The following is a 61,429-nucleotide window of genomic DNA, read 5'->3' as shown; positions in this document are numbered from 1 at the left end:
TAGAGCCCTTTACAACACTCAAAGTGCTTCACAATAAAAACCAAGGCAATACAAAACATAAAAACTAAGTAAAATCAAACTGTAGATAATAAAGAGTCATTGCATTACAGAGGGTTAAAAGCCAGTCTGATTATAGATTTAGATTTAAAAAGGTTAAAGTCTGTGATTATGCAATCGTTTGCTCGTTTCTTCACTCAGTAATGACTTCCACATAAAGCCATGCGTACATAAAACAAAACAAATACAACTACTGCAAAATCTTAATCTCGACTAATTTAATTTTTATCTAATCTGGGGTGTCTGGACAACATATCCACATGTTGACTCCTCTTGTTTAACCGTGGGACACCAAATTATTTAACTTAAGTCTTCCTAAAATATAATCTACTAATTTAACCAGCATCATACCCTTTTTCACCATCCTCCTTATTTTCTGTTTCATAAAGATGGTCTCAAACAGTGATTTCAAGCAATTCAAAAGCCACCCCTTCATTAAAATTCACACAATCTACTTTGGACCCCTTGAGACCCCCTGAGGATCTTTGAGGAACCAGATTAGGGTTTAGGATCCTGGCAAGTTAGGAATGAATGAACCACACCACAAAAAATGTTGCCCTCCCTTTTCTGTGGTTTAGTATACATGCATATAAATTATGTTATAATGATATTTTTCTTGGCACAAAGTCAAAATGAATGAATCAATCGACAAATAAAAAATATCATATGTATGGGATGTAAGAACAATTTATTGCTCAAACTACAGATGTCTCAAAAGCAATAATAATAAATTACATATTATGTCAGAGCCGAAGAAAGCTGTTTGTTTTAGCTGTTAGTTTTTGTTCATGGTAATTTAGGTAATTAGGGTGTATTAAATCAGACATTACATCTTTATTATCCCTATTTCAATGCAATAGTACAATCAAAAACACATTTCACTTCACGCATGTATGTCTCCTAAAGCTTGTGCCTCTGGGTCAGTTTGGAGTGGGGGGCCACACCAGTCGGTCCCTCTGGTGGCTGAAGTCGATCCTGGCTCGTCTCCAACACCACGTCCAAGGGTCACAGCAGCATTGACCAATCAATGTGCTCCATGGGACATTTAGTACAGTTTTAAAAAGAACAACAAGGCCTCAATCATGCCAAGGCAAGTGTATTTGTAACATAAGGCAATCCAATTAAACAACACTTGAACAAATCCATTCAAATCACAAAGACATGACAGAAATCACAACACCTTTTTTTCTATTCATTCAATTTAACAATCTTGCTGACATGAAACATACATTTTGTCCGTGCTTAGTGATCCTGACCAAATGCACCATTACGTAACAGCCAGGGTCATGCTATTGGATTAAACATATGGAATGCATCTATCGGACAGTTTTGTTGTTGGTTTTTTCACATAAACAGTATAAAGCCATTCTTTAAATGTAATATTAATGCGCAAAATTACCTCGAAAAGCCATTTGCAGTGCTCAGGTCAATGGTGGAGACTCTACTTTATACAACTTTATTATTCAAAATGATTTTATAGCATAAAGGACTTGGGTAATTGAATAGACATAGACATTTTAAATCCAGGAGATGTTGTGAAGAGCGAGTGCAGTGAAAATAAAGATGAAAAATAAGAACCATCACAGCAACGGAAGGAATAATTTGGTCTTTTAGAGATTTAAAGGGCATTTGACAGGTTAGACTACACCTTTCACTTAAATGTAGTGAACAGGATTACATTTCAGATTTGACTAAACATTTTGCCTATTTGTCCCTGGTTTGACAATTTTGGTGAAGTTTATTGTTGTACTTCCTGGTTGGACATGGTAAACAAGGGCCAACATTCACATAAATTACACAACAGTTATGACATGACAACAAAGGTGTTATTACCTGATAACACCTTTATTTTGTTGAATGATTGTTCAAACTGTCTCTGTGTTTTCAATGGCACGTCTCACATTGATGACATCACAGAGAGATTCTGTTTTAGAACACAGCACTACTTCCTGTAATGTTTGAGTTCAATTTCTCAACATTTCTTCACGAACTGCAACGTCACAGATGTAAAACCGTGATAAATATTTACCACAGGTTCTATCCCACCAAACCAAGTCATGATTAGAAAAAGAAGAGAACTTGTCATTTAGACTTTAAGGTGTGTTTGCACGTGCACACAGTAGACCACATGACCACAGGGACATAGCAACAGGAACTAAACCGGGACAAAAGTCTGGAACAAACCCAGGGCTGGACCAGGGCTAAACCAAGACTTGAACATGACCAAACCAAGTCTAAATCCGGACTAAACAGGGCTCAAAACACGACCAAATCATGGCAAGTGTGAACACGCCCACAAAATCTGTTACTTTTCCATCTCCTGTCTTAAGGTGTTATGACTTTGCCAAGAATTTCCCACTGTACAGAGATAAATTGAGTGTGTGTTTTTACTTTTGCAAAAATACCTTGAAAAAAACCTTTGCATTGTCCCTATGAGCAGAGTCACCTCTCCACCGATCTGACCTGTGACTGCCTTGTCTCCAAGCTATGGAATACGTCAATAAAGAAAGAAAAGGAAACTCCGTGGAGACAAGCGGCATTGGATATTGCATTTCATTTGCATTGTACAATTGAACTTCTAACTAATTTCCCCCGTGAATAAAAAAAAAAGCAATAGCCCGAGTCCAACATACTGAACACTATAAAGAAACTATAGTCCTTGTCCTTCTAATCTCTCTCCAAGTGTAACCTACCTCTGCGCAGGCCTGTGTTGGACGGGAGCGGAGAGCGGACGCAGCCAAATACACTCATTGCCCTCGAGTTCTAGATTTCTCGACACTGGCACGGCGACGCACACGCATTCCTCCGACAGCACTAAGAAAACTGCTACTGTAATCCTAGGCCTGTAAAACACACGCCCTGCAACCGGGACACGGGGCTGTCAGGGATGAAATATAAGTCAACAAATACTCCTCCTCCGCCTCCTCAAATGGCCCCAACAGGTGTGTGGGATACGTACGCAGTTGTTGTTGTTGTTGTACATACAGAACACATATTACCGGTATTTATATATTTAAGGTGCTGTGATTTTACATGATGATAACAGTGCTTTGGATTCATATGGAGCCTTTTAATATACTCAAAGTCGTTACCACCATCTCCAAATTGTAGCTAGGGATGTCACAATATCAACTTTTAGTGTCACGATTTAACGATTATTCACAATTATTGACATCAACACCAAACAACAGCAAAAGTCAAGTTAATAAGTCAATAATAGGCTTATAATATTATGTAAGTTAGCATGAACAGCCAGATAAAAGCTTTAGACTGCAGCTTTTTAGTGTAGCTTGGACTGAAATAACGTATTTTTGCTTCTAAAATGATCACGATTATTATTATTTTTAGTTCATACAATTGTGTTATGACCAGAATAATCATGTTTGTTCATTGACCAATTAATATTGACACCACTAAACTAGAGATTTGTATTACACAAGGACAAAATTAAATGTGTCTTTATCTCTTTAGCTATTGGAACATCTAGTTTCACAGTTATTCAGTCCATGTGTACTGTATATGTTCTATTTGGACGTATTTTTGCTTCTAAAATTATCACAATTATTATTTTTAAGTTCATACAATTGTGTTATGACCAGAATAATCACTTTTATTCATTGACCAAATAATCTCGACACGCCTAGACAAGATGTGTATTACCCAAGGGGACAATGAAATGTGTCTTTATCTCTTTAGCTATTGGAACGTCTAGTTTTACAGTTATTCAGTCCATATGTACTGTATATGTTCTATTTATATTTAGAGTATTTTACGTCATATACCTTATTTCATGCAGGCTTTTCTAAATTAAGATCCTTCAGATTGAAATGGAGCAGGAGAGCAGGTCAGAACGACTGTCAAACTGTCAGATTGCAGATGTTTTGACCTGGTTCTTGGTTCATAGCTGTGTAATTATTGGACCTATTCCCATGAAACAAAAACTGGCACGGAGAACAATAGGTTAGAACAGCCCGAAACCAGGTGGCAAGTACACAAGATCTGGGCATATTTTCCAGGCCAAATTACAGTATAACGTCTCCCTCGGGACAGGACTAATCTAGCGCGGGGCAGCGTAAATTGCACCTCCTCAAACTAGTATTTTCTGATTGAAAATGACTCCCGTGTGGCAGTCTCGACTTCAAAAACCAGATGACCACCTTTGAAACTTTGTCTACTTGTGTCTCATTGGTTTGTCTTAGTGATCGTTTCCCCTGCTGCGTTGTCAGTGTATTTTGTGTAACTGGGTGGGCCAAAACGTCAGTCAGAAAGTAGTCCCGGGTGCAGGATTGGGAGATGCGTTATGCCATAAAGTCTATGTGTATTTAGTGCTATTGGCTAAGACATTTAACATCTCATAATAGTAGTCATGATGAAATATAAACAGCTCTATTAAAGACACGGTGTATATTAGTCTATATGAGCCCTGGCTGATGCAACGGTTCTTATCTGGCGTCCATGTTTGCGCCCGCATGTTTGATGGGATGTGCGTAAAGAGAAGCAGATGATTCGGGGAAGGGCTTTTTAGGGAAAACTCTTAAAAAGATTGTGTAACTCTCAGAGGCAGCTCCGCGCAACCCGACATCAGCCAGACCCACACACTTTCGACAGTGGAAACATTTAGCAACAAACGAATATGCGTGTATTTTTACTTTTTACACAACCTCGAATGACGTTTATGAAAGTAAGGCCGGCGTTCACACATCAAAAATTGGTACTAAACTGGAACGGGACCTGGAGAGACTAAAGCAGGACTAGAACTGGACCAAAAAAGCCTGTGAACGCAGCCTTTAAGTTGCACAAATGACCAATTCTTTCAGCACCAAGTGGCATTTATACTGTCCTAGTACTACTTTAACTACCAAGACTAAATAAGGACTGGACCAGGTCTAAAACGGGACTAAAATAGCCTTAAACACAGACTGAATCATGACTAAACTGGGTGTAAACCTAAACTGGGTGTAAACCAGGGCAAAACCAGGACGAGCCCCAATTTTCAAGCGCTACGCAAGAATAAACTTGACGCCGTGACGTTTTACATTTAACCCTCAATTCCCCAGAAGATTGTATGTGCCACGGTTTGAGAAGCACAAACGAATGTTGCACGGAGAGATATAAAGTCGGACGACGTCAGGACGAGGCCTCCAAACCACCAGATGTTTACTGCCGTCCCAGCTGCTCCCTCTCTCTCTCCCGCGCTCCGCTGTCTGGCCTATGCTCGCTCGCCCGCCCCCCCCTTCTCTTCCCCTCCCTGTGTCTTTAAAGCAGGCCCTCTCTGTAATCTTGAGTTCACCAGAGGCCTTTGAAGTGCGCGGAATGCGTCCTGCTGCCATATGATCGCGAGCGTGTATCAGAGGGGGGAGGAAATCTGCACTTAAGTAAAAGTGATGGTACCCGTCATTACAATGTGTTATAATCATCATACACAAGTAAAAGTGCTTGTGAGGACGGTCAACGTGAGTGCGCATCAAGTAGAGTAAAGTACTATTTGATCCTGAACTGGCACTGACATGTGTTTTAAGTTAAGCTGCTGTACTTTTACTTTTGTTATGCTACCTCAACCAGTGCTGTGACTATTACTACTACTACTTTACTATGTCCATTCTCACTTATTTCTTAAATCTACTCCTCTAAAGCCTCTACAACCATTGGATATTGAGACATGTACTACATCTATTAACTTACTTCAACTACCATTATTATCGATCAAATACAAATCTAATCAAACTTAACTTTAAAATAAAATGCAACAAAGCGCTTTACAGTTCATTAAAAACATCTCATGCCCCCGACCACTCCCGCAACCGCCCGACCCACACAACCACACGAGGCCCACACAGTCGAATGCAGACATAATACACGCTAAAGAAAAATACATGAGGCTGAGTACTGATGAACCAGTTGAGAAAGAGCAGTTAGAGGAGCCGTCTGCAGCCACGGGGAGAGATGAGGCAGACAACAAAGTATATCTTTACTCATCATGAATCTGTGACTATTACTGTTACAAACTATTACTATTCTGCTATTAGTCGACAGTTCACCTAATTCCAGAGGTGAACGAGTCTCACAAGAACAGTCTCGAAACGATTATATAAAGTTACTATTATATAAAGTTACTATTATATAAAGTTACTATTATATAAAGTAGGTTGACTTGTGTAAAATCTTCAAAGCTCATGCACCAACAAGTCAACATTGCACGATCCCCTCTGCGGCCGGAAATGTCTTTGTAGTTAGTGTAAAACATTTAAACATAAAACATGAACAAAAACGTTTTTAACAATGAAAAAATGGTTAATTATGAATAATTCAGGCTTAGTACTTAATTGAGGGCTTAGAAGATAGGGAATTAATTAAGTAGTTATTGAGCCTGAATCGTTCTTAAGAAACAATGTGTTCATTATGATTTATTAAGGCTAATTAAGAAGTAGTTATGATGAAGTGTCACTGTGCCCTTTAAAGTCAGAATATTTAGTTTTTAAGTGGTAATTGATTTGGCCAATGTGCTAATTTCTCATGATTTTGAAACACATAAATGTAAATTGAGAGGAAAATGCATTGGACAAGGACTAATCTCCTTTCTGATTTTTGCTACACTTTGCAGTCCTCTTGTCTGCTTGTTGTGTCTTGGGAAAGGCCCAGTGTTGTCGAGAATAAACCATCAGGTGACGCTTGATGACAACGTGTGGCTCAGAGCAGAGGCTGGATGAAGTTCTGCATGTGGTCTACTTCCTCCCCTATGTCTGCGCGAGCTGGAATTTGGCCCAGTTCAAAGCCGTCAACCCCAAATCTTTACCACTACAAGATCGGAGTCTGTTCTCTTCCACCACGGCGTCTTTGCACCGTTTTTTCCTTTTGTGAAGCAGCTGGGTTGTCCATCAAAGGCATCATTTTTTCCTAAAGCACAGGTATATTTGTACAGGGGATATTAAACGTGAACTATTTTGACAGCTGATCAAAGAGAGGTGTGGTTCATTCGCAGGATGGGACGAGGTCAGCAGGGTTTGTGTGACTGATCCACAGTACGCTATCCAAATAACCGTAGGAGCGAGTATTTTCATAACACCAAGAGGCCACATTCACACAGCAGGTGAAAAGAAGCCTATAGATTTTACTTATTTGACCTTTATTATTTGCTGACCTGCTCTTAACATACAAATGTACAGTACTGGATCTCTCATTTGAAGATGCATTTGAGTATGTCCATATTTAGCAGATAATAGAAAGACAAATATATGCCCACAACCTTTAGTAATCTGGTTTATTTAACTTATGTGTTTTAACAATGTTATACATGCAGCATTGATACATTGGTGCTTTAACTTTAGTAAAACACTTGATTTTTGATGTACAAAGTCTTAAAATAATATTGTTATAGTCATAGGCTATTAAAAAAACAAAACAAAAAACTAATCAATACACACACTTAAAGGGGACATTCTTCATTAGCACATATTTTTGATTTGTTCATGCATGTAATACTTGAAATTTCTGTTTTCACCTACCACCTATCTCTACCCATTTCTCTGTACTTTCGATTATCCAAAACAAAATAGTACATAAAAAATGTCACGGCGGTCTCATCCCCGTCTGAGATGAGCCCGATGAAGGTGGAGTCGTCCGCAAACGGTTTTACGGAGTCGTGGCCGGAGGTGCAGCAGTTTGTGTACAGGGAGAAGAGCAGGGGAGAAAGTACACAGCCCTGTGGAGCTCCTGTGCTGATGGTCCCAGTGTCTGAGACATTCTTCCCCAGCCAGGCACGTTGAGCTGGGAGAGCAGAGCAGGGAGGATGGTGTTGAATGCAGAGCTGAAGTCCACAAACAAGATCCTGGTGTAGGTTCCCGGGGAGTCCAGATGCTGCAGGGTGAAGTGGAGAGCCAGGTTGATAGCGTCGTCTACAGGGCGTCCAGCAGGGCGTCCAGCAGGGGGTCCAGCAGGGGGGGTGAAGGACTTGAGGTGGCGCACAAATGACTTCATGACTACAGACGTCAGCGCCACAGGTCTGTAGTCATTAAGTCCTGTGATCCGGGGCTTCTTGGGGACAGGGACGATGATGGACGATTTGAAGCAGGCTGGGACATGACACGACTCCAGGGCGGTGTTAAAAATGTCTGCGATGACACACAAACTAAAGGTTGCACGCTGATGGAAAAATGCAGCAAGTATTTTTATCCAGTGAACTTTGCCACAGATAAAGTCAGTTACATTTACTTGAGTAACTTATTTTAGGCTTTGTCTCTAGAGCTCCATTCACACATAATTCCAGTAAATTGCCACTTGCAGATTGCCAGAACACTCTGACCTCCATCCACACATGCATCAGTCCCAGAACATTGCTGCTCAGTTCACACTTAACCTGGCATTTGTCTCTCTGTATTCTATCACTACAACAATGTGCTACATCATTTCAATTCAATGAAAATGGAACTTAACAGCCTAGTGTAACCCGGGAAACCAGCGTAACCAGGGAAAACAGGTCGAATTTGGCTAGACTAAACTTTAACGGTGCACTATGTTACTTTTCTGTGTTTGCCTACTCGAGATGGCATCGCCTTTATGTTCCAAAGTATTTGATTTAAATTATAAAGCAAGTGAAGGTTTAAAGTTTAATGCCATGTTTGAGGCAGAGCATCTCCAGAGACATAGTGCACTGTTAACCTAAATACACTTAATAAACCTTAACTTTAAGATTTACCTTATGGAGACCTGATTCCCACAAAGCACAAGAGGCTGAAGTAGTTTTGAGTAAGGATTTCAGTTGCCACAATGTGATAATAAATACTAAACCTGAACTGCTGGACTCAGGACCCAAACCAAGTCCACATCGGGACTCAAACTGGGCGCAGACCGGACCAAGTGTGAGCGCACCCACTGGCCTGCTGCTGTCACCTTGTATGGCGTCAGGACAGGCAGTGGAATCATTGTGCAGTGAGTAAGAATGTGAGTGTGACTGTAATCTGCAGATAATTGTTTTGTTCCTGACATTTGTGGAGAACACAGCGCTGCCATTTGAAACAATGAGCAGTGCTGACCTTTGATTGGGGACTACGGGCTCGTGCCAACCATTACACCACAGGGCCGGAACAATGGACGCTTTGAGGACAAGAACAAAAACGTGAAACAATACACGCAGATACAGTTTATGAAGTGGTCAAAAGGAGAATGGTAATTACTGTCTTTTTGTGTGGTTGAACTTGAGGTTGTGTTTGGTGGAATTTTAAGAGTTTGACTTGATACACACATATTTATACTTATATCAATTAACTGTATGTCATTTCCTCAGCTTACATTAGAATTTGGAGAGTGGGGAAAAGGCAGGTTACAGATGTATTGTAGTTGACATGATCTGTTTGTGTGTAAGTGTCCAAGGCTGTGCAGTAAAATAGGCAAGGTCACACTAAAATGGACATGAGTAAATGTGTGACGCTTTTCCAGCTCTGAATGGCTGGTGTTGGGTGGAATCACTTTGCATTGTTCACTGGAATCCCATGAATGGGACAATTAGCGCCACACTCACCGGGCACTTCCTGTTTTGGTGCAACCTCGCCATGGCAACTATGACGCCAGCATCGCATGCCTCAAAGCAGATCACAGCCCAGGCATGTGTGACTGAGACACTTGAATGGCACTTACAGTCCTACTCAGTAAATGCTTTAAATATATACACACAAATCATCTCAAGTCTTTATTTAAACTTTAATCTTTAGTTGGCAGCAACAGGTATAAGAACAAACTGAAAACAAAGAAAACCATGCCATATTAATATCAAATGAAGCCTAGACTTACATAAGCTCCTCTACACAGAGGAAGTACATCATAGTAAAAGTCTGATTATCTCTCACAGTAGAGATGTACATGGCTTCACTCCTGCCTAATGCTGTGCATCAGGTCTTTGCATAGAGCTGAGTATGAGTAGACTCTCTGCTGCCACAGTGTGGTCACTGAGCAGTGCTGGTCTCATGAATGATTGTCAGTGGAGATCAGTCCTCCAGGATTCAGGCTTGTGTGCAGGGGCCATTTCCTGTGCACACAACTATTCACACAAAATATAATTTACCCTTCCCTCCCCAGTCTACAGCCACACAGTGGCACAACAATACAGATCAAATACATAAAGTATCACAGCCATCATGTTTATAAAGGCTTAATAACATCATGTTAACATTATTCTTTAGATACAATACAATCAGGCACATGTACAGTGGTGCAGGACAGAGGGAGCTGTGTCTACAGTAATAAACATACAGGAGGTATATGGAGCCACAGGACAAGCACTGTCTATTCCTAATTAAAACTTCTACAAACAAACCCAGGATGGGAACATTGTTATTGTGGTGATGACAGGGTTAGATAACACGGACTCATCGAAACACTTGAAAAGCATCCTCCCCCATCTGTAATTATGAACAAACAGAGTGCACATGCTATGCCTGTGCAGAGCCCTGTGCAGAGCCCTGTGCAGAGCCCTGTGCAGAGCCCTGTAGTGCAGAGCCCTGTTGTGCAGAGCTGACAAATACTTAAATTCCCACAAGCAACATTTCCTAAATAACGTTACATCCTGTGTTGGGAGCAAGAATTATAAAAAACGAAATATTCAGATTCATGTAAATTTAGCATTGGCATAAACTGAAGACTTAATGAAGATAATTGAAAAACATACAGGTCATTCTCTTAAACTCAGTTTACAGTTGTATGGATCATTGCAGACAAACATTAAGATGTCACACTTCCAATCAATCCATTAACAAAATTAAATTATTTTGGCAAACTCTACCAGAGAGTGTTATTTTTCAGCTTGAATATTTAATGTACACTTAATGTTTGCAGATTCTTGTTGAGAAATGAAAGAGAGGCGGAGTGTGCCGGAGAGAGGCGGAGTGAGGCAGAAAGAGGCGGAGTGAGTGCTGATAATACAAGACAAAAATAGAGCAGCAGTTTGGCCGTCCACTGGACCATCCTCCCTCTTGGAAAGGTTAGTAAGCGTTATAAACTGCTTCTTCAAACAAAAATGCCATGCAATTACCAAGACTGGCCACAAGATTGTGCTAAATTGACCAGTGCCTTTCTCCACTAATGCTGCGTCTTCACAGACTTGCAGCATTTGCAAATCTCAAATACTATAGTTTTAAGGGCAGTGTCCAACTTTGAAACATTTTCTTACAATTTACAGTTTTTCTACTTAGTCTTTTGGCAAGATTGTCAGCTGTACAAGGCAGTTAAATATCTTCTTTTTCCTCAAAAAATAAATAGCGATTTGGTGACATTGTCTTTAAATCTTATTGTTAATGTGGTATCTGATGCTGGAAAGTTACCAGTCACAGAAAGTCCAGGATATTGTGTCTTCCTTTGCACCAAAAAAAAAGTCCATTTCTTCATTGCAAGTGATGCATTGGCCACGGGTTCTGTAGAGCTCATTCCAGGAAGGCATGCCACATAGTTCCAGGGAATAGTTTTTTAAGCAGTGAGATCAGAAATAACAAGTTTTTCCATTTTGTTTCCAAAATCCCCCGGGAGCTGCAGTTCTTCTGAGTCATAGTCATCATCGAATGACCTGCCAAGACAAAAACATACAGATTATATTAAGCAATACAATGTATCTATATTAAGCAGCGTGCACACAAAGCACATATATATATATATATATATATATATATATATATATATATATATATATATATATATATATGTGTGGAACTAAACCCGTGAACCAAATCTGGGACTAGACCAGGAATAAACCAGGATTAGAAAAGAACCAAAGCCAGAACCACAAAAATGATTGTATGTCATCTAAGGCTGCACAGAGTATATTGCATAAATCTATATCCCAATATTGGCTTATGCAATAATCGACATTGTGAAAAACAAACTATATCGCAATGACACTAAGGTATTCCATCCAAATTTGACCTTTTGACCTAATTATTAATTAGAAAAAGAGCAGATTTTACAAAGGATTTTCCAAATTTAGCCTTGTTTAGGTGCTGAATTAGTTGCTTTTTGTTAGTTACTTGTTTTTTTGGTAAAAATATTTCAATATAATCATAATACTAAAAACAGTTTTCAAATATCAATTATTTCTCTCTCATGCAGCCCAAATGCAATCATAACTATGTTAAATGTTGTGGCATTAATGACATGATGTGACATATGAGTCGTGATGGAGATCAAAGTACACTCAATTTCAAACATGCACAATTTATTAAATTTTATTCATAAATAAAATGATAAATAATCAATAAGTGCACTATGTAACCTTTCTGGTGGGTTCCGCACCTGCTTGTCTCCATTGCCTGCCATGTTCCACAGTACGGCATTAAACTAATCTGTAAATGTATCTTACATTTTATTGCATTCTTCACGTTAACTTGTGTTGCCTTTCCACTGATCTGACCTGTAACTCGGTCCGGGCAGTTTACATCTATCATCTCCATGGAGACGGGCAGGCGGCGAACCCTCCACGAGACAAGTCACATAATGCACCTTCAATTATGACCCAAATGATCCCGATTATCGTATTTTTAGTTACGGAGAAGCCCTTAATTCATGTGCGACGGTGTGCGTGCTGTACCCTTCATGCAGCTGTTCGTTTGCAGTCTCCTCGGCGACCAGAATCTCATATTCCTCTGAGGCATATTTGTCCCAGTCTGACGGCTCGGGACCCTCGCTATCAATGTCCTGCAACACCACACCCGGCCACAAATACATTATGAGGCGGCGCTGCTCAGATTGGCTTTCAAGTAAAACCTGCAGCCGACAGGACGGCAGCGCAAACCCCCGAGTGCTACCGTGGCAACAATGTAATGCAGCGTAAAAGCAGAATGCAGCCTATTCGTGGGGACATTTGGACAGTTGCCATATTTAGCTTTAAATCTACAATTTAAGGCTAAATATGGGAGCTTTCGAATGGGAAAAAGTCTGAAAATGTGGCCTATAACAAGAAGCTGAAACTCATGAATGTGAATTATTTATATATTTTTACAATAGCAATGAATTAATGGGTTAAATAAATGAGAAGCTCTGCAAAATCAACTAAATGTTCATTGGTTTAAAAGTTGACCATTTTCTCTTTACATACAGTAGATCCAAGCCATATTTGAATTGTATTTGAAAGTTAATCTACTTAATACTTCTATACACATGTCAACAAAAGATATTTAAATGGGAAAAGATGATTAATGTTTGATTGAAGTCAGCGTTTTACTTTTCAAAGCCTCTGAATTGATTGATTTGATTAAAAATGGCTTCACAAACCAGTAGATCACACGTCTTAACTCGACCTTTGCCGTTTTTGAACGCGTTTTACCTTTTGCACGGCGAACGGATCCCTCTGCTCGTGGTCCAGATACTTCTCCAGGTTAAAGAAGGTGTCAAAAAAGATGTGGGCCATCCTGCAGCGCTTCAGGTCGCTCAGAGTGATCCTCCCTGCAGAGCGGAGTGTGAGTGAGACATATGGTGACACCGCGCTCGCCGTTATGCCATTTTAATGGGCCCGCGCTCGTCACATAGTGAAAGTATAGCACTTAGTAGAGACGTTCCAACTGTAATTCAACGATCGGTCGCTCTGCTTTTACAACTGCCGGGCTGTTTCCTTTGGCAAGACACTTCGGCCGCCTCCGGTGTGAGCGCGAACGGACGGATGGTCCTTCATTCGTCCGTGTCGGTAAAGAAAATAATTATCCCCAAAAGTAATTCTGATTATGATGAATGTTGTTTTTTTAATAAACAGTGAGGGGGATATGATTGCGGCACGGAACAACACGGACCAGGCAAAGGGTTCTGTTGTAAATAATCTACGTACCCTATTTTCCGGACTATAAGTTGCACCTTTTTTCATAGTTTTGGCCGGGGTGCAATTTATACTCATACTTATATTTATACTTATATTTATACTCCGGAGCGACTTATATGTGATATTACTTGTTATTTTCACACTTGCAACCGCATTTCATACTCCAGTGCAACTTAAATATGTTTTTTTCTTCTCTATTATGCATTTTTTGGCTGGTGCGACTTATACTCCAGTGCGACTTATAGTCCGGAAAATACGGTATGTGATTATAAATAAATAACACATATTAAGAAATGTATGCATACGTAATTAATGCTTTATAAACGCTTTAATCATGCTTAATAGTGTGCAAATGTCACCAAACTTGGCCAACAAAGGGAAAACGGTGTCATAGCAACGTGACGATTCATCATCTACTCATTAAAAGACCGTCAATAACATTCTGTTCTTAGACAAAAGCGTTAAGAACAGACAAACCCCCCACCGATAATACATGCGTTCGAACTTGTACAGTAGCAACCGAGTCCGCCATTTTGAAAGGGGCACAACAACACATCTACTACACACGATATCCAGGATGTATGAGGCCAAAATGCTAAAAACCTGCGTTCTGTAAGGTCATCGCTCTGTTGTCAGACCAAGGACTGATAGCTTTGTTGTGTACCTTAGTTTGCCGTTATCGTCTAAAGAATCAAAGTATTCGTAGCTCATTAAGCCGTAGAAAAGGATGCAGTCGTCGTGGCTGCTAGTAATCGCGTGCCCCTTTCAAAATGGCCGCTATGGGGAAGTCCCGGATGTATCACGTCACCGCGAACGCATGTATACCATGTCAAAGTACACGCAGAGGTCCGTTAGCACCCACCGAGATTCTCCGGTTTGACGAGGTCCAGCATCTGACACAGCAGGTCCTGGAACGGCAGCGGCTCGATGCCCATGCGCTCCATCCGCTCGCACTGCTCCTCGTAGAAGTACTCCAGCTCGAACATGGACAAGACGCCGTCGCCGTCCATGTCCATGCACCTGAACCAGTACTCGATGCTGGGAACGGAGGACGGGCACCGCGTTAGCGCACGTTACGGGAGGACGCAGGAACACAAGCTAATTTAAAGGTGCAATATGTAACTTTTCAGGTGGAGTGTGCTGCCGTCTGTTGTTGTCTCCAGGGAGATGGATTTGCCTCTCATGTTGCACAGTGTGGCATTAAACCATAACTAACTAACTAACTAACTAACTACTAACCAACTAACTAACTAACTAACTAACTAACCCCAACTAACCTAACCTGACTAACCAACTAACCCTAACTAACTAACCTCAACTAACCTAACCAACTAACCCTAACTAGCTAACTAACCAACTGACTAACTATCCCTAACTAACTAATTAAGTAACTAACCCCACCTAACCTAACTAACCAACTAACCTAACTAACCCTAACTAACCCTAACTAACCCTAACTAACCCTAACTAACCCTAACTAACTAACTAACCCCAACTAACCTAACCTAACTAACCAACCAACTAACCCTAACTAACCAACCCTAACTAACTATCCCTAACTAACTAACTAACTAACCCACCCCCACTAACTAACTAACTAACTAACCCACCCTAACTAACTAACCAACTAACCCTTATGACATTTCCCCATGTGTGGACAATAAAGGAATATCTTATCTTAAACGTATCTATTTATCTTGCATTTACTTCATTGTGATGCTTCCTCACTGTCACCTCTCCACAGCCCTGACCTGTAACTTGGCCACCGGCTTGTCTCCATGGAGAGGGTTAAGTGAACTGTTTCTCAAACTGTGCTACGTGCTACGCTTGTTCTGGTGCTACACTGAGGCCTCTAGTGTTTACTTCATTTAGAGCACATTTTATTTACATTTTGGCTTTTCCTTGAGTCGTTTCTTCGTTAAAACCGCTGTGGCATTTGGTTTATTCTTAATTAAAGCCTGTTTTCGCTCTAATTTAGACCTGGAAGAGTCTTGTTAAAGGCCAAGAGTACTCAGAAAGCCAAATATTTACTTTGATGGTTATTGGTGTAATACGTTTGACCAAAAAGTTACATAGTGCACCTTTAAATTCTGTCTTCAACATGTTTTTGAGACTTTTCTAATATTAAAATCAAATCTCATACACTGGTTAAGCTCTAACTATGAAATGTTTCTTAATTTAATCTCTCCTTCTAAGGTTATAAATATGGTAGAGCGTTTATTCCTTAGAACTTTTATTCTTATTTAAATAAAATACACTCAATAACAATAGAACAGCTCATGCAAAGGCCTCGGTGCAGCTCAAACGCAGCATTATTAGTATAATCGTCGTGTACCTGGTGAGGTTTTTCTTATCCTCTTCAGAAATGAGGAACCAAACGAATTCGGCGTAGCTCATGCGTCCCTCTCTCTGCACGGCGTTGCCCCTGGCGACCACACAGACACAGACAATTAAAGAGAATACTGCCACAGCGGTAAATGATGACTCCATTTAGCTTCTGTGCCGGTGTTTTCCGACTCACCGAGTTACGGAGCCAGAGAACAGCCTCTCGATGATTCTGTTCGAGGAAGCTGCGAGGATTAAGACAGAAAACATGTATATTGTAGTGAGTGACTGTGTATCCGAGTATTCATCCACAAATGATGTATTTCAAAGCAAAGAAATACACTTTGCTGTAATAAAGTGGCGTCTAAATGACTCATAAAACATGTATATTGTGGTGAGTGACTGTGTATCCGAGTATTCATCCTAGTATTCAAATGATGTATTTCAAAGCAAAGAAATACACTTTGTTGTTAACTGGTGTCTAAATTACTCATAAAACATGTAATGCAACACTTGGATGCCAACCGCCATAAAACAACAACAACAACAACAACAACAACATGTATAAAGAGTATGATTTTTTTTATACAGGAGTGTTTTTTCAGGTCAAGACAACTATTTGACAAATATTAAATTCTCTAGGTCGTTTAATGTACAAATAAGTATAAAATAAATCAAATTATCGAAACACTTTTGTTTCCTTTAGACAACCTTTGATACATTTGTTATAACTTTGATTATAACTTAAGTATCTTGTCATTTCCTTTAGTAATAATCAGATAAAATACATCAAACTTATTATGGTGCTTTGTTGGATACTCAAATACTACAACATGAAATCGCAATATTACGGAAAGGCTAGTTTGAACAAGTGATTTTAAGTTTTGTAGAGACTTTAAAGCTTTCACACTAAATAAAGTCAGATTGGATTAAACAAAAAAAACGACTGCTTAATGTCTGACCGTGGTCGTTGTATCTGGTGAGGTCCTTGAGGTCGATGTACAGGTCGTGGTCAGAGTCCAGCTCCCAGAACTTGCAGTAGATGACGTAGAAGTGTTCGTAGGAGAAGTAGTCTGTGATCTGGTTGATGTCGTCCTCCTCCTCCAGCAGAGCCAGCGTTTGGAGGAAGTTGCTCCTGCGCAGCTCCGTCGTGGTGATGCGCCCGGACCAGGAGCGGTTCACCACGTAGTATATCCGCTGGATCACCTGCGAGGCGGGGGAGGCGGGGCGGTGAGGCATTGTTTGGATCGTTATCAGACTTTTAAACATGTTCTTTAGCTTTGACGTCTCATGTTTTGGAATTTCAAATGATAATAATGCATAGAAAACACACAATTAGCACACAACGGTGGAAATGTCAAAAAGCTAGCTATTTAAGCAATGGGTTTTATGGCAGATATCTCAGAAGAAGTAGCAGATCATTTATGAACTTAAAAGTAGCACTGGAGGCTTCAAGATGTCTACCTTTGATGTCAGAAACGGGAAATTTTAAACTGATGCTGAAAGTTATTTCTGAGGCTCAGAGGAGAAGGACCTCGTAAACAGGATGAATGAAACAAGCGTGAAATTAAGATAAATCCAACTCCAGACATGTTTTTGATGTTATAACATGGTTAAAAGCTCAAAAAGGTATTTTTTTTATATAATATGTGTTCTTATTAATACAATGAATATTAAGCTATATTTAGCTAATATTGCTTATAATTTAGCACTGATTTGTAAATTGAACTAAAGATATTGCACTACAGTTCTCAAACGTTTCACACCAAGTATCATCTACAGTAAGAAAATATTTGATCTTCGAAGTCTAAACCAGATCTAAACCAATAAGGTCTAATTTGCCCTATTGGTCAAATAGTGATGTTTTTTCTCACAATAATTGTAATGTATTATTGTGAGAAAAAACACCACGATTTAACGATTATTCATGATTATTCAGACTGTGATGAAACAAGAATTTTCTTTCATTCTCATTGTCTAACATGATACTCTTCCTCAAGTTCGTGACCGGCTTTACAAAACTTAATTAATATTAAATTACAAATTACTTAATGGTTAATGTGACAAAAAGAGTAATAAAAAGAGAATTAAAAAAAGACTGAACAAAAATACTTAATTTTGCTTCTAAAATGGTCACAATTATAATTTACGAAATTTTACGAAAAATTCTTCTTACAAATTAACATTTTGTGACCTGAATAATCACGATTTTCGATTAAACTAATACTCTTGGCATCCCTTGTCCAAACTGTGACTAAAAGAGATTACTACTCCTAAACTAGGCCAAAATCTAAAGAAGAAAAAAAAGCACTTTAAATTGACTTTATCTTCAGCAAATATTTGAACGGCAGAAGAATTTGCATACCAACTGAAAGAACCTGCGTACCACAGTTTGAGAACCACTACCACATTACTAAAATATAATGAAGATGGAAGAAACAATCAAGATCTTTACAAGTTTGAATAGTTCTACTTAATAAAAGATTAAGGGTTAGGCTTAACTAGTTTGACAAGTCTGATAATTGTTAATAACGATGATAAAACGTATTCAAGACATTAAATCATATTGCATTGTGTATTTTTCGGAATCTTCGGTAAATTGATTCAGTGAAATACGTTCCGCTAAACCGACGAGGCACCGTGTTCTTTCATCAGACACGGGAGGGCACATAGTTCCACCGTCCTGTCGTCGGTCAGTGGGTCTAAACTGAATGACCTGTCTTAATATGGACATGCGAGGGTCTGCGCCTCCACAGCAGCGGGCAGATCCGGTCAGCAGGGGGCAGCGCTGTTTCCGTGACGTCACTGAAGTCTGACGCACAGAGAGAGGCCTCCACTGCATCACTGACCAAGCAACGAGAGCGCTGACCTTTTTAAAACCGACTGTACCGTATTTTCCGGACTATAACTAGTTTTTTCATAGTTTTGGCCGGGGTGCCACTTATACTTATATTTATACTTATATACTTATACTCCGGAGCGACTTATATGTGATATTATTTGTTATTTTCACACTTGCAATCTTATTTCATACTCAAGTGCAACTTATATATGTTTTTTTCTTCTCTTATTATGCATTTTTTGTTTGGTGCGACTTATATATGTTTTTTTCTTCTCTTATTATGCATTTTTTGTTTGGTTCGACTTATATATGTTTTTTTCTTCTCTTATTATGCATTTTTTGTTTGGTGCGACTTATATATGTTTTTTTCTTCTCTTATTATGCATTTTTTGGCTGGTGCGACTTATACTCCAGTGCGACTTATATATGTTTTTTCTTCTCTTATTATGCATTTTTTGGCTGGTGCGACTTATACTCCAGTGCGACTTATAGTCCAGAAAATACGGCACATTTATCACGATGGTATTTGGTCCTTTATATACTGACTCATTTTTCAGAAAGATTTTAAGTCCGTGGAGCAGTTTAGGTTTATTTACAACAAATAAAAACAAAATCCTTCCACACTTTTCTTCACGTGCTGCGTTTATGAAAAGCTATAACTTATTATCGCTATTTTGTTTCATGCTTTAACTTACATTGCTTTAATTTGACTGATAATTAGAGCGTGAATGACGTTTTTTTTTTTTACCGTTGTGATGTAGCGGGAATGAAATTCAGGCGCATCCTTCAGAAACGTCAATCCAGGATGTGTGTCCACGATGTCCTTGAAATCAAAACAAGGGTTAGTAAAAAGAACGTAACGTAAATTAAACGTAGATTTAACAAAAATGACATTGTCTTTATCATTTTTGGGTATTTTCCAGACACTTTAAAAGGCAAAATGTGTTCTTTAGACTGTGATCCAAAAGCTAAATGTGACGTTATCCATGGAGAAGCTGTAATTTCTGTCCTTTTTTTTATTACCTGAAGCAGAGGGATAAAGTCCTCTTGCTCCAGGAAGTTACATCCAGATTTAGCCAGCAAATAAATGAATCTCGATGCATCGTCATGGCAACTGTGCAGCAACCTGGAGCGAGCAGAGCAAGACATCGTTATCAGTACGTGGGTTTCGATAAAAGTTATAAAGACAGTTTGACAGAAGAGAATCTAAATGTGTAGTGTGCAAGAACGCTGCATATGTTCACTGTATAAAGGGAATATTCACACAGGATCTTATGGGTTTGTCTTGTTTTGTTTTGTTTTGTTTAGACCTAGTTTGAGTAGTTTATACTTAATTAGTTGGTGGAATGTTAGAGATATCCTGACTTGTTTCATTGTGTTTCTGACAGGTTTCATTATTTATGTATTTTCTCATTTCAAGGCAAAAAGCAACTAAGTGAGTTAATAAATCTTGGGCACTCAATGGACACATCATTTTAGTGGAAAATAGAAATATCTAGTTAGAAACAAGTGTAACTGATATTGAATTTTTGCAGTTTTTTTTTTATAGTGCATTAACATTAAACATAGAATATTCATACACTATGCTGAATTCCTCGGTGCAAAGATTACACATTTTACTACTGACTAATGTGTTTGTTATTAAAGTTTTTTTTTTTTTTTTTTTTGTAATTGGAAAAAAGAAAAAATATACTCAAAAAAATACTATAAAATTACAATTACCCCAAATAATCTTCTCAATTCCAATATTTTTTTTTTAAATTAGTATTTTTTTTTAGTTCATTACCAACCCTGCTTTTATTAAAACAAACAGATATCAAACTGTGGGAAAACCTGAAAAATGTGTCCAGCACAAAACAGGAACAAAATGTGCGTTTATTGTTCTGAATTTGTGTGCATATTTCATGTTTTATATTCCGTGCTCTCACTTTCTCCATGTTGCAATGAAGGAGTGAACCGAGACGAAGCCGGTCCTCTCTCCTCCTGCAGCGTAGAACATGGGGGCCTTCCAGTAAAGTGGACAGCCACATGCCTGAACAAAAACACACACTTACAACCATTATTACACTGCACAATGCAACACGGAGCAGTGAGGAAAACATTCAGAAGATTCAGAATAGTTTACATTAGTTTACATCCATAACCTGTCTCATTATTGTGTTAAAGTTTGCTTATTCTGGGTGAAGAAACACTCCCTTTGTTATTCATTGCCTTAAAATTCGTCTATAACTCTTGCACAGAACTATTTTCCAGGAATTACACAGGCCCATCCTGTGTTTTATCACATCTGCTTTCGAGGACTGTCCGGAAATCACAGATCGCTGCTACTGTCCTCACACATCCCCTCCACCTGACCTTGGCTATCTTCCCCATCTCGTAAATGTCCGCCTTCTCGTCCTCGAACTCGGTGAAGGCGGTCTCGATGGTGGCGATGGCGGCGTCATGGGTCGGGGAGGAGCCGATCACTGGGAGCCCGAGGGGGAAGTAGAACCTGGGAAAAGGAACGTTGCAAAGTGAAATATTTGGGTTATAACTATCATAAAACAAATAAATATGTTAATATATATACATTTCTTCAATCCAATTTAATAGCTCTTAATGTAGCCCTCATTTTATAATTATTGACACAGGTAAATGTTCAAACTCATTCATTTCATTCGCAACTTCAATGATTACCATATCTATATAACTTATAACTTATAATAACCAACTTTCTACGACAACTACTACCGTATTTTCCGGACTATAAGTTGCACCTTTTTTCATAGTTTTGACCGGGGTATGACTAGGGGTATGGGGTATACTTATATTTATACTTATATACGTATGTTGTTTTTTCTAAACTGAGTCCAGATGACTACTACTGAACCTTTTTCTACAATTATATACTTATACTTATACTCCGGAGCGACTTATATGTGATATTATTTGTTATTTTCACACTACCACATTTCATACTCCAGTGCAACTTATATATGTTTTTTCTTCTCTATTATGCAGTTTTTGGCTGGTGCGACTTATACTCCAGTGCGACTTATATATGTTTTTTTCTTCTCTATTATGCATTTTTTTGGCAGGTGCGACTTATGGTCCGGGAAATACGGTACTTACTGTTCCATTTACTTATATTACTAGTACTATTTTCTTTTCTTTAGCTATATAACCTTAAAGGCATTTTTCTGTCTGCCACTTGCTTTGCCTGTAAATATGGTATTGAACTCACCTTCTTTGCACATATTCAATTACAGATGTATTTATTGTTAAAAAATACTTTAAAAGATCTGACTTCTAACTTGGGTCCATTGAGAGAGCAATAACATCTCCATAGGGACAGCAGAAGGTTTATTTTGGTCCAGTGATATAGTACTTTGCACATATGATACTGCATGTCGTTTATTCTACAGCTATAATTTGATGAAATGGGAATGTGTGCGATACATTGATTTGGATTTGGACAGCCGTACCTGGGAATGTTGATGGCGGGAGGGGGCGGCGGGGTGACTACGACCGGGGCGGGTGGCGGGCTGGGCGTGCGCGTTGCCGGGACGACCGTGAGCTCCGGGGAGGGTGAGGCAGGCGGGGTGATTGGTCTCTTCTCTGGTTTGGACAGAACCTGGAGATACAGCAGAAGAAGAAGAAGAACAATTCAAAATTCAGATCAAATTACAGCTTGAAATTGCGCAAATATTGAAAGTGTTATTTTTGCATATTATAAGGCAGCGTTTCCGGAAACCCCTGGTAGAAGAACGGTGGTATGGAATATAAAATGTTATTTGTAGTACATTTGACGTTTTTACATAGGTAGGATCATTTTGGCATCAATCAAACAAAAAAATAAAACACTTATAATGGCAATTTACTATTAAACAGATTCAATATTACCAAAAACACCAGTACATTATATAAGAGTACTCAAGACAATGTAAAGCAATGTAAAAAATAAATCAAAATTGCATTGGATCTCGTACAATTCACTATGAGAAACTCCATTAGTGCATCACAAAACTGTCACTATTTTTCCATCTGCTTTTATCGGTGCTGTGCAGGAATGTGCAGTTGATCGGTTTACTCACGAGGTTACAGCTCATCATGGTTCATTTGAGTGGGCTCCATTGCTCATTCAGAGTCCTGCTGTGACACTATGGCCATACGTGGGCATGTACATTTTATACAGCCAAAACGACAGCGCTCCTCCATACCAACGGGGCAATGCCAGACATGGACTTGGAGTTGTGGTGGAGTGTTAGGCGACCGAAATACGATCACGCTGGACTGAAATCCCTTACTATTTACACATATTTACAAATCAGTGTTGTATCGTATGTCACTTTCTGCGTGTGCAAGTGTATAAAGTGTGTAAAGAAGTCAGTTTTTGTGGCTGGAGAAACCTTAAGAGCATTTGATTGCAAGAAGAGCAAAGACAAGTTTCGCCAAGCACAGAAACAAACAGCAGATAGAGTGCAAAATTTGGGATAAGTTTGCTTTTTTTTAACTCAAGGTTTAACTCAAAAACTCAGTAAACCAAATCAAACCCGACAAGCTTAAAAAAAAACAAATGAACACTTAGAACCGGCAGCCTGAAATGAACTTATTGCTCTCCCTTCCTGGTGCCTGCCTTGTACAGTGCCAGTGCTTGTGTCCCTGTAGTCGTGTGTATTGAGAAGGACAGCTGTAGCGGGCCCCTCCCATTCTCCTCCAGCGTTCATTCTATCACCCTATTCCTACACCTCCTCACTATAAATACCTCCGTGGTATCTGCCTGGGAATAGTGTGTCGCCCCCGGCATGTTGCTGCAGGAAACAAAATGCAACCACTGTTTTGATTGGACCGCCATCGTTTCCATAGGTGTGAATACGGCAGCTGTTTAAGTGAATTCGTGATGACGTTTAGGACTTTTTACGTGCAGTTTGGTCCTGTTCGAATGTGCGTGAATGGTGTAAAAGATAATATCACAATGTTTGTTCTGGAGGTTTTCAAAATGAAGCGTCTTTTATAGTTTTTATAGAGAAGTATCGAAAAGGAGTTGATAAAAACATACAGAATCGCATCCATAAAAAGATATAAAGTGACATTAATGCACTGTTCACGCTCATTTTGGGTCAATACTTGATGTCGATTTAACTTACTTTGGAATATGTGTACTACTAATACTTTTATATTGCATACTTTTATACTTTTATCACAAACCTGTTGCTGCTGCTGGTGATAAGACTTGAGCCTTTTCTTGAAACGGGAGGGCAGCACAAAGTCACACCCCCGGGCCAGAAAGGCTAACTCCCCCCTGAGGTCGGGGTCCCGCCGCAAAGAAGTCTCCTGGATCTTCATGGCGGGGGACGAGACACAAACCCCCCCACCTGTATGAGCCACTAGTAAGGCGACTGTCCCGGGAACGGATAACGGCGCGACTGTGCGCTGAACCGACAATATAAGTATGTCCGCTTGATGATTAGTTGGAAAAGGGTTGAAGAGGGTATGACAAAATCCAAGATTTCAAGTCCAAGAGCAGTTTTCAAATCCAAGGATATCCAAAAACAACCGGCCCAACCACCAATGATTACAAAAACGATGCTAAACAACGGCGGTCCCGCTTAAAAACCAGTCCAGGAAAATATGACAAAATCCAATACGTATTCCCAAAAAATCCAAGCACAACCAAAGCTAATCCATCAATTTCAGATAGAACTCCGAAACGGTCTCCAGGACAATCACAAGAACTCTCCCATCCCGGAAAAACCTTGCCTTCTCTCCTCGGACCTCCAGTTGTGGGCTAGTCCTCGCTGATGTGTCTCTGGTGTGGCCTCACTGGTGCCTGCTTACAGCTCTCTGTCAAACTGGGAAACACGACCCGAGCCGGCGACAACACACACACCGACTGTCCCCCCAGCACTTGCTCGAAACAGCCCCGGGGGGTGAGGAGGAGGGGGTGACGGGGGGGGCGAAGAGGGGGTGACGGGGGGCGTGCTCGGTCCATGTTGCACATTAGGGTGTATGTGTTTTGCAGGCTTTTGTTTGGCTAAAGTTAGAGGCTAGTCGGTGGTGGTGGCGGAGAGCGGAAAGTTTTCTGGCACATGGGAAGTGCAGGTCAGCGCTTTACTGTAAATTGATTGGCTGAGGTATTCTTAAATGTGTTTCCGCGGAGATAAATCGAGTGGGTGATGATTCAGCAGCCGGCGCACCTGTTGTTATATCTGTTGACGTACAGTAATGCCATATGACCAGTGCGAGTTTCAGAGCATTCCTCTGACGGGAACGCCCGGCATCGATAATACGCACGCTCGTGTGTATCGACAGAGACTTCTGAAGTGTAGAAAAGCATCTTGTGATCTTGTGGGTCATTAAAGTCTGTCTGATTTGAATAGTGTTGTATCAATAAACAAAAAAATTACCAAAAAAAAAATCGATATATAGGCGGAGAGTATAGAAATTCTTGAACGTTTGAAACCTTGAAGTCCCATATATACCGTACTTTCCGGACTATAAGTTGCACCTTTTTTTATAGTTTTGGCCGGGGTGCGACTTAAACTTATATTTAAACTTATATACTTATACTCCGGAGCGACATATATGATATTATTTGTTATTTTCACACTTGAAACCACATTTCATACTACAGTGCGACTTATATTATTGTTTTTTTCTTCTCTATTATGCATTTTTTGGCTGGTGCGACTTATAGTCCGGAAAATACTGTATGTATTTGGCTTTTCTAGCATCACCAGGACTGGACTGAGACTAAAATGGACTGAAGCTGGTCTAAGAGTGTCCTAAAAGAGGATTTAAAACATCAAGGACTAGACTTAAGTATGACGGGACTGCGTAGGAGTGGTTAATGGTAGAAAAGGTATCAAAAGTAGTCCGAATATGTTTAACCTTCAGATTGAAAATGACTTCAGGATAGCATTTGAAACCTTTTCTCCCTCTGTTCCACAAAGCCCTTCAATTGCACTATGATAAAAGAATAAAGTAATATCAAAGTAGTTCATTCAATCAGCGAATGGTATCTTTGGCTAATCTCAAATTTTACACAGTTTGCATGTCGTTTTAGAAGCAACATTAGCCCCTATTATTTTAAGAAATATTAAATATGGTGCGGCCACATTTGAACGGCTACTATTAATGACTTTAGCGCTTACTGCTGAATTAGTTGCGCTTATTTCGAGCGAGGGTCTACAGAAATAGTGCGCTAGCCGTGTTATATCTCAACATATAAATTGACTTAGCGCGGACGCCCTGCAGTTTGTGTTCACAGCTGAGGTGACAGAGCCTTATGGGGGCACAAGAGCCTTATGGGGGCACATCCACCCCGGTCAGGACGGGACGGGGCGCAAAGAGCATCAGGGAGAACTCAAGACAAGAGCAGCTACTGGGCCTCTCGGACTGTTTTCAAAAGGTTACACTGGCTTTCGAAGAACAGCAGTTACAGGAATCATTAAGTGGACTATATACGATCGTCCCTAGTGACCTCTCACCTTACCGAGAGTCTTGACCCGCATCCAGAAGGACTCCTATTCTGTACAAGAAGAAGGCTTTTAATAGTGTTAATTAAAATATCAGGTTTAGTAACTACTTAATCAATAGCCTAACCCCCTAAGTAGTCGCTATAAGCCTAGAAGATCATTTTGATGAATCAGTTCTAAACTAATTAACTATTTGTTATGAATTGAGTCTTTGTTCATGCTTTATTAAGGTTAATTAGGGTGGAGGTATTATAAAGTGGTGTCAATAATATTACAAGTTGGCCTATTCGGTGAAAGGTTATGTAAAATAACTTTATAGCAAACACTGCTAGCCCTGAACACGTGCAATACTGACTTACTCATGTGCAATACCGTCAAATTCATGTGCAATACTGAATTAACCATGTGCAATACCATCATATTCATGTGCAATACTGAATCAACCATGTGCAATACCGTCATATTCATGTACAATACTGAATTAACCATGTGCAATACCGTCATATTCATGTGCAATACTGAATCAACCATGTGCAATACCGTCATATTCATGTACAATACTGAATTAACCATGTGCAATACTGTCATATTCATGTGCAATACTGAATTAACCATGTGCAATACCATCATATCCATGTGCAATACTGAATAACCAAGTGCAATACTGTCATATTCATGTACAATACTGAATTAACCATGTGCAATACCGTCATATTCATGTGCAATACTGAATCAACCATGTGCAATACCGTCATATTCATGTACAATACTGAATTAACCATGTGCAATACTGTCATATTCATGTGCAATACTGAATTAACCATGTGCAATACCGTCATATTCATGTACAATACTGAATTAACCATTTGCAATACCGTCATATTCATGTGCAATACTGAATTAACCAAGTGCAATACCGTCATATTCATGTACAATACTGAATTAACCATGTGCAATACCATCATATTCATGTGCAATACTGAATTAACCATGTGCAATACCGTCATATTCATGTGCATATAACTGATGTAAATAGAGTGTTTATTTATTTCACCATTATTATTAGTATTATTTTGTCTTACGCTAGCTGTTTTTATTTTATTTTATCTTCATTTTTCCCCTCCATTCCTTATTAAGAAATGAGAGGTTCTGTCTATAGGAGTTTTTGTTCATAAGAGTTATTCTATTAAGAGTGTTTCTTTAAACTTCCTATAAGTTATCCGTCCTTTTCCTCTGTATCTACCTGCGTTGCAACAATGAAATTTCCCCATGTGTGGATAATAAAGGAATATCTTATCTTATCTTAAAATGTACTCTTATTCTCTAATTATATTGTATTTTCATTAACAAGTTCTTCAAATATAATTGAGAAGATGAACTGTAACCTAGAAACATCTTGATAGAGGCTGTTCCTATCCAATTCCTACTAACTCCTACACATTGTCCTTGTGTCATTGGGCAAGACACTTTCACCTTCAACAACTTTATACTGCTGTTCTTAAGTATTTGCTGCTAATTACAATACACACTTTTAAGAAAACAATAAAATGCACAGTTTTTAAACCCATTTCATGCTGATAAAAAGATTACACAGCATATCATCTGTGAAATTATTACCATTACCCAAAAAATACACCATTAAGATTCATATTTTAAAGAAAGGGCAATGGTTTGAGCGTTTTTCTTCTGGTGCTTTTGCACTGCAAAATGGTACACTGTTAAATGTGTAAATCTGTTAAATGAAATGCAATTTGGACCCACATATCAGGTTTACAAGAGAAGACGCTAAGGAGAATCGCTTGGCCTTTCTTGATTGTTCCACGATCAGAGGAGAGGACGGGAAACTCCAAATAGAAGTATATAGGAAACCTACACACACGGACCAGTATCTGCTCTTTGGTTCCAACCACCCACTACAGCACAAGCTGGGGGTGATCAGAACCTTACAACACAGAGCTCAAGGTGTGCCCACCAGCTCAGAGGGCAAGAAGAAAGAGGAAAAACATGTCCGAAATGCCCTCTCAGCCTGTGGTTACCCCGCTTGGGCTCTCAACAGAGTGAAGAGAACCAAGAAGCAGGACAAAAGGGAAACTGAACAGAGAAGGAAGGGTGTTTCTATCCCTTATGTGTCTGGCCTCTCGGAAAAACTGCAGAGAATTTTTAGACAACACGAAGTCCCTGTTTATTTTAAACCAGGAAACACTTTAAGACAAAAACTGGTTCACCCAAAGGACAAGTTGCCGACTCAAAAACAGAGCAATGTAGTTTATTCGATCCAATGCAGTGAAGAAAGCTGTAAAGAACGGTACATAGGTGAGACAAAACAGCCTCTACACAAGAGGCTTTATCAGCACAGAAGAAATACAAGTTCAGGACCTCAGAGCGCCGTGCATCTCCATCTTGAAGCCTCTAATCACTCGTTTGAAGACGGTGAGGTGAAGGTTTTAAGCAGGGAGAAAAGATGGTTTGAAAGAGGAGTCAAGGAAGCTTTTTTTGTTAAAAAAGAAAGACCTTCTTTAAACAGAAATGGAGGGCTCAGATTCTATCTTCCTGGTATCTATAATGGAATACTGAACCCCTGGAAAGGTAGAGGACCAGGACCAGGACGTTTAGATGCTAATCAGGTACTCAGGGTGGTTGAGCCAGGGTCTCACAAAGACAAAGAGGATTCTAATAGGCCATTAAAATTCTGAATAGGCTAGCTCGGTAGATACAAGGGGGGGGTTTCTGTTGAAACAAACAACTCTTTCTACTTCAGGAAGGCTCCTCCCAATGGGCGGGTCTTACCACAGAACAGTATTAATATCGGAGTTCTCGATCTAAATACTTTTATTGACAATGACTCTTGGATGAGAGTCGAAACGTCTATTTTTTCAAACTGAGTCCAGATGACTACAACTGAAGCTTTTTCTACTATGGAACATGCCTGGACGAATGAGGGATTACACCGACAAAAATCAAGGACTTATTGTGCCTCAACTATATTTCCACTACTGCTTTTACAACTTTTACTGTGTCACTGTGACGCCAACTTTGCCACCAAGGCCCAAACATAATCCTCGTTAGTAAAGGAATCACACTCAACTTACGTTAATTATCCCATTCACTTATTACATAATTAAAGTCATGTTTTGTGACCTTGTTTCCTGTTTCCCTTTCACCCTAATTCTCGCTCTGTAAACCGCTAATGTCTCCATCCGCCGCCAAATGGTGCGCGACCGGCCAATGAACAACTGATTGTCATCTCTCTCACGGCACAAAGCGCATAAATCAAAATCAAAATGGAAAAAAAATAACTGCCAACTGCGTAGCCAAGGTTGCATAACAACCTTCCCCTCCGCACAGCAGGGGGGGAAACTACTCTCACAATCGCTATCGACAAACGCGCTCGGGTCTTCAAAGTGCTTTCTAAATCCGCATCCCTTGACCGTTCGCTTCGGCTTCCTCCGCACGACTTTAGTCACTTAGCCGCGCACTTGCCCGCCCATAAATCTGGCTATAAGGAGCCGCGCGTGCGAGTGTGCACGTGTCGGCGGCGGCTGCGCGCGCGTGTGTGTGTTCTGTGTGTTTGGTGTGTGTGCGCGTGAAAACAGATGCCAGGGCCACAGTTGCTTGCTCTTTTCCCGCACGGCTGACAGTGGCTGTAACTCAGTCCGCTCGACATGCCCGAACCACGTACCCGTATGGCTTAAGTTTCTTTCCGACTTTCCAAAAAATCTGGATTTTTTTTTTTTAACATAATCACGTCGCTAATTTGGAAGAAACTGGAATGGCTGGCGACGTTGTAAGGGTTGAGGCTAAAAGGATCGGGAGACTTTTGCAGTTTGAGTGGTGATATTCAATCGGACGCGTTGTTCCCAGTGGGACGAGTACATCGGGTCAGGCTCGAAAGTAGTTGGAGGTCATTAAGCTACACAAGTTATGTACAAGATATAAATCATCTAATAATCTACCGGAGGTGTTTATACATCTAACAGAAATGCTCAGGACATTTTGTTACTTCTTTCATTTCTTTCTACCACGACAACATGTTCTAACAACTTACCAAACACATTTCCAGCGATAGTATAAATAAAAACATTGCTATTTTGCTAATATGTTCAACCCTAATTGTAACGATATAACGATATATAAGCTGATTTCTCGTTTCTCTATGGTCGATTGTTGTTGCTGTTGCTGTTGGCCTGTCTCTGTTGTGGTCACATGATCTAAAAAATGTGGGTAATTTTAGCAGCGGTGAAAATAAGAAGTGCTCAAAAAGTAAACACGTTAAAGTATACTGTTTGTTTATGTAAAATAATATTTCAACTCCATCCATTACGTTTAAGACTACAGCAGATGTTCCTATGGCTAATTACTAATGATGCTAAATGTTTCGAGCTTCCTTATAACAATTTAACCCAAGCATGGAAACTACACATATTTACAACATGACAATAATGTTGTTATTCTATGGCTGAATATCAAATCATATTATTCTTCATTATTCTATTCATAGACGTTCATAGCTATGTCTTAAGTTTCTTCCCGACTTTCCAAAAAAATCAAGTCACGATTTTTTTTTAAACATAAGGCTACTCCAAATAAATTGTCTGTTTGCTGTAACCCAACCCAACATTTTTCAAGTGGGTCGGTAAGTAAATTCTTATTTTTTTTACTTTCTGAAGGCAAAAAAAAAAAAATCCAAATGTTGCCATTTTTTGACTCGGAGTGACCGCCAGGGGTCAGGCTTCAACAGTCCAAGGTCAGGCTTCAACATTCCAAGGTCAGGCTTCAACAGTCAATGATGGAAAACGTCTTTATCAACCCGATCTAACTCAATTTTAAGACATTTCAATCAATACACCGATATCCTTTATTTTGGTAGCGGGGGAACATGTGGGGGACACGGGCGCCGTCATGTTTGTTGTGATGACGCTGATGGGCGTGTTTCCCTCCCAGAATGCGATGCGGAAGTCAAATTTAAATGAAGCCACACCATGACGCAGAACGGCATGAGCGGTGGCCAGTGCAGTGGCGCTGACAGAGGCAAATCAACATGTAAATGACAATATAAGTTCCCTCCTGCATGGTCTGTGTAATACAGACGCACATGCATTGCGCAACGCGTTATTTGTCCCTTAGGATGAAAGATAGGTTTACCAACGCTATAAAATTAATCTACACGGCGCTACACGGTGAGTCGTCAAAATATTTAAATTTTTTTTTTTTTTTTTTTTTTTTTAAACAAAATGCAGATTTTTTTTCCCTCCAGTCGGCTAGTTTTATACCGGGTCGGTCGGGTTACGGCAAACAGACATATTATTTTGCTCAGCCTAATCACGTCGCTAATTTGGAAGAAACTGGAATGGCTGGCGACGTTGTAAGGGTTGAGGCTAAAAGGATCGGGAGACTTTTGCAGTTTGAGTGGTGATATTCAATCGGACGCGTTGTTCCCAGTGGGACGAGTACATCGGGTCAGGCTCGAAAGTAGTTGGAGGTCATTAAGCTACACAAGTTATGTACAAGATATAAATCATCTAATAATCTACCAGAGGTGTTTATACATCTAACAGAAATGCTCAGGACATTTTGTTACTTCTTTCACTTCTTTCTACCACGACAACATGTTCTAACAAACACATTTCCAGCGATAGTATAAATAAAAACATTGCTATTTTGCTAATATGTTCAACCCTAATTGTTTGTGTTAAAAATAAAAAGATATATATGCTAATTTCTTGTTTCGCTATGGTCGATTGTTGCTGTTGTTGTTGTTGTTGGCCTGTCTCTGTTTTGGTCACATGATCTAAAAATGTGGGTAATTTTAGCAGCGGTGAAAATAAGAAGTGCTCAAAAAGTAAACACGTTAAAGTATACTGTTTGTTTATGTAAAATAATATTAACTCCATCCATTATGTTTAAGACTACAGCAGATGTTCCAATTAAAGCTGCTGTAGCTAATTGCTAATGATGCTAAATGTTTTGAGCTTCCTTAACAATAACCCAGGCAGGAAAAGTACAGGAATTTACAACATAACAATAATCTTGGCTGAATATCATATCACATTATTCTTCATTGTTCTATTCATAGATGTGGAATTCTCTGTGTCTCGTCGTTGCTCAGATTCGATCACATTGCAAACTGATTCTCCTTCTCATACAAATGTAACATATATGAAGCAAATCCCCATATTATGTACATATTGTACGGTGTCTACTTCATGATACTTATGTCATTTATCTGGTTTCTTCATCAGTAAAATGTAAAAGAGGATGTTTTGTGTGCTCATCAGATTCTTATGAGAAGCACACAAGTTCAGGAATCTCAATTTAAAGTTAGTTAGCCGTTAGCTCAGATGCTAATTATCATCTAAAATAAAATGCCAAAAGGTTTAGACACTAAACAAAGACTTCAAAACAAGGCTTTAACCTCACCTAAATGTGATCAATGAGTTGCTATCAGCTGACACACTCTGGATTATAAAAATTGTGCATTTTTTTGCGGGCTAACGCTAATGGCTATAGAGAAAACACAGAGGACTGGTTACGGAGTTAGCCGAGTTGCTAAGTGCATCGAACGGCGCATCTACATACTTACTGATTTACTTATTTAACCATATAAAACAAAATAATATATCTTTTAAATGGGGAAGAGCCCTCAAAGAGTCGCATAATAACAGGAAGCTGAACCCGATGACCTCGCCGGTACAGTTGAAAGAGGATGAGAGCCGTAAGAATTGTATGGCAAGGCTTGAATACTTTGACGGTACACTATGTAACTTTTCTTGCGGAGGGTACGCTGCCTTCTTTTCTCCGCTTTGGAATGCTCCACAGATGCCATAATTAATATCCCAATGGAGACAAGTGGGTAACAAAACCACCACCAGAAAAGTTCGATCCAGGTTTAGTCATGGTTTAGTCCTGGTTTTCTGGTTCGAACCCAGTTTAGTCCTGATATAAGCTCATTTTGGCTCATTTCCTTGGTTTATGCTGTGTTCAATTTGTCCTCAGAGGTTGGAGATATCTTTTATCAGAGTTTCTGTGTTCAAGGTGTCAAGTCGGAAAATACTAGGAGCAATACATTACAGTTTATGTACAGTCGTGACTCTAATCAAACTATAAAATCCAGAAAAGTGCTCAAATAAACAAAAAATTGATCCAGGAGCAGATTCGCAGGAAGTGATAGTAGAGAGCAAATAAATAGGAAATAACACAAGCACTATCAATATTTTAATTGTCCAAACTTTATCCAAACGCAAGGCTAAACTCGGATAAACTTGGGGTTCTAAGATGTTGCCCGAGTATCCAATAGAAATGTTGAGATGTAAAGCTGTTGCAGTGTGAAATTACAAGTCGGAACTCGGAAAATTTGACCCCAGAGGACGACTGGAACGCAGCATTAGTCCAGGTTAGGCTTACGGTTTAGTCCTAGTTAAGTCTCAGTTTTCAATTTGGCGTGAGCGCAATACGAACTATCAGAATTATTGATTTGACTCTTGATTCTACGTTGGAAATAAAACCGTATCATTGATTTTCGGGAAGACATGGATCCCGCATTTGAGACTGTGGATAAATCAAACACGACCGGCTTGCGAGCGCATCGACATCCTGCATGAACCGCATCGTCCAGTGGTTCACGAAGTCTGAATAGTGAGAACATAACAACTTCCTCCCCCGTGCTCAGAGACACACCTGCTCTGGGACGGGGGGCGAGGAGCGGCCCGTCGTCTGCTGCCGCGGTAAAATGATAAGAGTAAATATAGAGCACACGTTTTCATGTTTATTTCGGCCGCGGGCGCTGGGCAGACTCCAGACGGTTAAAACACAGAGACATGTGGCTCACACGAGGAGCAAAACGAGAAGAAAGAGAACGTGAAAGGATATTTAGCAAAGCGTACGAATAAAAATGTATGGATTTTTATTTTACAATAGCTAAGGCGCTGTGTTACTGTATTTTCCGGACTATAAGTCGCACCGGAGTATAAGTCGCACCAGCCCAAAAAATGCATAATAGAGAAGAAAAAACATGTATAAGTTGCACTGGAGTATGAAATGTGGTTGCAAATGTGAAAATGACAAATAATATCACACATAAGTCGCTCCGGAGTATAAGTATATAAGTATAAATATAAGTATAAGTCGCACCCCGGCCAAAACTATGAAAAAACTTGCGACTTATAGTCCGGAAAATACGGTAGATAATTTAAAAAGAGTGAATAAAAGAGGCTACTTGGATGAGGGGCTAAAAAAACAGTTGACAGAGTTTAATTGTCTTTTGCTATCAATATTATGGAGAAATTGTGTTTTTTCTTTTCGTAAAACCTTTAAAAATGATTTGCGTTATTATTTCATTCATTTATTTCCTTTTTGCATGATAAACTTACATTGGAGAGTGGTGAAAAATGACTTAATAGAAATGTTACTTCAACTTAAGTTCATCATTAGATTATTTGTTCAGTGGTAGTAATACAAAATTGAGTAATACTGTAGTACAAAAAAGTAGTAGTTGTAGTGACACCAGTTCCATTTGTATGAGAGTTAACGGCAAGTACAGTTAAATATTTTTCTATTTTTTGTTGTTTACTTAAGTAGTATGTTTTTATGAGTTACATTTTGGTAATAAGAGCATTTTTAACAGAGCTGCTTGTCAAACCTTTGCCTGAACGCCCCTCGCTCTCTCTCTCTGTGCCACGTCTGCTCGTCCCGTGTCTAAATACTGTACGTCTCCACGGTGACGCTCTTTGACCTGGAATGCTGCGAAGGGAAACGCGGTTCTCATCGCGTCTCGATACTTTTATATCCCGTCCCGCTTCCTGTCAAGAAGGACCCCTCCCCAAACAACGGGCAGCCAACGAGACAAATCCGGCGAGGCTCTGAATGCCTCCGGCTCCGGATACGGGACGGGAAGTTACAGGTTATCAGGGGGAAATTTAAACCGTTGTTTTTGAGATATGCAAGGTTTGAACTATACAGGTTGTAAGAAGAAAATCAATACCCAGAGACAAATCGATTAAAAACTAGTACATAAAACAGATATTGATATAAACTAGAGGCACGTCGATGTATAAAACTGTACTTATCGGCCTTACCGTATTTTCCGGACTTTTTTCATAGTTTTGGCTAGGGTGCGACTTATACTTATAGTTATACTTATATACTTGTACTCCGGAGCTTATATGTGATATTATTTGTTATTTTCACACTTGCAACCGCATTTCATACTTCAGTGCGACTCATATAGGTTTTTTTCTTCTCTATTATGTATTTTTTGGCTGGAGCGACTTATACTCTGGTGCGACTTATAGTCCTGAAAATACGGTAATTTTACAGCACAGGCCATATTTTGTTTTGGCTGACCGGCTGCATAAAGAACACAAATAAAGCTTTATTTTAACACTGTAGTGCAAAGACTGCTACACTGCTTTCTATGGTGGTTAAACAAGGCTGTGGGTGAGTTTGTAGTAAATTTAAATTGCATAAGTATAGGAAATTGATGAAAATAGGCCTTACATATCGGCCCACAAATATCAGCAGAGTTTATAGGCCATTGGTTAATCTGGATTCTATGCAATTGGTATTGACGAGGGCCATGATCTCCAATAAAGTATCAACGCTGAACATAAATGACATAAATGACATCTACTGTCACTACCTGCTCCTGGATCCACATTTTTGGTTTATTTGAGCACTTTCCTGGATTTTAAAAGTTTGATTAGAGCGTAAATGTTAGAATTTACAAATAAAATACAATACAATATTTAGCCATGGGAAGCACAACCACTACTATAGTGAAATGAAAATTGAGCCGTTTCCCTAGTATTGGAATATAGTCTGAAATTATAATGTGACAATACAAATCTACATAGAGTGTCACCACTTCCTTTGTTTTGGTACTTGGTGGGAATTCTGTTGTGTGGAGATGATGACATGTGTCTGCACTTGTGTCCTTCATAAAGATGACATGAACCTAATGAAATAATAGATTCAATAGCTTATATTTGACAGAAAAGTGCTTGTAATTATAAGAATTTGTTACACCAACTTCGCCACTTGCCTGGATTTGAATATGGATTTATCCACCCTTGTATTATGCTGAAACTAATCTTATAGAGCTGTAAAGTGCGGGTCAGTCACTGCCTGTGTGTGTTGTTGTGGATTCTGATTCTGATTCTGATCATGTGCACCCACAAGTCACCAAAGTACTGACTCCCTGGGCCGCCAGCTTGGAAAACGACTTGTATCCGTGGTTGCATTCACACTGTTGTTGTTTGGTCCTGGTTTGAGCCCAGTTTAGTCCTGATGTAGACTTGGTTTGGTGCTGTTTAAGTCCTGCTTCAGCCCTGACCTTGTCCACGTTTAGTCCCAGTTTAACCCCAGTATTGATGTTGAAAATATTTGCTTAAAATGTTGAAATGTGCTATATGTTTTCAATCAGTCTTTTAGTAAAATAGGTCATGCTACAATAAAAGTGTAGTCAGTGGTTTTTTCTGCTTTCATAGATGTGAAAAACATGTATGGCTTTTATAACTGCTGATGTTGCTATGGACAACCAGTTCCCACACAGAATCCTAGACATAGCTTTGTGATAAATATAAAAAAGGTTAGTTTAAAGCAGGTGTGCAAGTGAAGTGGAACAATCTTGCTATAGACAAGATGTATTAGTAGGAGTTTAATTATCAGACAAATATGAAATGCAGAAATATCACCTTATACCCATATTCCAAAGTTTTCAGTTACTTTTTAAATGTATTTTTATCAGCTGTTTTTTGTAGCATTATACAAGTATTTTTTTTCCATTAACAATAAACGATACACTCGATATTAAAATTTTAGACCAGCTTTTTTTCCAATTCCATGCAATAATTCATAGAAATAATTACGCAAATGACAAAACAATATTACTTTGTTTATGTTATGGTAGTTTGCAATGTATTTTTTTATTTTATCTGTCCGTAATGCTTATTTTATCCCTGTACAATTCAAGCCACCAACACTGTTAAAACTTTCACTCAAACGTTTAAAAGTCCGACCCATCAGACAAATACATTAACACGTGTTGCTTAATTAATTGCCTGTTTGTGGGACGGCTGCCCGGCTGCACGACTTGAGAGCGCTCGTTGCCCTAAAGGAAATACCCTCCTGTCAACAAATAGTGTTCAATAACAACAAAGTCAATATAATATCCTTTCATTTTATTTTTACTCTCGTGGCTGCGTTTTGCATTACCTTGGCCTCGTCTATCATCGGACGAGTAAATGAGAAACCAGAAAGTGCTGAAGTCTTTGGGCATGTATCAAATTAATAAACAAAATTTTGACAGGAAATTCCTACATCTCAATTTATGTATTTATTTTGAATGATGCAGCTTGTTTTTGTAAGGAAATGTGGCAGTAAAGCTATTGTACCAAATTGTGAAGGAACTTTAGATAAGAGCAATGTCATAAACTTGGATATTAGACCTGACTTTATTTGAATAAAATAAATGTTTAACAATTTAAATAGTTTAAGAGCTGTACAAATACTACTGTGCTGCTGCTGCTATTTCTACAACTATTATTTTAACCACTGACAGCTACACTACATACTACATTTATACTATTTATTACTGCTACTATACTTAACTACTGAAATTAAGATAAGATGAGATATGCCTTTATTTGTCCACACATGGGGAAATTTCGGTGTTGAAACGCAAGTAGATACAGAGGAAAAGAACAGATAACTTAATAGAAAAAACTCTTACAAACAAAACTCCTATAGACAGAACCTCTCATATCTTAAATGCCCAAATATCATCATGGTATAATTGTATGCGAACAAACATTTCCTTTCTCCAAAATATCCATGGGTTTTTAGCGCCATCGCCATAGTCAGTGTCAGAATCAATTAATTAATCAGAATCAGAAAAATAATCAGAATCAGAAAATTAATCTGAATCAGAAAATTAATCAGAATCAGAAAAAGATTTACTAATTAACAAGATTCACAAACTTCTGCAACGTATGTGATGCAACATAAAACAACGAATAATAACATAAATACTGACAATCAGTTGGAATATTCAGATGAAGTAACTGTAGTACACTATTGCACACTAACATGATACAGAAGCTCATATGAATTGTAACGATGTCCTCAGATAATCCTGTCAGTGCGTGGATCCCCCTGTAGGTGGCGTTGTTGTTCCCTTTTTGATTCACTTGACTTTACCCAGTGATACTTCGATGAGCTTTCAGGATCACTAGAGGGCAGCAGCTCCCAGTCTCAGCCTCTGATTGAGAAGCAGACCCCCACATAAGGCTTCTTCTGGTGGGCAGCATTTCTCCCAATTTGTCTCGCCTCAGACTTCAGTTCATTGGAATTGACTGACAGACCATAGGAAAAGTTTCAAATAAAGTCTCGAAAGAGCCAAATGTGGATGCACAGACAACAGAAAAGTGTTCAAAAGTAGAAGACTGTAGATGCAGGAGGAATAGAAACAGATGGAGAGCATAAATTATACATAGCTGCAGTTTTCTTCACACAGAAATAAGGCTGAATCCGACTCGTGACTAAGGTTTGTGGAGGTTCACGACTGTGTGGATTCATTTTGTGCATACATTTGCATTTTTACCTTTGTACTTTTTGTTCAACGCTGCAAAAACTTTTGGAACGCCAAGTCCCTCCACTGAGGACTTGAAAACAATAGACAAACAAAACAAATAACAGAGATTATATAATGCGACGATTTGAAGCAAAAATGGTCAAATTAAGAGCTGAAAACATTATATTTTTCTACTGTTACAACATCTACCACTACTATTATTACTAAAATGAAGAGTAATATTATCTAGTAGTTTATTTCCTGGTTTTGAATTGTGAAAAGATCATGTGAACTGTTTATAATATAAAGTCAAAGGGCATTTTCAGGCAGATCCTTATAATTAATACGTTCAAAGAAACAAAAAAAATATTAAAAAATAATAAATAAAGACCCAAGAGTCTGTGTGGGTTGCCTTTGTTTATCTATTCGAAAACTATAAATATGCAACATCATAAATTTGGTAAACAAAAAGATCATTATCATGTATTTACACTGTGCAGCTTGTACAACTCCAAAATCTGCAGCGATGGGTGGGTCTTATCTTTACTTTTCCCCCAAAGTTATGGAACATTGCCAATCGACTCTCACAAACCACTATGGCCCGGACACAATTGAACACAACCACGCCCAAATAACAACACAAAACGAGATATTTTTGTAAGCGTAATAAGCCACAGCCGTTAAGTCGTGAGGGCAGGGGAATCCCACCACTTACAGGCCGCCCATAAACAAGTTTTGGAGGTTTCCACAGTAACAGAAAGGGAGGGTCCGCAAAGTTACGCAGAGAATCCTCCCACGCCAAGGCTTGAACTACAAAAGTGACTTGCAGTATTTTAAGAAGGGGGAACTCGCCTTTGTGCGCAACATGGAAACGCGTTGGGAGTGTGGAGTGTGATTTGGGAGTGGCGAGTTGTGATGTCGCTGGTACGTTACGGTGGTCTGACAATAGAAAGAAATGTCTAATGAGGTAGAAACTCTAGACATTTTGATGTAAGAGTGAGTTAGCTGAAGATTAAGGGCGTGACTCATGAGTTTGAGCTATACTTTACATATAATAACAGTGTTTTCTAGTACTTCTGTGTGTAAATAGTGCGGTTGTCGTCCGTCGAGTGCAGTTTTGGTCAGATTATAGTGACACGTAATCGTTTTGAAAGCTTCTGATGGTGCCAAGCCACGCCCCCTTTTAGTCGAGTAATCAAAAGGAAGAAACAGACCGTTACTTCAAACACTTATTACTCAAGTAGAGTAAATAAATAAAAGTATTTGAGGAAAGTACTGAGACAAATTTACTTTCTGGACGTAACATCAGATTTTTTCTTTTGACAACTTCGAGAATGTTCTTAAAAATGAAACATACTTGAGGAGTAATACCCTAGTAAGTAATCATTGTGAAGTATTTTATAAAATCCCTGTGTACTACCTTTAAACTTGAATAACTTTATTGAATAAGGCCGTTACTGTACTTTTCTTTATGTCGCATACAGCGCGCCTTCAGAAAATCCTCTATTGTCCAAAACACCTTGAATACCGGTTCTACATTGTATTGGAAACTTCCCTTTGTCATAGCAACCGAAGCCTCTTTCTAACAGTGTGTGCGCGCCGGTATAAATACACGTATTCATTTGTGCGTCTCCAAAGCGGGCGTCTTTTCTCCGCTTGGCCAAGGTTCCCGCTGTGACCTTATTTCCTGTTGGAGCAGCCGCGCGATGATGTCACCCCCATTTGCCGTCCCAATGTCAACATATGCGCCCCCCCCTCCCAGACACACACACACACACACACACACACAAGCTCGTTCTGTATTCAGGCCCAGTGTTTTTCAATGCTCCGAGAATTCCTCAAACTCAATAGGTGTTTTTGTCCTGTATCTATTTGTTTAAGCCCTTTCTCCTTCCTGTTATTTATTTAGCGGCGAGTTTCTTTATCACTCTGCGCTTTTGAAATCACGTGGCTCCGACTATCTTAAAGGTCGAGAGGTCACTTCCCTCATTTGTCTGGCACATGAGCGGTGACGGAAAATTCTCAAGCTCCAAGTCTGCAAACAAAAGGAGTCAGAGGTGCACTTGTAACTTTTTTCATGTAAAAAGAGGCCTCCACCTGCTATGGTCTCCATGGAGATGTTATTGCATCGCCTGGGCTGTTTTAAACTGACCCATCTGATGCCACCAGGCCAGGAAAGCATGCTTTTCAAGATGTTTTTTAGCAATGAAACACCTGCAAATGAACAAATGCAGGAGTTTAATGTTACACTATCAAAACAACTATGTATATCTCCATGGAGACGAGCAGATGACGAACCCCCACACCATCAAAGTTACATTGTGTGCCTTTTAACTGTTACGGTTTAAGCATGAGTTGATTATTGAACAAACTGAGATTCAACTTCCCCAGCTGAACTCTATGACGTTATTTTCATTTAAAAACACTACATATTAGTTATGATTTCAACCAGGAAGTGTCATTTAATTCATACAATTAAGGAAATCAAGGAAACTACTTTATAAAGGTGCACGAATAGCCAGTTAGAAATAGGCTGATGCTCATGAATTCTCCCTGTTACATTCAGGAATGCTAAAGTGATGTAATGTGCTAAACCTTTCACATAAATATAGGCTGAAAACCAAAAGATTTCTCTTCAATAACGCGTTAACACTTCCCAGCTCCAGTTGACAGCCACTGGATTAGGCCATCAATGAATGATAAATGACATGCCAGGTTACAGCTGTAAATCACGCTCCACAAGAGTCTCGACACCTAAGGAAAACATGAGCCAGTGGATACAGCAATTCCTCTTCAATATCAAGTTGCAACAGAAAAATCTGTTTAAATGGTGATCATTTTCACATTTAACATCTTGTGGAAACTCGCCAATGAAGGGTTTTAGTGTGATTGTACTTTTCAGACAAATATGGGAAATGTCTTTATATATATATATTTTATTTGAGATGTGCCACATTAATCTTTGATAGAGAGCACTGAATGATTATCTGCTAAATGAATATAAAAAGTACACATTATTGTCCCTGTTGGAAAATATGTCCTCTGCATTTGACCCATCCTTCAATGTCACTGAGGAAACCGGTCAGGAGCGGTCCAGATCTTGTGCTAAGCTTGGCCAGGACCCCCTTGGAAGAGATGGGAACTAGAGATTGCACGGTATGTGTTTGTATAGCAATATATTAGAGTCCAGAGCAGCCAATGGCCAATAAGCTCAGCCAATAATCTTAATAATTTACCCGAATAACATACATTTAAAAAGTACTTCTAACTTACTAACTACAGATTTCATTGCACTGCAAAATAAAAGTATAATAAGGAAAAGTAGGGAAGGGAGCCGGATTGTCACATTTCGTGCAATACCATCATTGCATTAAAGTGTTAAAATACAGTGTCATGTCTTCCTTTATGCAATTGTTCAGTCCAAAATAAATAGTCCAAGTCCAAATATTACCTAATTTATATGGGTTTGTCTGTCTCTAGTCTGAACTACACAATAAAACCACACGGAGACAGGATAGTTCTAATGAAGACATCACTTATTGAAGCGTTGGAACACATTGTACATTACCTGGACACATTTACTCTTTCAACTTCATTACATTTTGACATCTCAGTCAACCTTAACAACAACAACACTAGTCTCCCAGTCCTATCTGCCAGTTTTGTCCTTGCATTGCCTCTTCTCCGCTTGCTTCCTTGTCTCCATGGTGTTCACGTTCATGTTAAGTGTCTTGACAGGTGCAGAGAGCCCTGTATTACTCTGTCAGCTCCAGAATCAACAATAAACACTTGAGGAAGGGAACACATCCGGATGTTACTGCCCCTGGACCCACTTTCATCCCACGACTTCCCACTTCCTCCTGTGGGCTGAAAACCATGTCGAGAGGGGCATAGCTACAAGTCTCTAAGGGGCGGACAGCACAAGTGGCGGTGCTACTTTGAGCGCAAGGGGGGCTCGGCTTGTTTACACTTTGATTGGCAGTTTAATGTGGCGCTGTAGAAGAGGGCGGGGCCGTGTTGAGGATATATTAGCATAATTCCCAGAGTGCCAGAGGTAAGATTGAGTGTCGCCGAGCTATTCCTAAACCGTGACCTGCAGTAGCATTGGCTCAGCTTACGGACGAGGCCAAAACACAAGGCTGCGTTCACATTTGCACATACAACACACCAAAATTGGGACCCAAACGAGGCCTAAACCTGGACTGGATCATGACTAAACCAGAAACTAGAACAGGACCAAATGTGTTTCGGTCGGCAATAATTACTGAGACTATTACTGTTGAATTTGATGTTCAGAAATGCAGAGAAATGGACAATAGAGACATCTTGAATGGTATTTTCAAAGAATTCAAAGCGCTTTACATCAAGGAAGCGCTCACACATGCATGAGGCAGGTTAAGTGTCTTGCCCAAGGACACAGCAACAGTATTCATCTGTGGGAGTTGGAAGTTTGAATCAAATAAAGGGACATCATATCTTTTAGCACGTTATACCATCATAGTTTACTTAAAGTTGTGTTTTAATTAGAGGCGGTAGATAAAAAAATAGACAATATTGTAATTGTTGTTGGAAATATGCAGATTTTAATAAGGAGTATGTTGTCTATAATTAAAACAATTTAAATTGACCTCAAAAGGAGACAGAAATATCTAGTGTAATCTTCCAAACAAGGGTGTAGGGGTATTTTGTGGTTAATTTTATGGTCCATTCATGTTTTGTGTGATATTTGAACGTTAATCAAGACAGTTACAAGCACATTTTACCACATTCCTGATGCGATGTTAAGTATTGTTATCAGAAATGGTAAAAGATATACATTTTTTACAAAAACTCCTATTTTCACCTACCCAATATCACCGCCCACTGCTCTGTACTTACTTGCATTTATTCAAAAACGATGTGCAGGACAGTCTTGTAGCAATTTTTCAATGCAAAAAACACATAAATGTAAAAGCACTGCTGGCCACAAAGAAATGCCATTATGAAGGTCAATCCGCTATAAGGATTCGCTCATCTTTATTGTGGTTTATAATGAGAAAAAAGGCCGGCTTACATATGTTACAGTTTCATTCTGCCCTGAAAAGGATAATACAGTATGTCTGCTGATTTAAATAACAGTACAGTAAAGAATGCAGTGATTTGCGACATGGTTTGGTCTTAAATTGCGAGGATTAGCATGCAGTCTTAACAAAAATCAACTGCAATTTGGAGCCAACATTTATTCAGTCATTGAGACAGGGGCAGTTTCATTTACACACTGGCGACAGAGAGTCTGTTAGCGGGATGCCATAGTACAGAGGGGTGGACAGATTTAGGTCCGGCTCTCACCTCACGCTGCCAGGAGGGACGGGGGCACCGAGGGGTAACTGTACCGTTAACACTCCGGACGCCGACGCACGACCCAACACCAGAGAAACGCCACGCCCCCCCTGTCCTAAATCACCCACGTCTCATTGGAGTGGTCTTCCCTCCACTCAGCAACAACTCATATTTACCCAGACCGAAATAAACCAGGGGCCAATCAGAGAGGTGCGAGGAGAGCGATCAGGGAAGATTGATACCTGGCCATGGGAACAAAGAGATGCCAGGGGAAAGGAGCGCGCTAGCAATGTTAGCGGTTACGAAGCAAAAGAAGAAAAAAAAAAGAATGTTTAAATGTCAAATTCTGATATTAAACCTAATTTGGGAGGATTTGAATAGATTTATTTACATGATGGCCTTGATTATGTGACTTGGTTCAAGGTGTTTCAGTGCTTCCTGTTTCAAACTAAATTATCAGTCAATGTTGTGTGTCATACCAAGTGCTAATAACAACAATATTTTTCAAACAATAGAATGTATTTTCTAACACAAAATAATAATGATTTCTTTACAAAATGTGGTTTCCTTACTGTTGTCCTTTCTCTTTAATGTGGTCTTTGAATGTAAAGCATCTTTGAGTGTCCAAAAGGTCCTATATACAAGGTTGATGATGAATTATTAGGCCCGAGCGCCACAAGCTGGCGAGAGGCCTATTAATCTCGTAAGGCCGTGCGAAGCACGGCTGCGAAAGTGACATGCCACGAAATCGAGCGCGAAGCGCTCGCCCACTTCCAAACACTCACTAACGCACTCCTTCACTCATGCACGCCCCGTGCATTCTAGTTAGTAGTAGGAAAATGGAACATTACCGTTGTAAACGGGCGAAGCCCGTGCAAAAGTGCGCACTAAACGAGCATTTTACATTGAGACCGCTTCGCGGTCGTCATCCCCATATAAAGCACTCATTTGCGCCAAGTACCTCACAAATACGTTCCCCATCTCTTGCATGTTCCGTGCATATAAGCATGTAATGCAAAAATTGAACATTATTACTGTAGAGGGCCAAAAACACAAAGTGGGCGGAGCCCACTCAAAATTAACGAAAGTACCCGTCAGTGACCAGGGACCCACACCATGAGGTAGGAAAGCGCGAGCGCTTTCCGAAAATGTATAGTTTATGATATTTGAAAAATGGGAAACATTGTTTTCGCATCGGAATATTATTAGGCCCGAGCCCCAGCAGGGCGGAGGGCCTATTGCTCCCGCAACGCTGCCGAAGGCAGCGTTTCAACTGTCTGACCAAACATGCGGGCGCAGCCCGCATGTTTGGTACCCCGTCGCCCCTGGCAAGTACAGTGAACTAGCCCATGCCGAAGGCATGGATCATGCATACTTACTCCTGCTATGACAGAAATAGTCAACAATGAGTGAATGGGCTACGCCCATTCACTCATTGTTGACAACAGCAGCGCGAAGCGCTGCATTCCTCCAAAATCACTCCTGGCATCGTCCCGTACGCGAGAATCCATGCCGCAGGCATGGGCCATGCTTGTATCTGCTCAAATCAATGGAAGTCTATGGGGAGTGGGTGGGGCACCTCGACGGGAAAGGGAGTGACGAGCGCGTAAGGGCTCGTAATGATGATTCCACCCCATGGCGGCATCGGGAAGGCTTAGAGCTTTCAAACGATGTATAATTTGTTGTTATAGTGGAAACGGCTATGTTGTTTTTGCTAAAAATATTATTTTTTATTTTATTTTTCTTGTTCTTCTGCTTTTTGAACTCTAATTTGACCCCCTGAACATGCTCAAAAACTCACCAAACTTTGCCCAAAATTCAGAATCGGCGAAAAATTCGATTTTTTCTGGGCCATTTTTTTTTCCGTTAAATAATGGCGCGACAGCGCCACCGACAAAAGTTAAAATACATTGCGCCTATGGGAGACGCCCCGAGGTCAACTTTGTCGTAGAGCTACGAAATTTGGAACACGCTTTCCTCTGGTGAGGACAAAAAAAAAATATTATTGTGGCCACGCCCCCAGACTTACCCTATGGCCGCCATCTTCCTTTGAAAATGAAAACACGCTGTGATTCAAACTGATTCAAATTTGAATCAGTTGTTAAACTTTCTTGTTTGGACCAGTTTAGGCTGACAAAATTGAAATGGGCGCGATAGCGCCCCCTACAGAGTGTCCTTTAAATTAACATTGAAGGTCAAAAATTAGTTTTACCAAAATTGTCTAAACTTTACCCAAAATTCTATTTTGCCGTCCCGATCACAAAAGCCAATCACAAAAATGCATAATTTTTTACGCCGTAGTCGTAGCGATGACAGAAACCTCCCATGTTATCCCTATGGGAAAACCGCTAAATCTCTCAAATTACCACATTTTTATGTTTTACACTTTAACGAACTCCTCCTAGTGCGTTTTGCCCACCAACCTCAAAATCGGTGTACGTCCTCTAGACAAGTGGTGCATCTAAAGTTATCCAAATTTTAAGGATAACTTTTACGGTCTCTGTGCGACGGAGCCGCAAACATTTCCCAGAATTCTGACTATTTGGCCTTCAGAGTGGCCTATAAACAATAGAGTTTTTCCAAATGACATGATATTTTGCACAAAATTTTAATTTGCCATCCTGATCATAAAAGTATGAGAGCCAAAGTCATATTTTGTACGGCGTAACCGTAGCGATGACAGAAACATCCCATGTTATCCTTATGGGAAAATTGCAAAATCGCTCAAATCACATTTTTACGCTTCACACTTTAACAAACTCCTCCTAGGGCGATTGGCCGATCAAACTCATATTTGGGGAAAATCATCTACACAAGCGGGGCATCAAAAGTTATCCATATTTTGATTCTAAGTGCTACGGTCTCTGTGTGGCGGACCCGCAAATATATGTCACAAATGGGAAAACAGCGAAATCTCTAAAATGACCACATTTTTACGCTTCACACTTTAACGAACTCCTCCCAGGGCGATTGCTCGATCAAGTTCATATTTGGGGAAATCATCTACACAAACGGGGCATCAAAAGTTATCCATATTTTGATTTTAAGTGCTACGGTCTCTGTGCCGTGGAGCTGCAAATATACTGTCACAAATGGGAAAAAAGCCAAATCCTTGAAATGTTCACATTTATGCTTCACACTTTAATGAACTCCTCCTAGTGCGTTTGGCCCACCGATCTCAAAATCGGTGTACCTCCTCTAGACAAGTGGGGCATCTAAAGTTATTCAAATTTTATGGATAACATTTACGGTCTCTGTGCAGCTGAGCCGCAAACTTTTCCCAGAATTTGGACTATTTGGCCTTCAGAGTGGCCTATAAACAAGAGTTTTTCCAAATGACATGACATTTTGCACACAATTCTCATTTGCCATCCCCAAAATAAAAGTATGGGAGCCAAAGTCATATTTGGTAAAGCGTAGCCGTAGCGATGACAGAAACATCCCATGTTATCCCTATTGGGAAACCGCAAAATCTCTAAAATTACCACATTTTTACACTTCACACTTTAACAAACTCCTCCTAGGGTGAATACCCGATCAAGTTCATATTTGGGGAGGATCATCTACACAAGCGGGGCATCAAAAGTTATCCATATTTTGATTTTAAGTACTACGGTCTCTGTGCGGTAGAGCCGCAAATATATGTCACAAATGGGAAAAACGCCAAATCCTTGAAATGTTAACATTTATGCTTCACACTTTAACAAACTCCTCTGTGGGCAATAGCTCGATCAAGCTCAAATTTGGGGAAAATCATCTACACAAGCGGGGCATCAAAAGTTATCCATATTTTTATTCCAAGTGTCACGGTCTCTGTGCGCTGGAGCTGCACATTTGACCCACATTTGTGTTCATTTGCACTGGTTAAGCACAGCATTGTACTTGTACAATGTGTCGCTGTCTTAGATCTTGGACAATTGCGTTAGCGCCAACTCTGTAAAATGCAGAGAGCAGAGTCGGAAGGCCGGCGGCCCGCGAGGGCCGTTGGATGCCGCTTGCGGCTTTAATTCTTTCTTCTTTCTTTCTTCTCGGGACCAACCCCCCTATTTTTCACTCAGTGAACATTGACGAAAAGTCACAAAAATGTTCACACCTCTAAAAATCGTGCCTCTCTACATTCTGGCTATTTCCCTTTTCTAAAATAAAAAAAATTGGCGCGTCAGCGCCCCCAAATGTACCAAAAATGCATTGAGAGATGGGAAATGACCCAAAAAAAATCTGATCGTAGAATCATGAAATTTGGCGCAGAGGTAGATGGTGACAAGAGAAGTAAAAAATATTATTACGGCAACGCCGTCCGCCCAACCAAATGTCAGCCATATTGCTTCAAAAATGGCTAAACATGACTTCGGAGTTTTTCCAAACGTCGTACTTTTACGAACTCCTCCCAGGGCGTTGGCCCTAAAAAGCTGAAATTTGGTAAAAATGCTACTGAGGAGTGGGACATCAAAAGTTATCCAAATTACATTGATACCTGTCACGGTCTCTGTGCGGCGAAGCCGCAAACTGTAGCAAGAATTTCAGAAATCTCCCAAATTTAACATTTCTGCCGTTTGCGCAGATAAAGTCCGAATTGCGTCAAATTAGAATCAGTTGTTAAACTCTTTGCCCTAAACCTACTTGAAGTGAAATAAATTAATTTGGAGCCACAGCGCCCCCTACAGATTTTATATGGAGGTTAAATATTTAGTTTTGCGAAATTATATGAAATTTGACACAAAACTCAATTTTGGCATCCCCATCAAAAAAGTCAATGAGACCCATGTCATAATTGTTATGGCGTTGCCGTAACGATGACCGAAACCTTCCATGTTATTCCAATGGGGAAATCGCCAGAACATGTTTACACTTTAGACTTTCACAAACTCCTCTTAGGGCGTCAGCCCTATTAACCTGAAATTTGGTGAGACTCATTTTCAGGGGTGGACCATCAAAAGTTATCCACATTTTTATTCAAAGAGTCACGGTGTCTGTGCGGCAAAGCCGCACATTTTGCCAAGAATTCAAAATAGAATTGCTTTTTGATGGTAAAACAAAGGGGAGAAGATGTGACAGCGTCACAGATTCAGCAGTAGGCGTAATAAAAGGACAATTGGGGCGCGTTAGCGCCCCCTCCTCTTGCGGCGTGGCGGCGGCGTGGCGAGGGCCGATCATTGCCGCTTGCGGCTATATTTATTATTATTATTATTATTATTATTAGTTACGATGGATAAAAACTATGCAGGAAATGTTGAACTTTGTCCATTTTTTTTTTTGCTAGTAATATTGTTCAAATGAGTGTCTAGTTTTTATTATTATTATTTTTTTTTTTAAAGTTTTAGTATTTATTGTTTCTTGGTATGCGATTCATGTAATTAATTAAGAAAAATGCATCACCCGATATATCTATATATATTCTACTAACTACTATGTAATTACCGGTGATCAAAAAAACAAATCAGAAAAAACAAGTCTTGCAATGAAGTAGTAAAAATACTCATCACTCGTACAATTCTGAATTCAGGTCATTAAATATTTTTTTGCAGTGTAACAGTTACAGGCAACGATAACCAATTAGATCCATTTGTAGTTCTTCACCTGTCCTCACATTGTTCAAACATTGGGCCAATAGCCAGTATAATACATATTGTGCTAGTCCCAAGCCTGGATAAACAAAAACATATTCAAATTAACGTATTACGCCACAATGATGAATGTCCGGTCTATAAAAGGTTAATAAAGATGCAGAGATCGGCTGGGAAATTGCACAATAGATTGCAAAGATGTTTTGAAGTGGTCTGCACTCTCCCGGCTGTGGAGGGCTACCATGGTAACCTCACAAATAGGTGGCCTACATATTGGTGGGGCATTGGGTTACACCGCTCAGTAAATAAACACGAGAGGCGCTGCAGGGGAGGATGTGTGAAGAAAATTAGCAACAATCTAATTAGAGACAAAAGGGTCAAGGCAAACAAGTGAATACGAAAGATCTGCTTCTCCACTGCCAGTGCTAATGTAGGTGCATCTCTCAGGCTTCATTACGGTAATTGCTGCTCTTTTTAAACGCCCACGTCAAACAAAGTATACACTCCCATGTTCTCGTTATTTTTTACAAAGTGAGTGATGCTAAAAGAGTGTGATAGGGATAAGATAACAAACAAGGGTCTCCAAGGTCTGTCTATGGGAGTTTTTGTTTATAGGAGATCTTCTACTGAGAGTGTTTTTCAAACTTCCTTTAAGTGATCTGTTATTTTCTTCTGTATCTACCTCTGTATCTACCTGCGTTGCATCAATGAAATTTCCCCATGTGGGACAATAAAGGATTATCTTATCTTATCTTATCTTATCAAACTTTGCTTCAGAGGTCCAAACTTGAACTACAATGATGAATAGTACGTTAAATTATCTCAATATTTTTTTTTATTTGATTTAGTATTCTATAACAGCTTTGTTGACCAAAGAACTATAGTATTTCTAAAGTTAAGGAAGTAATTTGTGATAAGAATCTTTGGAATCATCAATGCAATCACTATTTTCAGGACAGTGCATGTTAATAGACAGACATTCACAGATTGGTGTGTTTACATTCATGTTGTATAGAATGTATATTCATGTATATCTATTATAGTTAATTTTGAAAATGTGTAGTATTTGTTTAGTTTCTAAGTAAATTTTGTAAATCTGTATAAGTCTCACTTTATAACTTACTTTTTAAGTTTGTGTGGCTTGCCTTGTCCTTGCATTTGGTTCTTTCGGCCAAAATTTTGTCCTGCTGCGTTTCTAGTTTAGTGCTAACTTTATCCTAGTTCTGCTAGTTTATTCCTGGCTCAGTTCTTATTTTAGAATAGGTACATTTTCTGTGGTCCTGGTCCAATCCTACGTCAGATTTGGTCTATACAAAACTTGATACCTACAATATAAACCATACTAATTGTTTAATCAAGATGTAGTTTGACTCTAGTTTATGGAAGATGACACTTGGAGAAATGTTGCAGCAGCTCCCTTCACCTCACGCTGCCTCTGCAGCACACAACCCCAAATTACCTTAAACACACGCGCTCTCCAGGGAAGAATTCAGGGAGCCAAAACACACACAGGTTATCAAGGCAGGAAATGTCAACAAAGCACAGCCACTTCTAACACAATAACCGCTTTTCTCTATAAAATCCCTCCTCCTGATGAGCATGTTTATCAAAACCATTAAGAGTCGTCGCCAAGGCCATTTTTAAAACAACAATCTCACGCAGAGATAGAGCTCTTAATAAGCAGCTGACAAAAATATCCTGCATATAGCCAACGTGACACTGAATCCACGCAGTGCCCCACATTACACAAATAGATAAAAGCAATGTTGACATATTGGTGTATGTATAAAATATTTCATACTTCTTAAAAAGGTGCATTATGTTCCGTACTTTTCGGACTTTAAGCCGCTACTTTTTTCCCACGCTTTGAACCCTGCGGCCAATACAACAGTGCGTCTAATTTATAGATTTGACTGGCTAACGGCCACCGGGGGGCAATCTAGCAGGAAGCGCAAGCGTTTGACACACTGTAGAAGAAGATGTCAGGGGATACATCGTGTTTTGTGTATTTAAAGCTTGTAACGTGATGTGTTTTATTACAATCAGACTCATTTTCACAGAGAAATGAGTCTAATGAGGAAGTGAATCTAGACCGCGGCGGACTGCAGGTGCAAAAGAGGCATCACTACCGTTATTACATGTGTAAATATCTCATCTTACAATGTGGGCACCTGCAGTTTATTGACAGTTCTGGCCCTTTTATGTACAAGTTCTATTTTTTCGTGAATTTTGTGTGGGCGGCTTTTATTCAGGAGTACGGTAACTTGTCTCCATGGAGATTGCTTTGTTTCACAATCATTTAACTTATCTATATTTGAAGTGTTTTTGGGGTCTGGAACTTGACCATGGAGAAATTCTTGGCATGGTCCATTGTAGCATGTGTCTCTAAACTGTGCAGACTTATCTTTTGAGATATTTCTGGGCCTGAAATTAAACTTTCAGTCTTTTAGTTCAGATCTACATAATTTGGGCTTTGTTGGTTGATTCTGCAGAAATCCTCATTCTCATTCCTCTGTGATGTGTTTTTTTCTTTCTTTTTTACTGCTAATCCGCCATGTTTGTTTTAATACAAGCTGACCATACTAAGGGCTTTAAATGACAGTAAAAATACTAAAGTTAGAGGCAAAGTTATTCTGAAGCAGTTGAGAAAAAGTTGCTGATTTGTCAATAACACTAGATTCATGGTGTACAATCTCAATCTCTAAGGCCCTTTATCCTTATTGACAACACAATACTTAGATATATCGAAGTAGGAAGTAACAAGAGGGACATGTAGAAGGCGGCACTAATAGGCATCACTAAATCAAAGCCTCTACATCCTTAAAATAGACTATCAGTGCAGAGGCAGTTCACATCAAAGACTTACTGAAAGGATGAAAATTTGTATAAAATTGATTTTTCACACAACGTACAGCTTTCTTTCTTCTTTAAAGATTTTGTTGCCCCCATGTTTTATTAGAGAGTGGTGTAAACCGTGAAATGGGGGGTGAGAGCGAAGGGAGGACATGCCGTAAACTGTCAAGAGTCGCGATTCGAACTCACAACACTGCGGTCGGTTGCACCTGGAGCCTGGCATGTGTGCTGTGCTTTAACCGCTCAACCCCTGGGCAGCACACAACTTACATCTTTCAGAAGCAACTTTAAACTGAAAAACTTTATAGCTAGAAATAGATACAGAGTGGGCAAGTGTGAATCTTCAACTTTGTCTTCTGTACAAAGAATTAGTCTGGTCTGTATGAATATGAATTGAATTACTGACGGGGAAAGAAGTTTAAAATAGATCTGCATAAAATTAGTTATCATAAGCTGTAAAAGAAGAAAAGGAAGAAAAAAAAAAAAAAAATATGGAAGAATGTGTCACTCACCCTGATCACTTCTGGAGTCTGCTGTATGAGAAGAGTTGACCCGCTGTCTTTAACCAAACTGGACTGATCGGCTGCTTCACTTCCTAGTTGTGCTGTCGTCCAGGTAACGTGAGGTGGAGCTTCAGGTGCACGCGCCGGTTCAGTCGAAGGTGGTGAGGAATGCAAGCTTGCGGGTGTGGAGTCTATAGATATTGGCAATGGTTCTGATACGGTGGGTTCTGAAACGTTGGGCTCTTCTGTGAGGTGCAGTATAGGTTCTGGTATGGGCAAAGGCACTAGTTCAGGGGGCGATTCAATTTGGCACAAAGGCGAAGGTTCTGGCACAATTTTGGATACAATAGTTGAATGAGATTGTTTTGGTGGGATGGCGGGAGGGGTTTCATCTGACAAAACGGTAAGATCGTTTTCTAGCGGGGTGTTTGACCTGCTCGTAGACGCTAAATTATCTTGCAGCAGTCGCATAACCTCTCGCTCCTTGCCACTGTTTCGTTCGGCGCTTCCCGTACTTCCGGCCCCGGAGTCGACGAGTTCTTGGGCAAAACTTTCAATGCTTTCCAAAATCCTCATCAAAAGTGCTCCGTCTTCCTCCTCGCCAGCTTCACCTTGGATGCTTTCTATGTGGTCCAAGGCAACCGGAACAGGAGATTTTGATCTCGGTCCATTCAAAGGTACAGACTTCTGAATTTGAAATTGCGTCAACTTGGGTTGAACGAAAGCATCATTAGCTAGCTTTTCTCGTTTCCTGGTTTTAGCTGGAAGCGGTGGATTACTCATACTTTGCGATAAGCATTCCAAGTCCATTAACATCTTGTCAATATCTTCGTTTCTATGTGTAACGGGTTGAGGAGTTGCCAGATTTGGTGGGGCAGAAGTGGAAGGCCAGCCTGGACTATAGCTGGAACTAACTGGCAGATTATTTGACAAATGAAACTGGTGATTTACCACAGACCCGTTGGCATTACTTGACAGCTTTGGAGCTATTTCGAGGATTTGCTCTGGAGGGTCTTCTTCTTCGATGTATAGGGCCTCCATGGGGGAAGCTGGAGGAGTGTGCGTGTATGGGGGGGTAGGAGAGGTGCGAAGAGGCGAATGGGATGGAGAGGAAGATGGACTCGATGAGGCGTAAGGTATGGACGGAACATTAAGTGTGTGTTGACTCACTGAAGACGAGTGCGGTAGACCGTTTAAAACTGTAGGGGTACGGGACGGAGAACTTAGGGACGATTTACCATTAGAGTCTGGTTTCAAAGAGGGAGAGATGTACGATTTAGCGATAGGAGGCGATTGGACGACATCTTCGTAGCGGGGAGGTTGCTCGTTGCCGAAGATTGGCGAGAAAGGCGACTGTTGGAGCGAGTGAAGGCTGCTAACCAACTCGGCCAGTTCGCTATGCCCTGGCCCGCTACTGATTCCCTCCAAATCCAGCGGTAGTCTTTTGAGATAGGAGCTGAGGCGGGTCATCATAGCTCGGTACATGCTGTCGGGGCTCGCGCCTCCATCTTCGTGACCTCCGCCTGCTTTTCGGCGAATGCACTGCTTGATAATATCGGTGCACTTTTTCAAGTCTTCCGAGCATTTGAGCAGGATGTCCAAGCAAGCGCGTATGTCCTCTCCTCCGCCACTGCCCGCCTCAGCACGGGTTTTCTCCAGCAAACGAGCGATCAAATTCTCCTCGCCCATTGTGCTGCGATACAGGGAGGTTATTGTATTGATACTCTGGTCTAATGAGCTGATGCTGGAGAGACTTCCAGCAGAGCCACCGCTCGCTTTAGTAAGAGCAGACAGGTTGCTCGAGTTTGCTTTCTGTTTCGTCTCCTCCAAGTTTTTACTTAACCCAAACGGTGGCACATTCTCATCATTGGGAGTACTCAGGCCATTAGTCATTCCATTAGCCGTTCCATTAGAGGTGACAGTGGAGCTAAAGTGCCCATAGATTATCTCCAAATCGGCGGACCTCCGGCTAAATGAATCCGGACGTACTTTTCGCCCTTTTCTGAAAGTGACATGATTAGAGGACGAGAGGCGGAGCTTGTCGAAGGAGAATTCTTTGAGCTTGCCACTTGCTAAATTGATGGCTTCCTCTGTGATGTCCTTCAAGCTGCCGGACAAGTTGCCAATCGAACCGCTGGATGCTTTTTTACTTCGCAATGTGGATGCATCTTCGCCTATGGACAGATTCCCATTACTCCCAGCTCTTTCTAGACCACTACTATATCCACTATCTATAGAAATGCTTTTACCATGATTGGACAAGTTTCGAGACTGTATCGATGCGATGTTAGCGTCGGTGTACGTTATTTCGGGAGCAACAAGCAGCTCAGAGCAGGTTCCTCTGTGGGCCAGGGTGCAGTCCAGTCCCTGCGATAGCGCCCCGCATGGCCCGGAGCAGTAGTGCACGGCGTGGGAGTGAGCGCGCCTGTCCACTACCACACTATTGTAACAGCTAACACTGCTAACCACAACGCGGTAGGCTGCGGCCATGATTGAAAATGTCAGAACGCAAAGTCAGCTTAAGAATACAATACTGTTATTTTCATCCAGTTGATAAAAAGAAAAAGTTCAAGGTCATCTTGAAATGAAAAAAAAAAAAACAACTTTAAACCTACTTAAAATTAAATTGAATATTATGATCCGGTTAGCAATGGCAAGTTTAGTCTTTGTGTAAGTCTCAAGCCAGGATTTAAAAAAAAAAAGGTTGAATACAGTGTAATCCTTTTGCCAAATTAGAGGCAATTAAATCAAAACATTTCCAATCATTGATGATCCAAGAGGTGTTTTTAATTCTTCACAATCTCCTCCTCTGCAGAAATGTTTCGAGATCTCCAGGGCCGTGAAAAGCAGCTGTACTGTCCCTCCTTTCTCCAAAGGCTTCCTTTCTAACAGCCACTCATTACCCACTAATGACAGCCATGACGGGGGCCGCGGTGGAACATCCAGCTGGGGGCATCACCCAACTCTCCTCACACGACCCCCCCTCCCCCCCAGAGGCCTAATCAAAGCCGGGGGAGACTTCAACCGACATCATCCCCTCGGCGTGGGTACATCCCATGGGCAGTCAAAAAAGTCCCCTTTATTTTTCTAGTTGGATGTAGTTTTAAAGCAGATGTGAAATTGCAAAATATGGGCCGCAGATGCTTGGCTGGGGCCTGCTCAATGTGGGCCAGTCACTCGGGGTCGCTACGTCTCCGGATCTCAGAAGGACTGGATTTTTTGGGAAAGGACAACACCACCTGCAAGAGAAAAGAGAGAGAAATTGTGTCAGTGAGGTATTAATGATCAATAGTTGAGAATAGACACTTGAAGAACGAGGCAAAAACACATTTGTTGCACATTAAATTTGAGGAGTTAACATTACGTGGAAAAACACTCGACTTTATTGATTTATGTACTGGCATAAAGCAGTTGGTATGTTTTTGATTTTCAGACGTTTTGACAATCCAAGGCAGCACTTTCAAACTTTCCACTTCAATATCTTGCATCCGAAGAGGATCGAAGACATTGAAAATTCACACGTTTTCTGAAAAGATGAAAGTCTTGGATATAGTTGCATGGCAAACATCTCTCCATCTATTACATATTAACAAACCCGTGCAAAGAATGCTGAACCTTGAGACGACACTACTGGCTACGAGCTCTTCATGTTCGGAGAAAATGTACTGTATATTGCGCATGCTCATAATCCTGTCTCTACCTTTCTCATACAAATTGTCAACTCAAATTCATATTTCAGACTGCGTAGGAGGTCAACGTTTGAATTAAAGGTGCAGTCTTTAGTCTCAGGTTTAGTGGAGACAGAAGTATTTGTTGGTTTTGTGGGAGGAGGAGCGGCGGCGGCTGGCACAATGAGGCCGGGGGGTTGTGGCACCTGGAAAAACAACTATTAAGTATGGAAAAAACACCCGGTCACCTCAAATCACTGTCTTGCTTTCAACTCCCCGACTCTCTCTCTCTGTTCCCCCTTCCTTCCTTCCTTCTCTCTCCATGACCTTGTCTCTTTCCCCCCTTTCTCTTGCTCTGTCTGATCCCGCTCTCTTTCTTTCTTTCTTTTCCCCCTTCTTCTCTCCTTTCTCCCTTCCTCTTTCATTCTATCTCCTTCACTTTGTCTCTCCTTTCTGTCTCTCTCCACACCCGTCTCTCTTCCTTTCCTCTCTCACTCCTCTTTCTCGCTTTTGATTTACTCCTTCACCCCGTTTCCCCCTTTTTTCTTCTCTCTCCCTTCTCTCTCGCCCCCAAACTTTTCCCCAACCCTCTCTCGTACTTCCTTCTCCTCTCCTGTCTCCCTCACTCTCTTTCATTCTCTCTCTTTCCTCCCTCTCTCACCTCTTCTTTCAATATCACTCTTTCCCTCCTCTCTCTTTCTAAACAACCCTCTTCCTTTCCTTCCTTCAAATTCTCCTCTTCTCTTTCTCTCCTCTTTTCATCTCTCTCTTGTCGCACAACCTTTTCCTCTATCTCTTTTCATTCTTTCTTTCTATCTTTCTTTTTCTTTTCCTCCTTTCTCCCTCTCCCTTCCCTGTCTCCCTCACTCTCCCTTGCTCTTTCAGTCTCTCTCTTTCCTCCCTCTCTCACCTCTTCTTTCACTCTTTCCCTCCTCTCTCTTTCTAAACCCCCCTCTTCCTTACTTCAAATTCTCCTCTTCTCTTTCTCTCCTCTTTTCATCTCTCTCTTGTCGCACAACCTATCACCCTCTCCCTTCCCTCTCTCCCTCACTCTCCCTTGCTCTTTCAGTCTCTCTCTTTCCTCCCTCTCTCACCTCTTCTTTCACTCTTTCCCTCCTCTCTCTTTCTAAACCCCCCTCTTCCTTTCCTTCAACTTCTCCTCTTCTCTTTCTCTCCTCTTTTCATCTCTCTCTTGTCGCACAACCTTTTCCTCTATCTCTTTTCATTCTTTCTTTCTATCTTTCTTTTCCTCCTTTCTCCCTCTCCCTTCCCTGTCTCCCTCTCTCTCCATGACTATCTCGCTCCCCCTTTTCTCCCCTGTCTCCCCCTCTCCCCCTTACTCTCTCTCCTCTCTCACCCTCACTCTTTCTTTTTCTTTCTCTCGCTTTCTTTTTCTCTTCCTCCTCTCTGTCCCTGTCTCTCACCTGTTTCCCTCACTCTCCTTGACTCTTTCTCTCCTCCCTCCTCTCTCTTTCTCACTCCTCATTACCTCAACCTCTTGACTCACCAACTCTCCCCTCCTTTTTCTCGTCTCCCTCTCCCTCTCTCTCCCTCTCTCTCTCTCACTCCCTCTCTCACTCCCCCTTTCCTTTCTCGCTCTTTACAAACACACAACAGCTGGATGCCGCTGCTGAATCATTCTCAGGCAGGAAATTAGTCTTCGTGGCAAGCTGTTTTTTCACTTAAATCTGCAATCTTTTTGAAATAGGCCATTACAAACACAGCCACAAATAACTATCCTCTGTTTACGCCGAGGTCTTAATATATACACGCATCTGCTTCCTAAACCGATACCGAGCATGTAAACAAACTCCATGGACAGATAAAACTGCACAGAAATAATACACGCCGCGTCACCAACACGACACAGGGCTCGATGTCACATGATTCCGGGGCTGGTAGCGTTAAATGATCAAATATATCACTTTAGCTTGAATAAGTAAACTTAAGTAATGTCCTTGCAAAAAACATTCAAACAAAAATAATTCTACAACAAATATTAAAGCCATAATTAGCCATAAATATTGAGAGAATGGACCACGCAGGAAAAAGAGATATTAAAAGAGAGGGTTTTGGTTGGTTGAAACATCAATAGAAGGCTCTAAGCTAAATCAAAATTAAATCCAATATGTAATTTTGTCTTACAATTCATCTAACTAAAATAAAGAAAAAACAGGTGCAATTTGTCCAAACTGTATGTAATAAGAGCAATTAAATCTCAAAACTTTAAGACTGAAATGATAAATAGGAATACTCTTGTTCGTAATTTTACAGATTCTAGAAATGTAAACTTAATTTGTAAAAGTCTTTATCTTCAATTAGCCCATTTTTACCATAGCCTAATGGGCTCGAAATATTTTTTAAAAAGCTCAATACATTTGAAAAATACCCGACTATTTGATCAATAAAAAATAAACTATCTTCAAGTAGTAACAGTGACTCCTCCATAACGTCTCGTAAAGAGCTAACATTCAAGCAGTACTTTCTTCTTTTTGCTCTGACTGTTATCATGTTATCCTCTTCTCTCTCTCCCTCTCCCTCCCTCTCTCTCTCTCTCTCTCTCTCTCCCTTCCTCTCTCGCTCTTCTGAACCTGCCTAAAAACAGTCCTCCTTCAACTTGACCTTCACAGGAAGCACTAAATCACCAGAGGCCAGTTCTGTCGCAGCCTTCGCTCCTGTCACCACCACAGGCGTGTTACAGCACAGCAGCTTCTCAACATGATGTGGGCCAGGGCACAGGAAGAGTACGCAAGACTTTTTTAAAGACGTGCATGTTTTCCAGTGATTCAAACTGACAATATGAAGTGAGCCGTTTCTGCAGAGACGCATAAGACAATGAGACATGGATGGATTAGGTCCTCACGCGGAGCTAATCCATCATGCTGCAATGTCAAATAAATATGAGAAGGAGTGTCTGGAATGCCTGCCAATGTGGTCGGATAAATTTGGATTTGGCTAGGTGTTTTTTATTTTTAAATTTAGTTAATTTTATTGTATTTCTGTTTCTGTAATTTCTTTGTGATTTGAATGCATTTTTCCTGCTGTGTGAAGCACTTTGAATTGCCTTGTGTATGAAATGTGCTCTACAAATAAACTTGCCTTGCCTAAATGTCTTCAAATTAACCTTCATTTAATTCCAAATCTAACAGTCAGCATTACAAATAGGCCTATACAAAAACGGTTGTATAACTATCACCACATTAGCGTACTAACAAGAATAAAGCAATCAAAGAGCTCGAGGTTAGTTGTTGCTTTCTGTGCATCCGTGCGTACTGTGTTTGGACCTGGGAGCCTCCGAGGGTAAGTGGGGTCTTTGTTGGAGAGAAAACGCTCAAACAAAACCCCTAAACATACCTCCAGGAAGCAGAGACAGGTCTGCACTGGCCCTGTCATTATCCACCGACACGCTGAGCCTCATCCATGTGCTGTACGACTCCCCGGAGCACACGCACGGCGCAAAAGTCAAACCACCAACTACATAAATACAGCGGAAAAGACACCGTTGACATCCAAGCAACAACACAACATCAAAGAGGAGTTACTGGTCTTGTAGGTAAATGTGGCATAGCTGTATAGGTGCATGCCCTCTATCTAGAAAGTGTTGCGATTCAAGCCTTGCGCACACTGCAGTTGTGTCATTGGGCATAACACTTGCCTTCAGTGGTCAGTTAGATCACAATCGCTATTTGAACTGGCACAAGTATCGATTCACAAAGGCTGCAAACTTTTAGATAGTAGAAGGCTTTTGCAAAGAACAAAATATTCCGTCTTTTAATAGAAATATTGTGTTTAAACCTCTACAGACATCTTCCAAAGTGCATGGGATTCTTGTATCAGTTTAGCATTTTCTCTCAAATGTTCATGCTCCCGGAGTTATGTTGAACAGAATCCTATACTTTTTGAACGTGCGTTGCAAATCTAATTGGACATTCAAATTAAAAAGAACCAAACAAAACAAAAAATATCACTGGAATGAATGAGCCAAATTAACCTTCACAATAAATGTCCGCTTTCCTTGAGGAACTGTGTAATGCTATATTTTAACATCTTTGCACATTTTCCATTTTATCTTTAACTAGTAAAATTGATGCCGTACACTATATTGATACTGTATCATTGTTTTATAATCATCATCATCATTATCATCATCAGATTTACTTGGTACTAAACTAAAACAGATCATCATTTACATGTTTTTCTGTGTAAATTGCAATTTTTATTTAAAATGAAAACAATTCCTTTGACTTCCTGTTTAAAACTACTGTTTGTTTTTTTCATTTACAAAATCTAAGTGGCAATTTTGAATCTTAAAAGGCTGATTTTCAAAATAAAAGAAGAGTACAGGATTACTCAAACATCCACCAATCAATCAATCAATTGAAATCCAACTTTGAGCAAGTTAATGATGGAGGAACACTGTTATAAATGAAGGTTGTTTTTACACAACACCTCCCCTTTAAGCCACTAGAATTGAAAAGAAAAGCGCCCGA

At 40.1% G+C, this 61,429-nt stretch overlaps 1 protein-coding gene across 2 annotated transcripts; it reads right to left on the bottom strand.

Moving 5' to 3' along the window:
- Nucleotides 1-9,731: 9,731 nt before the first annotated feature.
- ppp2r3a (protein phosphatase 2, regulatory subunit B'', alpha) lies at nt 9,732-55,884 on the bottom strand. 2 transcript variants are annotated; one of them, XM_072457550.1, is made up of 13 exons: nt 53,281-55,884; nt 22,475-22,623; nt 21,366-21,501; nt 20,939-21,042; nt 20,034-20,136; nt 19,759-19,833; nt 17,131-17,374; nt 16,365-16,413; nt 16,179-16,268; nt 14,706-14,881; nt 13,358-13,476; nt 12,623-12,729; nt 9,732-11,605 (listed from the first exon to the last, which is right to left on the bottom strand). In XM_072457550.1, exons 1-13 carry the CDS (start codon nt 55,759-55,761, stop codon nt 11,509-11,511), a joined length of 3,930 nt encoding a protein of 1,309 aa, XP_072313651.1. In that variant the 5' UTR covers nt 55,762-55,884; the 3' UTR covers nt 9,732-11,508. The 2 variants fall into 2 exon arrangements, with proteins under 2 accessions (XP_072313651.1, XP_072313652.1); XM_072457551.1 differs by lacking the exon at nt 53,281-55,884 and adding an exon at nt 24,198-24,832.
- Between the last annotated feature and the right edge of the window lie 5,545 nt (nt 55,885-61,429).

This window comes from Eucyclogobius newberryi, unplaced genomic scaffold, assembly GCF_026437365.1.
Source record: "Eucyclogobius newberryi isolate DKJ021-1_F unplaced genomic scaffold, fEucNew1.0.hap1 SCAF_21, whole genome shotgun sequence".
Taxonomy (NCBI): domain Eukaryota; kingdom Metazoa; phylum Chordata; class Actinopteri; order Gobiiformes; family Gobiidae; genus Eucyclogobius; species Eucyclogobius newberryi.
This window is presented reverse-complemented; position numbering and strand designations above follow the sequence as displayed.

Excerpts from the sequence above, each read along its gene's own strand:
- ppp2r3a (XM_072457550.1), bottom strand. The coding sequence starts at position 55,761 with ATGGCCGCAGCCTACCGCGTTGTGGTTAGCAGTGTTAGCTGTTACAAT. Across the intron at positions 20,137-20,938 it reads TTCATTGCAACATGGAGAAA|GTTGCTGCACAGTTGCCATG; the intron begins GTGAGAGCACGG and ends TGCTCGCTCCAG. Across the intron at positions 12,730-13,357 it reads ATCCGTTCGCCGTGCAAAAG|GACATTGATAGCGAGGGTCC; the intron begins GTAAAACGCGTT and ends GTGGTGTTGCAG.